We start from the raw sequence: 72089 nt of genomic DNA, 5'->3' as shown, positions 1-72089 counted from the left end.
ACTTTAAATCCCAAAGAGAAGAGTTTGTATTTGACCCTAGACGCAATGGGGAGCCCTGGATGCTTCTTGAGCGGAGTAAGAGAGTGATATGGTCAAAAATGTACTTTAGGAATGTTACTTTGGCATCTATTTGGAGTCTGGATTGGACAAGGGAGAGAATAAAGTTGAGAAGACAAATTAAGAGGTTACAGAAATAATTCAGATTAGAAAGGATGAGACACTAATGAATTATGGAGCTGTGCATTTTTGTTCTAGAAAACAATATGAAATTATTCTAAAACAGTTGCTAAACTGTAAATTCTCTGACCTAATTAAACATCTATTAGACAGATATCCAAAGGAGGGTAAAGAAAAAAACAGAGGGAAAAGGTCTTATGTACATAGAAATATAAGTTAGGTTTTTCATAACCTCCAGAAGACTTTGGTTGGCTGTATATGCATATGAAAGGTCAGGAATTAAGGTAGAAGAGACTGTTTGGACAAAAAACCCTAAACCATTTTACAATTTAGCCCTCCGAGACTGAAAATTATGGAATTCTAAATGCACTTCGTGTGACAATGGAAAGGGGAAGAATATGAAAGGTATAGGATAATAGGGATTCACATTCCCTTCCTGAAGCCTCCACACACAAAAGATATCTCTAAAGAAATATTAAGCCTGAGAGCACTTAATGGCTGGGAGCCTAGGACCAGGAGTCTTTTTCTGAAAATATGAGAGATTGGAGTACCAGGAGTACCAAAATTTTAAGGGAATTAATTGCATTAGATGCCTAGGGCCTAAAGCAAGGGTTTTCTGCCTTTTCAGAACGAATTGGGAAAACGCTGTGGGTTTTATTTAAATTGAAACATTATGAAAGCAACTACTGCCTCCCTTGAAGAAATAGCCAAGGATTTCAGCTGAGCCAGAAGCCCAAAACTACTTGTCCAGCTGAGCAGCATCTGGAAGAGTAGAGTGTGATGGAATAAGTCTGGAAGAAACTACCTGAAAGCAGTGTCCAGTGGAGACCACATGTCCAGGAGAAAGCAAACCTCCTGGGAGCAACAATGGCATAATCTGAAATCACCCTACATTATCAGAAGCAGGAGATGACCTCCTTGTCAATGCCCTTACCATGTGCAATCTGATCATGTACATTTAAGTATGTACCTTAGTTCCAAGTGTTCTTTAAGTGTGTTTTTCTATTTATATTTTCTTCATGTATCCATTTTTATCCCAATAATATAAGTAGTCCTGTAAATTTTTATTCTAAGTTTACAGAGAAAATATTTCTACTGCTTTTCTTACTATGCTATTTCATTAAATATTTTCTCTTTGAACTTTTTTTTTAACCTCTGGCTTACTACTAAAGGGACTTATAAGTGATGATTTTAAGGGATGTGAACCCACTGAGTACTTTGGATCTGAGATAGTCAATGCCTAGGAGACCTGCCCCACCCAATTGGGGGATGCCTCCAGGCATTATATGTTTAGAGCATGGATTTATGTGGTAGCAGAGACCTGGAAACAAAACAGGAACTCAATGTTTGGGATATGGCTAAATTGTGGTATATGTATATAATGGAATACGATACGATACAATATGACTGCTACTGTGTACATTGTTCTCCTGGTTCTGCTTGCTTTTCTTTGTATCAGTTCATACTAGTCTTCCCAGGTCCTTTTGAAATCATCCCATGTATAATTTTTTAAAGGAGAATAATTTTACAATGTATTCATATACCATAAGTTGTTCAGTTATTACCCACTTAATGGGCATCCCCTCACTTTCCATTCTCTGCCACCACAAAAAGGGCTGCTATGTATAGATATGTCTGTCTATTTATGTATAGATAGACAGACAAGTAAATTTCATACTTATGGGTGCTTTTCCTTTTTTCTTTGATCTCTTTGGGGTAAAGACCTGGTGATGATATTGCTGGGTCAAAGAGGAGGTATCATTTAATAACCCTTGGGGTACACTTCTAAACAGCTTCCAGAATAATTAGACTAATGTAGTTCACAACTCCACCAAAAGCACATTGGCTACCTATTTTCCCCCTACAGCATTAATCATTTTAATCAATCTGATAGGTATGAATTGTTTTAATATGCATTTCTCTAATTCTTAATGATTTAGAATATTTTAGTAGGATAAATGATAACTTTGATTTCTTTCTCTAAAAAGTGCCTATTTATATCTTTTGACCGTTAATCAATTTAACTGTTCTTCTTGGTTGCCAGGGTGTCCTCTTCTGTTAGGGCAGGGATGGGTAAGGAACAGAGTCAGTGAAAAGTAAAAATAATGGTTTTAAAAAGAGCATCAATAGAAGAATTTTTTTTAAAAGGAAGTATTTCCCGGGGCATGTGGAAAACTAAAATGCTGACGTCTCATCGAAGTTATTGGGGAGAAATACAACCATTCCTCCTCCCCCTCCATTCAGCAGCTTCGAAGCAAACACAAGTAGAGGAAGTCTGCCTTTTGTGATCCTGGCCCGTCCTCCCACCTCTCGTGGAGGATCTTTGGGTCAGAGGGTCCCTCCCATCAGGCATGCTGTGAATAGTTAATCAAGAGAGGAAAGCAGTCTTTTTTTTTTTTTTTCCCTCTTGGCACTGGAGCCTCTGACAGAACCCCAGAACAAATGCACTGCTCAGAGGCCATAAGGCAGACTGATTTCCAAAAGCATGGTACACTTGTGCACAAGATTTCCATTCCCCCTCTGCTCTAGTCATCAATATGGTCTGAAATGTGTCCACATACAACAGAAATGACACTGGATTCCTTCCGATTGGCATTCCCTGTGACATTATTGAGAAATCAGCACATGGGGCACTGAAAGGAAGTCTGGCCCTGAATACCCATCAATAACGTGGGCTCTCTGAAAAGCTGGCATTCTAAGGGAAAGGACAATGTACGAGTATGGCAGATTGGGGCTTAATAGGAAGAAAAAGTCCTAATGTCCAGGACGGTCCTCATGTGAAATGAATGTGTTTACTAGCAGCCTTTAAGCAAACTGTGTGTCTATTTGTTTGGGGCTGCTGGTAGAAGGGATTCTTCTACAACCCCATCCCCTTAGAAAGAATTAATTGTCTGTTTCTGTGAGAATAAGCCCACAGGAGTTAGGAGGTTTTGTTAACATCTGACTATGGAATGGTGTTTTGATAATAGAGAATAGTGGTGAGATTCACTCATCCACTCATTCATTTATTCATCCATTCACTCGCTATGTGCATAAGGATACAAGAAATTTAAGGCTTGGTTCTCACCCTTAGGGAGCTCACATTCTTGGGGAGGCAGGGAAGGGGAAAGGGTCAAAATAAGCATACTAAATAATTAAAGGAAAATAAGATATGCAAATGGTAATAAATGATAGACTGCATTTAGTCTAATTATAATAATAATAATAATACCTTACCATTTGTTGTAGAAGCAATACCTATCCAATAGAGGTTAAATAAATTTTTGGTAAAGTTATATTTTTTTATTATTTATGCTTAATATAATTATTTACATATAATTTACAGTATATTAAAATTTTCTCTATTTTTTTTTAATTTTAAGCCCAAACCTGATATATTAAAACTGTCTTTGAGACTTAATTAGTATAAGGGGGTTAAAGCTCAAACCACTGACATAGCTTCCTGGTGACTTAAGTTCAAAAGCTAGCCCACAAGGAATTGGAACTAGCTCTGTGTCTGCCGAGGCACAGAAGCTTTGTATTGTTCCATCACTTCAGGCATATCTGACTCTTCATGATCCCATTTAGAATTTTCTTGGCAAAGATCCTGGAGTGGTTTGCCATTTCCTTTTCCGGTTCATTTTATAGATGAGGAAACTGAGGCAAGCAAGATTAAATAAGCTAAATCACATAGCTAATAAAAATGTGTGTTTACTGAGCATCCTTTCCATTCTAGCTAATGGAAGTTTTTTGTTTTTTTGTTTTTGTTTGTTTGTTTTTTAATACTCAATGAGTATATCATTTCATTTTAATCTAGAGCAACCAGAATAATACTTGGCCTATGATACATTTGTATGGCATTTTTTATTTCTCAAAATATTTCCTTATCTGTATATCTCAGATCATTTTTCTCCCCATGTCTTTACTTTTTGTAGTCCCTTTTCATGCCCTCTTTTCTTTCCTCTTCCTTTTTATCTCTCTTACTCAAACAGACAAAAAAAGAAACAAAAATACATATTTTCATTATTTGCTGTTTTCAATAGGAAAGAGGAAAACTTTATGTTCGTTCTATTTTTAGAAGTGAAAGAGTAAAATTTTTTCAAAAAAAAAAAAAGCTAAAGTTAGATCTTTATGTTTTTTAAATGTAGATCGGACTCTTAATTTTAAACAAGTTCTCTATCCTTGCTATACACATATACCTTTATGCTTTTCATTTCCCCTTCAGAGATTAAATCAGAAGTTTGATCTTTTAGATCAAAATATTAGCTAATAAATAATTATCATCATTTTACAGCTGAGGAAACAGGTTACAAAACAGGACAATTTGTCCAAGTTTACATAGTAAGTGATAGAGCTACAAGTGAGCCTCCTAATCCATGGCTATTTCTACTATGCTCTTTGTAGGCAATTAAGTGGTGCTTTTGGATAGAGTAGCAAGCCTGGGTCAGGAAAATTCATCTTCCTGAATTCAAATCTGACTGACCTCAGACATTTATTAGCTTTGTGACCCTGAGTAAGTCATGTAACCTGCTTGCCTCAGTTGCCTCATCTGTAAAATGATCTGGAGAAGGAAGTGGTAAACTAATCCTGTATCTTTGGCCAAAAAAACCCCCCAAAACCAAATAGGTTCATAACTGAAATGACTCAATGACCAAAAAATGAAGGGGGAGGTGCCATCTTACCTATTATCATACTTTGTTCTGTAGGAAAAGAATGATTTTTCCAAGCTACCCAGTCTGGACAAGCTGGGAGCCTCCACACTTCTGCCTTCCAATTTAAGGCACCTTTACTCTCTTCTGGCGATCAAAAAAAGCAGGACTATCTTGGTTGTGTGTTCCAGAAAGAAGCATTCATTGCATAGTGCTGGAGCCTGTAGGATAGCTCAACAAACACACTATGAGATGCTCCTAGCCTAAAGGCATAAGTTGATTGATTCTAACTAATAGCACAGAAAGATCAAAGATCAGAGAACAGATGAATTTCTTGAAGATTTTTTTCTATCAATTTAAGCTGATTTACATACATTATCTCATTTGACCCTTAACATTGCTGAAGTAGGCAATATAGTTACTATATTGATGATGAAATTGCAAGGTTAGTGAATGGCTCTGGAAGGCAGGGTCTGAACCCAAATGTTCCAAACTCCCAAATCCAGAGCCTAAATACTATACTAGGCTATACCACCTAAGGAAGAAAGGAACAGAGAACTGAATTCAGATTGAACCAACTCTAGAGCCCAGCAATGGATTCATACCTGTGACTTAGGAGAAGATGCCCTTGCTCTCAAGCTGCAGGGCAGTGAATCAGAAAAAGGAAAGGTAATAAGCATTTATATAGTACCTACTATGTGCCAGGCACTGTGCCAAGCATTTTTCACAAAAATTATCTCATTTGATTCTCACAATAACTCTAAGAGGTAAATATTAATATTCTCACTTTACAGTTGAGGAAACTGAGGCAAATGGGTCAAGTGACTTGCTACACAGTCTTACAGCTAATAAGTGTCTGAAACTGGATTTGAATTCAGATATTTCTGACATCAAGCTCAACACTCACTCTACTGTGCCACCAGCTGTCATGGAAGTAAGGGGTAAATCCTGAGGTCTTTAGTTAACCTGAATCCACCTCAATTCTACACCTTCACCACCATCACCACCATTACTATCATTACCAAAGCAAAACTTGTCCTCCCAAATCTCCACATACCAGCTCTCCTTGGTGTATTTTCTTTTCCTCTTGAATTGCCCTTGTTGATTTTAACTTCTTTTTTTTTTTACTCTAAAAATAGTTGGAGTGGGGAGGTGGGTTCCAGTAGGGACTCATACAATAGGATGTGCCTAGGGCTGCACCAGCTTCACTGTATTCTGGGTCTGAAATAGTGAGAAGTGAGTAGGTAAAGGGAAAACAGGGCCAGTCAAAATTAAATAGAATTCTTAAGGCCTCCCCTCCAGATGGTTCCTAGCTCTATTACTTTTTTAAATGGCTTCATCTCCACTAGCACCCACTCTCCATCCCCCAGGAAGAGCTGGAAAGATTTCACATACATGTGGCTTTTCCCAAGATCTATGTTTGCTTTACTATTGCATGTCACAGCAAGAGAGATCTTTATAGTGATAACAAAGCCAGGATTTTCTGTGTTTCAGTCTAGAAAAGACAGATTGGCATCATGGATGGAAGGCTGATCTTGTCATCAGGAAGAATTGTTTGTGAAGTTGCCTCTGAAGTTTATTCATCTCCTGAATTTCTAGATATTGACAAAGTGGGAATTTGTTTTACTGGACTATGTATGTTTTTAATAAAGGTCTTTCTTTCCTTCTTTTCTTTTTTTTCCCTTCCTCCCCTCCCTCCTTTCTTTTTTCTTCCTTATTCTTTCCTTGCTTTCCTTCTTTCCTCCCTTTCTTTTTTCCTTACTTCCTTCCCTCCTTCTCCTTCTTCCATCCTTTTTTCCCACTGAGGAGGTAGTGTTAAAAATATTAAAAAGATAAATTTTATTCAAAAAACAAAATTATGGAGGAGGTATTTATTTGGACTTAGTTCTATATGAAGATCCCCCAGGATGGGAGATGGGAGGGGGTATAGCCTGCCATAGGAGAGGCAAATCATTCCAAGTTAGAAACAGAGCAGGTCAAAGATTCTGTGCTGATCAGTAAGGGGATGTGAACATGAGCAAACATGAGCAAAACAGGGAAACCCAATCTCAGGGAGGAAAAAAAAAAGACAGCAACCCCTCCTATATTTCATTATAATTTATATCCATGGTAGTTTCTTATTTTATTTTACACATTTAAAATATTCTGAGGAGAAATGTGTGGCCTTTACCAGTCTGACAAAAGGGTCCATGAATTACAAAAAAAAGATAAAGCCCCCGCTTTCATGGATCATTTGGGCTAAGGATGCAGTGCTACTCCCTTGTCCTCCATATACTTTTGTTTCTTCACCTGCCTCCCAATACAAATCCATGTTTGGATTCTTCTAATACAGGAAGCATATGCCAAAGGACAAAGGCAAAGAATACTCCAGGTATAAGGTCTTCGTACTTGATAGTCACCTAATGTACCAGAAATCCTAAGGCATTTTGCTTTCCACTCAATGAGCCAAAATATGGTTGAGCTGGCACATGTAAGGCGCTGTACCTTCCTATCCTTTGACTTAAGTGGGAGTTGTACCCCTATAATGGATAATAGTATGGAGCAGGATGGTTCACAGTGGTTAAGTGTTGCCATAATTCTCTCCTCTGGAGCAATGAAGACATCCTTCTCCAGCCTGTGTGGGAGGAATGTAATTCAGTTCTCCTTGGACTACAGAACACATATTGACTCCTTTTCTCCTTGTGTGGTTAGGAAATGAGTTCCACTGTGTTTTTTACTTGGGGGCTTATTATGCAACTGCTTAATATCTACAACAGGTGGCAGATATTAAACGAGAAAGTTGAAATGATAACTTTAAAAAGTAATCTTGTTATGGCAGATTTTGCTGGTTTTATTTTTAAATATTTTTACATTGTTTTAATGAAGACTTTTTTATGTGTGTGGTTTTATTTAATCTCTTAAACTCTTTAAAGGGATTAATATATATGCATATATAGATGTGGCTGTGATTTAACGACATAATTAGCAGCTGCACTTTATAACAAAATCTAAGGTAATTATCACCTCCATAACACCCTGAGGAATCTCAGCTGCCAAGGTGCTGGTGCTTTTGCCAGAGGCGCTGACATCACAAGTGCTTCAGATCAAGGAGAAGGAGTCTAGCTGCCCTGATGTCACCCACTGCAGGAGACAACCTTGGGCATCTGCAGTACAGGTAGCTTCCAAAGAACCAATGGAGGAAGTCGGATTCCTGGACATCAGCTAGTTATGTCATTGAAACACAGACTTCTTGCACTGACTTCCTCCAGACACATTTGCCTGATATCTTCCCCCAAATCTGCACTTATTGTCACAGCTAAAAGGGTCTTTGCTCAGTGGTCCCTGACTCCAGTTTCCTCACCTGAGAGACAAGAAGATACAGCCATGAGATGGCAAAAGGATTTTGTCTCTGTCAAATTGGAGCAAAGTCAGGAGAGATTCTAAATGTCTCATCTCAGCTAACTCTGAGGAAGATTTCCTTTTCCCAGCCCTCTGCTCCCAATGCAAGACCATTAATGTACCCCTTTGGCATTACTTCAGCAGAGAGGATTGTAAAGTTCTGTTGTCTCCAGAAACTGCAAATGAATAAATAAATTGCAAATGAATATGAGTAGTTTATAATTCTGCCATCCCAAACTCCCAGAAGAGGAAAAGCAATTTGTAGTAATAAGAAAAGCTTGGATTTAAGCAGTAAAGCTTCAGGTGATGGAGGCCATAAGGATATCAACTCCTGAAGTATATTGGTTCATAGGCACTCTCTTATTCATCTCACATCTCAGTCTAAATTACTTCTGTATGTCATTCCTATTATCCTCATTCAGGACAACCCCTCACTTTTACTCCCATTCCTCTTTGTTTGCTTATAATCTTAATGGGCCATCTATATCTAATGAACCTTTGAATCTCAATTCTCTACTCCTTCACTTGAAAATTTCAAATTTCCCCTCCTCCTTCTTCCTCTACCCCTGAAGGTTGAGTGGGGCTGGAGCTGAGGCTGCCGCTGGGGCTGGGACTGAGTCGGCTGAGGTAGAGGGAATGTCTTTAGCTAACATCTGCCCCATTTCAGCCATAAGAGATTGCTGGTTTAGCCCTTAATAAGCTAAGTTCCTTATTTGTCCAACACTCACTTAATCTTTAACAAAGTTTCCTTGTACTCACGGTTATTTCTGTGTCAGAAAGTCTTTTCCACTGGGATCTAAATCGGAGGTTTTTCCATTGGAATCAAGATCGTGTCTGTCCCTGTTTGGGCGCCAAAATGCAAAGGTCTGGGCTAGCTCCTCTGAAGGGCTCAGAATAAGTCCTTGTCAGGACAAGCAAAAGTCCTTGCCCCACGTTGGGCGCCAATTTGTAATGTTCTGTTTTCTCCAGAAACTGCCGATCACTCTCTGGGAGGAGATCTGCTGTTTCAAGTCAATCTTTTGGCCAGATTCTTCTTCCTGTAGAGAGCCACCAACTCTGACATAGAGTCGAGACTTCCCAATCTCTCGAGTGCCACCCTCTTTTATCCTCCCAGAGAATGGGCGTGGGATAATGCAAGGGTTTGTGGGAAAATTACTTCTACCAATGAACTTGCTCCTTTTAAACATTAAGCTCCTCCCCAGAAGTTCAAAGGGGTAAAACTCCCTTTAAAGGCTGGAACTAGAAAATTGTTAAGTACCGACTTAGCACTTAGTAAGAACCTAATATCTCATTATCTCATTAGCACTTAGTAAGAATCTAACAAAGGACAACAGTAGGCAGGCATATAATATAAATGATATGTATGTGTATCACACACACACACACACACACACACACACACACACACACACACACACACATACACTCAAACTCAATCAAACTCAGACCTGTTAAAGACCTGAGCTTAAAAAGGGTGAGGTCTCCCATTTCATCCAGGGCCATCTCCAGTCTCCTGATCTCTGCCCCTGGGCCCAGATGCCTCTAGAGGGAAACGGAGGCAGGAGACCTTGCCCAGCCTTCTCTCACTTAAATCTAATTCCCCTGAATGTCATAGTTTCATCTGCCTGATGTCATGGATCTCTTCCTGAATGGACAAATAACCACAAATATATGTGTTCATATATGTGTACACAATGCACACTTGCAGACAATCATGTTGTATACACACATATGTTTATATGCATATATATATATAATATATATATATACATATATATATATATATATATACATACACACAAATATATATATGATATTACTCTGAGCCTAGAATCAGGAAAACCTGAATTTAAATCTAGCCTCAGATACATATTAGCTATGTCATATTGGACAAATTACTAACCTGTCTCAGTTTCATCGTTTCATCATCCTTAAAATGGGAATGATAATAGAACCTACCTCCTAGGATTGTTGTAAGGATCAAATGAGATAACTATAAAACATAATGCTTGGCAAATAGAAAACACTATGTAGGTATTAGCTATTAGCTTTTATTCTTTGGTGGGAAGAAAAGAATCAACAAGGAGAAAGAGAAAGACAGAGCGTTCTTCCCAAGATGTTTGCTCCTAATCAGGACTTTTCTGAGATGACATTCATGTACATTTCCATATCACTTATAAGGTATCGTAAACCTCAATATCACTTGTAAGATGGTATGAATCTCATTTCCAAATCTTTTCCTAACTCATCAAGAATTTCACAATTAGTATAAGGTTAATATCATAATGATTAAATTCATTACCAAATTTGTTATTTAAATAAAAATGTGTAACTTCCAGAATGGCCTGCTAAACTGAACTCGATGCCATTAACATTGAATTAAATGAGATTTTCATTTTAACACACCATAGAAGCAGCATGGCCTATATAGTGGATCAGGAATATGGAATCTTTTTCCTGTCAAGGGCCATTGGATATTTATACATTATTCCTGGACCATACAAAATTATCAACTTATAGAACGCACACAGTGGGAGATTGTTGTACCTCACTTTCAGTTCTTCATTGCCCATGACTGCCTTGGCAGGGCCATTCCAAATGCCCACAGGCCATGTGTTCCCCACTTCTGTAATAGATAGATGGAAGAATGAAGAGTTAGAACAAGCTAGGCTTAAGTCCTATTTTCTGTCACATATTAACTGAGTGACCCTGGGCAAGTCAGCTAATTTCTCAATGTCCCAAGCATCTCTCTAAAACAATAATATACAAAACAAGTGCTTATCTGTGTCCATCTAGTTCCCTTATTAAGAAGTCCCTGGATAGTTGAAATCACATATCTTGTCTTACCCATCTCCCTCCAAAAATTTTTTTCAGCTCTCAAACTTTTAGAACTTTGGATTCCTCTCTAGAACTCAATTTCTTCATCTGTAAAATCAGGGGATTGTGCTAAATGGTGTCTAATGTCCCCTCCAACTATGTTTACAATCGCTTTAGTTTGTTCTTTTCACTCCTGGGAGCTTCCGTTTGGGAGTCAACAAGAGAACTGGGCATTAATTAATTCAAATCCCAATTCTGACATATTCCTCCTCCTCCTTTTCTCCTCCTCCGCCTCAAACTTTTTAATCTTCATTTTTATTATCCTCATCTTCATCAAATAGGGCTTACTATGTATCCAACACAATTATCTCATTTGGTCCATTATCGCATTTAAGTGATGCCATTGTACACAGAGTGCTGAGCCTGGAATCAAGAAGACTCAAGTTTTCCTGAGTTCAAATCCACCCTCAGATTATTTACCAGCTTTATGACCCTGTTTCCCTCAGTTTCCTCATCTGTAAAATGAGCCATAGAAGGAACTTGCAAACTAGTCCAGTATCTTTGCCAAGAAAACCCTAAATAGGGTCATCAAGAGTCAGGCAAGATTGAGCAGCAACAAATACTATAATGATTTATTTCATTACTTGGGAGGTAACTTTGAGACTTAAGGGGTTATTATCCCCATTTTACAGATCAGGAAACTGAGGCAAACAGGGTTAAGTGACTTGCCCAGGGTCACACAGCTAGTAGGCTTCTCTGAGGCTATATGTGAACTCAGGTCCTCCTGTCTTCAGGCCTAGCAATCCATCCATTCACTGAACTCACTGAATTGCTTTTAATATCATTTAAAAGAGCTGTCTTGGACAAGATAGACCTCAGTTTCTTCATCTTTTAAAATGCCAATAATATTTCTCTGCTTTTTCTCACATCTTGTGAAGTATAAAAAACATAGTGTGTATAAGTGAGCTTTGTAGATTGGACTGATCTATGCAAATATAAGGGATTGTCATTGCTATCGTTAACCATCCATGATAGATGAAAAGTTCTCTGTTTTGGAATTCCAAAGTACCAACTTGCAACTCTAGTCAACACTGATTTATTCCTCTGTCCCAGAAACTGAAATCACAGAAGCTAAAGGATATTTTGTCATGCAGCATGCATTTCAGAGCTAATTCACAATGGAATGAATATTCTACCTTTTGACATTTCCTAGTAATGGGGGAGAAGAGCTGGATTTCATTCTCCCTTTAAATTGCTGAAAACATAAAAGAGCAGGAGAATTCCCATTACAAGTAGCCAAATGTGGTTTTCTTTCATGAAACTATAAAACAGCAGAGGGTTCGTCGCAGCTCCAGATGACTTCTTGGGTGTCTGGGTGCAATTTGACCTCATATACATAAACAGAAAAAAGATGCAATCTCCCTCTGTCTCTGAGCTATCTCCAAGAAGGCAAGTGAGGAAAGGATATAGGGGAAAGTTGAAAAATAGCATTGACCTATAGTTAAAACTCTTGCTTTTGGTTTCAGCCAAGAAAATTCTGGGATTGTATTGGAACAGGAATGAAGTGGAAACCCGAATAGCCCAAAGAAAGTGTGCTACTGGTTTCCTTCTCTCCCATCCCTCACCCCATGACTGAGCTCTAACATCAGAAATATGGGAATCAAGCCAAATTTGAATTAAGCTTTCCTTCTGGAATAGAGAAGCCTCTATAAAGATTGTAGGCTAAACATGACAATCCACAAACAGATCTGACCTAAGCCACTTTTAGCAGATAAGCATGTATTGATCCTGTGGCCCAAATGTCATTTTCATCCTTGCTGGATTCTTTTAATTCTTATGTGCAAAGAATACAGGTGTCCCTTCTTTCAAATATTTGAAAAGAGCTCTGGGACTAGGGCAGAGGCTTTTTGTTGCTTTCATAACCTTAGGATCTCCCTTTCCAGTCTTTTTACACTTTACACCCCACTCCTTAGGTTCTCCTTGATTTAGTGATGTTGGGCTCTTCCTTAAAGAAGAAATTCCATCTCCAGATTCTAATATTTTCTCTGACTTTCTCATGCTTGGAATTCTCTCCCTCCTCATCTTTCCCTCCAGGTTTCCTTGGCTTCCTTCAAATTCCAGTTAAAATCTCATCTGCTACAGGAAGCCTTTCTCAATTCCTCAATATTAGTACCTTCCCTCTGTTGATTATTTTCTACATGTGTTATACATAGCTTGTTTGTACCTAGTTGTTTACACCTTGTCTTCTCCATTAGATGGTGAGCTCTTTGAGCTTTGAGGCTAGGAACTATCTTTTTCCTTTTTTTGCATCCTCAGAACTTAACACAGTACTTGGCACATATTAGGCACAGGTGCTTAGTAAGTACTATTTGACTGATTGACTGGTGTAGAGGAGAATACCAATCACTGAATAAAAATCTTCAATAATCATTGGGATTTGAGGCCCCATAATACTTGAGAATAGGGGGCAAAAAAGGTTTTCTGCCAGTTTTAATTTCATTCTTTCATTTGTGAGTAGATACAAATGCCTACTTTGAAGAATTTTCTGACCTTCTACCCTGCCTTTTTTATCTTTGTTCTGAAATCCAAAGCTCTACACACAGATATAGGCAGGGTCCAGGAGGTAAAAAGAAGATAGGATTCATGGTCAAGGGTGGGGTAAGGTTAACAGTGGGAAGGGAAATAACGAAGACAAGAAGGGAGAGAAGAAGGAGAATTAAAACTGATTTCACTTTTTTCTTCCTCTGAACCAAGACCATATTAAAATGCCCAGAAAGAAGCAGCTGTGATTTTCTCAATCTATGGAATTCCCAACTTGGCTACTCCCTCTACCAAGCAACTGCTAATCCATAAGGGCCTCCTAGTCTAACCATAATGATTCCACCGTCTCTGAACCCAGACTATGGTACCCCTTTGTTTTATCACAGTGAATTTCCTTCCAGAGTCAAGAAATGTTAAAATAGCTAGAGATACTATATCTGAAGGAATTCTAATGAGATTCAGAGATAGTCTGAAACTTCTGGGAATGCAAGGTTTCTGGTTTGTTTTCCAAGTGGTTGAGAACTTTATCTTCAGAAGGACATTGAGTATATTTGGTAACTTCTCAGGTCATTGAAGGAACACTTCGATTGATAATTTCCCTCATGGTGGCAAGAATTCTATTTAGTTTAAAGGATTTTTAAGAATTTCTCGGAATTAATAATCTACTACCACTACTCTTCATTCTGAACAAACAGAAACAGAACTGGACATGTATTAAGATCCTTAGGCTTCTTTAACCCTGGAGTTCAAACTTAGCAGAGGCTGAGGGTTATCCTCTCATTTAAATACAACTCCTTGAGCTTCTGGTAAAAGAATCCTCTAGGGAAAGAGATTGGAACTTTGATTCCATTAGTAGAGGTAAATCCAAGGAGGAAAAAATGTGCTCAATTCAAGTCAGCAACTTAATATAGACTGGATTAAAATATAATTGGGGGTGAGGGATACAAACAACTTTAAAATGTCCCAAATCAAATTTTGGAGTAAAAAAGGCAACAAAAAGGTCAGAGGCAGACAGTTTTCCAGACTAAGATAACTTAGGAGATCTAATGGAGAAGTATAATATTGGGGTGGGCACAAGCTTGAAGTTGGAGGCCACTGCAAAAGTAGCAGCTTGGGGAGCTCTCAGTCCAGACAACTTGTCTGAAAGATATTACAGAAGACTCTTTGCTGGCACTGGGTGCAGCTGGTGCTAATTGGCAATTTTATTGCTCATAATCAGTTCTGAGTCACAGTTCCAGGATGCTTCTGATCAGAAACAAGGACAGTTTCAGACTTGTACCTACAAGAAAGCACTAAGACCTAGTCACAGTTTCAGGGTCAAGAAGATCAAAAACAGTACTTACAAGAGAGCAGGGGGTTTTCCTGGATAAAGACTGGAACACAGACTAGAATAGCAAAGATCACACCTCTCCCAGGAGAACACCAACTTGGAAGCACCAAAAATGTTTATTCCCCCAGAACTAGCTTAGAAAATAGCATCACAAAAAAAGCCTGTAACTTGGCACAATGCCTCCCCATTTCCCTGGTGAACAGAGTCCAACTTTAACAAAAAATTCAAAGTGAAGGAATAAGCTGAGAAAGCTTATTGTTCATTGAGAAAATGAACAAATATTTAAAAAGGAACATAACCATAAATAAACCACTATGGTGACAGGGAAGACCAAGATATAAACTTAGAAGACAACTATAAACAAAGCCTCAAAGAAAAATGCTAATGGCATCCAAGGCCAGCAAGAATTTCTAGAAAAATTAAAGAGATAAGAGTGGTAAAGGAAAATATTGAAAAAGAAATGATAGTGATAAAAGAAAATTAGGAAAAGAGAATTAACAGCTAGGTAACACACATACACACACACACATAACTGAAGAAAATAATGCCATTAAAAGTAGAATTAATCTATTTATAAAAGAGGCACAAAAATTAACTGAAAAAAAAGAATTACTTGAAACAGAATTGGCCTAATTAGGGAGGGGGACTACAAAAGCTCACTGAAGAAAATAAGTTTTTTAAAATTAAAACTAGAAAAGTAGAATCTAACGACTTTACAAGACTTCAAGAAACAATGAAACAAAGTCAAAAGAATGAAAAAAAAATAAAAGAAAATATGAAATATCTTATTGGAAAATCACTGACCTGGAAAATAGATCCAAGAGAGATAATTTAAGAATTATTGAATTACTTGAAAGTCAAGATAAGAAAAAGGGCTTAATAACTCCCTGTAACTCCCTCATATATGCTTTTCACATTTAAATGTTTCCTTTGGTTTCTGTTTCCTGAAATTGTACAGGATAACTGCTCCAGTATCTCAGATCTAGAAGGTAAAATAGAAATTGAAAGAATCTACTAATCATTTCTTAAAAGAGACCCCCTAAAATGAAATCTCTCAGGAATATTATAGTTAAATTCCAAGGCTTCCAGGTCAAGGAAAAATAGATTGTAATAAGCCAGAAAGAAAAAAATTAAAATATCATGAAGCCCCAGTCAGAATCACACAAGATTTAACAGTTTTCACATTGAAGGAGCAAAGAGTTTAGATATAATATTTTAGAATGCAAAGAAATTAGGATTACAACCTAGAATAACCTATACAACAAAACTGAGTGTGACGACCAAGTTAGCACCCTGGATACCTTAGAATCAGCCAGAGTCAGGCTAAGCAAAAGTCCTTGGTCTTTATTCTTGGACTTTAGGAGTAGAAGTGAATTGGAATGAACACAGGATTTCTGCAACCTTCCTTTTCCTCCTCTACCAACAAAGTGACTCTGGGTTACTCCACTCCCTAATCCTTCTCACAATTATCTGTATACACCAAAAGATTGAACCAGCACACAATAGTGGGAAGGGACATTTTCGAAGCATATGCTAATAGAGTATTTTGTAATTAGCCTTAAATGCTCTGTTGTCCAACTTTACAACTGAGTATAGTTTTTTGTTTTTGTTTTTGTTTTTGTTTTTGTTTAATGGGAAGGAGGAAAGAGGGACAGACATTTAATCAAATAGAGGGTTTCCAAGCATTTCTGATAAAAAGATCAGAGCTAAATAGAAAATCTGACATTCAAATAGAAACATACAAAGTTAAACATGATAGGGTAACCATAAGGGATTTAATAAAGTTAAACTATCTTCTTACATGGGAAGAAGAAACACATAACTCTTAAGAACTTTATCATTATTAGGGCAGTTAGAATGAATCTATATAGATAGGAGTCATGTATGAATCAGTTATGTTGGATGATCTAAAAAAAAATAAAAAGGAAGAAAGGTATTGATAGAGGGGGGAGAGTCAAAATGGAGAAATTTTCTTACATAAAAGAAACATGCAAGGAAGAGCTTTCATAGTGGAAGAGAAAATGGAAGGGTGGTGGGCAATACTTCAACCTCATTCTTGTCAGAATTGGTTCAAAGAGAAAAGAATGAATATATATATATATATATATATATATATATATATATATATATATATATATATATATATATATATTCAGAGTCAATTGAGTACAGATCTATCTTACACAGCTGGAAAACAAGAGAGGAAGGTGATAAAAGATACCTGGGGTGATGGTGGTGATAAAATGGAGGGCTGACTAAGTCAGTCAATAGTCAAAAGCAAAACAGACTTTTGAGGAGGGATAGGATGAAAAGAGAGAAGACAAATCAAAGAAAATGTGATGGAAGGAAATAATAACCATGAATGTAAATGGGATAACCTCACCCATAAAATAGAAGCAGATTGCCAGTGGATTAGAAACCAAGATCCAACATTATGTTGTTTACAAGAGACACAGCTGAAAAACACAGAGTTAAAATGAAGAGCTTCAGCAGAATCTAAGGTGCTTTGTGGAAGTAACAAAAAGAAAAAGAAAAGCAGAGGTAGAAATCATATTCTCATACAAAACAAAAACTAAAATAGACCTATTAAAAGAGATAATCAAGGAAACTACATTTTACTAAAAGGTACCATAAGCAATTAATATCAAAAAAATCTGATAAAGACCTAGCTTTATATCAGGAACTGTTTCAATTTTAGAAAAATAAGAACCATTCTCCAATTGGCAAATAGTCAAAGGCAGTTTTTAAAAGAAATCAAAGCTATCTATGAACATATGAAGAAGTGCTCTAAATCACTTTTGAATAGAGAAATGCAAATTAAAAGAGCTCTGGGGTATTCTTAGAAATGACAAATGCTGGAGAAGAAGATAGGAAACCACGTACATTAATAAGCTGTTGGTGGAAGAGTAAACTGGTCCTCCTACTCTAGAGAACAATCTGGAACTATGCCCAAAGAACTGTGTATACTCTTTGAGCTGGAAATATCACTATTAGCACTGCATCTCAAAGAGATCAAAGAAAAGGTAAAAGGATCTACAAGGACAGAAATAATTATAACAGCCCTTTTTGTAGTAGCAAAGAATTGGAAATTGAGGGAAGGCAAATGAATTGAGGAGTGAGTGAACAAGTTATGACACTACTACTAATGCGCTATAAGAAATGCGAAGTGGGTTGGGGGGGGGGGAAATAACTATATATACTGATGCAAAGTAAAATGAGAAGAACTGGAAGATCATTGTGCACAATTGCAGCAATGTTATGATCAACTGAGAAAGACTTGAGGGGCAGCTAGGTGGCGCAGTGGATAGAGCACCAGCTTTGAATTCAGGAAGACCCGAGTTCAAATCTGGTCTCAGACACTTAACACTTCCTAGCTGTGTGACCCTGGGCAAGTCACTTAACCCCAGCCTCAAAAAAAAAAAAAAGAAAGAAAGAAAGAAAGAAAAGAAAAGGAAAGAAAGAAAGAAAGAAAGAAAGAAAGAAAGAAAGAAAGAAAGACTTGATTACTCTGATCAATAGAAAGATTCAAGAAAAATGTAAAGGACTCCTCATGAAAAAAATGCTATCTACCTCCAGAAAGAGAATTGATGAACTCAAAACAAATTGAATTATAGTTTTCTCCCAAGAAAAGAAAAGAAAAGAAAAGAAAGAAAGAAAGAAAGAAAGAAAGAAAGAAAGAAAGAAAGAAAGAAAGAAAGAAAGAAAGACTTGATTACTCTGATCAATAGAAAGATTCAAGAAAAATGTAAAGGACTCCTCATGAAAAAAATGCTATCTACCTCCAGAAAGAGAATTGATGAACTCAAAACAAATTGAATTATAGTTTTCTCCCCTTTTTTGTAATACAGCTAATATGGAAATGTGCTTTACATAATTTCACATGTATAATTGATATCCTACTATTTGTCTTCTCAGTGGATGGGGGGGGAATGAGAGGAAGAGAGAATCTGCAACTCAAAATTTAAAAAGAATGAAGATTATCTTGTATTCATGTGGGATAAATGAAGGCTAACTTGTAAATAATGTAACTGGGAAATATTTAATAAAATGAATATAAATAAGTGCAACATAGATAATGTTAATTGGTAGTTTTCTAAGGTAATATAAGGGATCTATTTTTGCTTAGATTTCATGCTACTGGCCTAAACTGATTTTTCCTGAATCAAAGGAATTGTCAAAGGTCAGACTTGAATCCAGGTGTTAATGATTTCAGGCCAGTGTTCCATCAACTACATCATATTGCAGGAGTGTGTGTGTGTGTGTGTGTGTGTGTGTGTGTGTGTGTGTGTGTGTGTGTGTGTGAGAAAGAGAGAGAGAGAGAGAGAGAGAGAGAGAGAGAGAGAGAGAGAGAGAGAGAGAGAGAGAGAGAGAGAGAAAGAAAAGAAAAAGAGAGAGAGAGAAAGGGAGACAAAAGAGAAGAGAGGGAGAGGGAGAGAGAGACAGAGACAGAGACAAAGAGAGAGAATATATAGGAGGTTAAGATGGGAAGTTTTTACCTTCAAAAAGGAAGACAAAACATTAGTGATTAGCATTTAGCATTGAGGAATCACAACGATGTCTATAGATTTGATTCAATTCAACAAATTTAATAATTTAATAAGTACATATTTATATTTGTACTATGATGACATATAGAGAATAGATAGAGAAGAATGAGATAATCCCTGCCTTCAAGTTGCTACCATCCTCCTAAAGCAACACAGCTTGTACACAGACAGGGAAACACAAAGCTTTTTAAGTCTCTGTCTAGCTAATTATAGAGAAGTTTCAAGGAAGACGTTTGTGTGTGTGTGTGTGTGTGTGTGTGTGTGTGTGTGTGTGTGTGTGTGTGTGTGTGTGTAAAGGAGGAGGAAGAGAAAGAGGAGGAGAAGGGAAAGAAGGAAGAAGAGAAAGAAGAGGAAGAGGAGGAAGAGAAGAAGGAAGAAGAGGAGGAGGAGGAAAAGGAAATCAGAGAGAGGAGAAACAGAAAATCATTAGTCTCAGCCCAAAACCCTCTTGCATCATTCCAAGCTCGATGTTGACAAAGCCTGGATTGATGAATTCTTTACAGAGACGAAATAGTTAAAACCCTTAGCCTCCACGTCTGGCTGCCAGTTTTGTGTGTGTCATGGAAGATAACAGATGTCTTTCAGGGAGATGTAATTGCTTGAAACTAAACTGGACAAAACCCCAGGAGGTTGCATTAGAGGGACTGAGCCCTTCGTTGGCAGGGGGATGCCCTATGTGACCCATCAGGCCTTCTACTCTCTCTCATTTCCATGATCCTTTGACATCATAATAAGCTGGGCTGGCTCTATTGCAATGAGAACCTCTTGCCCCCCACCCCCCACCCCTCACCCCCAGCCCTGTGGGAAGGTAATTATTATATCTGCAGTGCTCAAAGAGAGAACTCCTGCTTCTCTTGAAAGACTGGCAAAGGGATGACTGGTGGGGGGTGGGAGTGGGAGTGGGGTGGGGGTGGAAAAGCTTTCTGTGTGGAACAGTGAGCTGGGGCAATTTCCCAGAAGCCGAAGAAGGAAGGACCTTTTGAAAGGGGGTGGGGTGGTTTGGCTAGTGAGAAGGATGGCCTGGGGAAGGGACTGTCCCTTGGAAAGTTACCATATTCCAAAGGTTTGAGAAATGTGTCAGAACCGAAAGAACAGCCCTTGGCTCCAGTTCAAGTCTGTGTCTGGATTCAGTTGGCACCGGTAGGTGTCACTACAGGAGTGGAAGGGGCTGGAGGGGAAGCCAGAGATGATTGGGACTGATAAAAATAGAACTAAAGCCGGTCTTCCCACTGCAGAGTTTGGAAGTCTGATGATTTATAGGGCTAAGAGCAGCATTTTTGGTAAATGTGTTTGTCTTTGAGAGGTATAGCCAACCACCAGCTAGCTGGCTCTTTCCAACAAGCAAGGGATGTGTGTGTGTGTGTGTGTACACATGGGTGGACATACCTAGCTTGGGATCCAAGTCATGAGCCACCTTTATGTAACACTACTCTGATATGAGCTACAGTCAGGGATTTATGCCCTCTTTGAAGTAAATTGTGTCCTGGTGCACTATAGCATGAAAGTTAAGATTTACCATTGCCTGGACATTGGAGACTTGCTTGAAGCTAGAATAATTAGCATGGTATTTGGCTCCCTCCTCTCTGGCTGCTTGGGGAGAGAAAGGAATGGTTCTTACTAATAGATCTTTGAATTTCAACACCTGCATTTTGTTGTTTTTTTTTTTTTTTTATTTTATTTTATGGGGGCCCACAACAACCTCAGACAAATAGACTCAATATTCAATTAACAAATAAGCTTAGAAAGGGATCAGGGGTCAGCTCTTAGCTTCTCCCCATTCCACTTTCCCATGCTCCTTGTCTGGATATCTGATAAACTGATAAAGAGAAAAGACTACTGTTAGGTGCTGGGGATAATTTAATTCCAGCATCCTTTTCTTCTTTCAAGGAATTTATAAACTCATGAGACAATAGGCAGACACACAAATAAATATAATGCAATACTTCTACCAAAGTCCTATTTGGACCCCTCTCAGTCTGGATTGGAGTTGTCCTGAGATCTCAAAGATTCTGCCAGCTGACCAGATTGTGTGTGTCTGATCCCTAAGAATCATTATAGCAAAGTTTTCATTAATGGAAAGAAAAATAGGTGATATTTTTTCTACTATAGCAATTCTACAAGATCATTTAAAGTAGAGAGAATGGGCTTATGATGTCCATTGATGGAAGGAATAAGTACTGGAACATTGTTAAATGTGCTAAATGCAAAAGAAATATGACAAAATAAAAACAAAGACTGAGGGATAGCAAAGATAGAACAGGAAAAAAGGAAAATATTTCAGTTCATTTTTGATGACCACAGGTTATAATTAGATAGTCTCTAAAAATTAGAAGAGATCTTAAAATCATCTTGTCCAAACAAATTATTTTTTATAGATTTTACTGATTGTATTTTTGAACAACAGCTTAAAATATGGAAATGACAGGGTCCTGTTCAGGAATGGAATATATCAATCAAGGGATGTCAAAAATGTATTTTGCCAGGGGTCTTCAAAATCTAATCAAAAGGTTGTTAAAAGCAAAAGTAAGGGAGAGGGAGAAAAATGTCTATCAAACCAAGTAATGTAGAGAACAGCTACAATGTAGGAAGGAGAAAAACAAAAAAACAAAATACCCCCAAACTCTCAAAATGTGAAATAAAAATGTAAATGTAAAATGTAAAAATCTAGGAATAGATACCAGTTCTCAATGTGGATCCTCCAACAGACAGCTATTAATAGGCTCTGGGTCTGTACTCCTATAACTATAGTATATGAGTTTCTATAAGTGTGTTTTGCCTTTAACAATCAGTCTAGGACACAATTCAAAAAAAAAAAAAGTATTTCAGGATAGTAAGAAAAAATAGCAACAAAAATATTTTCCCTATAAAACTGATGCATATGTTCTCAAATAAAAGGCATAGGGCAAAGCTCCTTTCACACTCTGAGTGAGATCCTTTGCCTCTATAGTTTTCTCAGCCAGATAGGAGAGACAGCATTTTAAAACTAAGGAAACCTGAACCCCCAGAGTTGTTTTTGTAATTAATAGGAAGTATTAAATGGTATTATCCTCACCTTTGGAGAATGGAATTGTAAAGTTATTAAACTAAGCTAAGCTAAGATGAAGTTTCTTACCATGAGCCCTATACTAGGAAGAAAAGTCAAAAGAAAAAAATCAGTTTAACTCTTTATTCTAAGGAGCTTGGCAACTGGAGCTAAAATTCTTTTACTAGGCAAATAAAAACCATCCGTAATAGCCGAAACTCCAATGAAACAAAACAAAAAAGAGGTTTCTATGTCCCAAGAAAAAAGGTTTTTCTGGTTTGGTTTTGCTTTTTAAAAGGCTGGCTAAAACAGGCATCTTATTTGAGAATTTCAGCTCAGCCAGAATTTTGAGACAGGAAACACTAGAGTCAAGTATGTCCAAAGAGACTACTTCTCTAGCAGAGAGCAATGTCCAGCAACATCTATCAGAACAGCAGCTTTCTGAGATGCGTGAACTAGTGTACAGTGAAAACTATTAGAAAATGGAAGTGCATGCCCATCTAACAGGGGCTGCGATACCAGTATCATCAGATGCTGCATGATGATGTAGCCAAGCAGTGTCATAGGTATGGACTGACCTTCTTTAATCTATTCCTTACATCCATCTCAGTACTCTAGTCATATATGTCCCCTCTTGTCCTTTCTCTTCAGGGCCAGCTCCCTTAAAATATATATATATATGGACCCAACTGTCTTTTCCTCTCAAAACTTAAAGTCAAAAGACCAAGATCTCTCCTTTCTCAAACTGTTGCCAACTTTGCCCCTTACCTGTACAGGTAATCTTTACTAGTGACGAGAGTCTGAGTCTGCTCTTCTCACTGATGCTAGGTCAGGGAGAATGTTCCCTAAGTTTATCAAACAGATATTTTACTGCTATTTTTCTTACCGTATTATACTAAATACCTTTTGCTTTTAACTAATCATGACCTCTGACTGACTATTAAGGATAAAGACCTTGGTGGAGGCTCAAGAGCTCTAGTATTAGGGGAGCATGGCCATATAGTACTTTGTATATGGGGTCTCTGTCTTACTAGAGCATCTTCCCTGAGAGCTGAAAGGGACAAGCAACACAAGAATGAAACCAGTCCCCCGCCTCAAAAAAAAAGGCTAATTTCGATGCCTTTATAAAATTTTTAAAGTATGGGTAATAAGCAAAGAGAACAAAAGAAACTAAGGAAGCAAATGTAACCTCATAGGTGTCCTGGAGAATTAAGAGGATGGAACCCATGATTGCAATATTATTGCAATATTGCAGGATATATTTTATTCAAAAGGAACAGAATAAGTAAAAAAGGAAGGAGGAGTAGCGTTGTATATTAAGAAGAAATCCATTCATGTGAGGATGAATACAAAAGCATGGCAACATCCTGTCAGAATAGGGTCAGGAAAAAGTGAAAGCTATGAATGAGCTGAGGCTAACAGTGAGGGCTAAAGACAACAAAGGGAAGGAGAAGAGAGAAGGATCAAAGAAGGAATAATACTGTCACTAGGGTGCATAGGACAATGATAATGTATGATTGACAGGGGGAAAGCAGCTTAATTCTTCATTGAGGAGAATGATCTTTGGTCTAGAAAGGGAAAGATGCAAATGGCTAATGAGGAGTTAATACTTAAGAAGGCATTTACTTGGTCCTGAGTTCAAGGCACCTGATCCAGACCATTCGGAAGAATGAAAATAAGCATCTATTTGATGCTGAGCATTGTCAGTGTTTTCTGGAGGATCTTGAATAATTAAGACACTGAAAGATTGGAGAAGGGAAAGTGTGACCCAGTGACACTTGCTTTCTGGATGACTCTCAATAGCTACTCCTCCCCACTGCCGGGAGTTTCTCTAGCTGTCCCCCATTCCCCTCTCTCTCTCTTCATACCTGACTCCTGACTTCACTATTTTCCTTCAGATTCTTAGCTAAAATCTTGGCTTCTGCAAAAAACCTTCCCCAATCCCTGTTCCCTCTATTATTTCCACTTTATCCTGTCTATATATTTTGCCTTGATTCCTACATTATAATGTGAGCTCTTTGAGAGCAGACTGTCTTTTACCTTCTTTGTATCATCAGCGTTTAGCACAATGTCCAGCACATAGTAGTTGCTTAATAAATGCTTTTTTTTGACTGATTTTCAAAAGATGAATAAGTAGGGAGAGGGAGGGTCTACAAACTATTAACCAATGGGCTTGTCTTCAATTTCTGAAAAGATTCCAGGAAGTATTTTAGCCATTTAAAAATTTATCTTTTTTAATGATTTAAATATATATATGTATATATAAAATTTTTATTTTCAAATATATTTTTCCCTTTACTCCAAACCTACCCAGTGAGACAGTCTTTCTTTTATGGAAAAAATTTCACTTCACTGGCACTCCTAGGTCTATTCTATTCCACAACTAACTCCCTATTTTTTCTATTCTAAGAAGTAACTCTCCTGAGAGCCTAGTTTATCTCCTTAGGGGAGTAAGGGAACAAGCATTTATTAAATGTCAACTATGTACCAGACACTGTGTAAAGTGCTTTACAAATGGATCCTCACAACAACTTTGGGAGATAGATGCTATTGTTATCCCCATTTTCCAATTGAGGAAACTGAGGCAAACATAGGTGTAGGGATTGGCCCAGAGTTTCCAAATTTCAGGCTTAGTGTTCTCTCTAGTATGGCACCTATCTCCCCAGATCTAAAAAATGTCCTTTAGAGGTCATAATTGTTCCTTCACTAAAATGATGCCTAAGAACCTCTCTAATTACTTCTAGCTTAGCTAAGAGCTCATCTTTTAAAGATATAAGAATAAAGAGGGAATAGTGTAGATGATGTTCATACTTGTTTAAAATTATAACATTGCATTGCCTCTGTCTCCAGTCCCCTAACATTCTGTCACTTTGTCAGCTGGGGGGAGGGGGAATGTGTCCAATCAATTCTTCAAGGGTTTCCTGATCAATCATCCTTAGACTATAATTTTTAAAAGAAATAAATAAATCTGTTTTTCTTTCCTATCCTTCATAGAGAAAGTTCATCCCCCATAGCAATGGGAATGGGTTAGAGAGAAAGCTGATTAATGTTGGGCTTCAGTTTATGTCATTTCACTTCTCCATCCTGACAAAATATTTAAAAAGCCAGTCAGGTTTGCCAGAGAGCCGTCCCTGAAGCCAAGAGGATCTGAGTTCAAGTCTTGATTCTAATATAAACAGGCTGTGTGATACTGAGCATACAGTGCTCTAGGTACCAAAATTATAAATTGCAAATAAGGGGTTAGCCTGCATAGATAGAGGAGCTTCTTCCTTTGAAAGTTCCCTAAATCATAGGTTTAGGCCCTATTCCTAGCTCTAAAACCATTGAGCTCCACTCTTCCTTTCTCAAACAGTGTTTTATTCAGGTTGCCTTACCCACAGGGAGAAGGATAGTTCTTAAAGGCACAGTTACTGGGAGAAGGATAGTTCTTAAAGGCACAGTTACTTAATATCTGGACTAAGTCTCTGAAGTCTAATTCTGTTGTCTCAAGACTTTCAGAGCAAAGTGTAACAATAAATGGCATAAATCCCTCTTGTACTCTGAATCACCTGCCCAAAGTAGTCGAATAGGTAAACTCTTAAGATGCAATAGGGTTTCTAATCACTCAAGGATTTCCTCCTGCATAACATCACCTAGAAGAGCATCTCTTTTGCAGGAGGGATCAACATCCACACAGTTACCATTGTTAGCAGCCACAGGGAAGGCAAACCAGCCTGGATAAAGCAGCAAAAACACCCCAAAGACAGAGATCATGTATCATGGGCCAAGCAAGTCAAGCTAATAAAAATAATACAATAGTTAACATTTATATCTTGGTTAGTTTGTGCCAGGCTCTGTGGTTTATAATTATTATTTCATTTGATTCTTACAACAACCATGGTGCTTTTGTTATCTCCATTTTCCAATTGAGGAAATTAAGGCAAACAGGGTTAAGTGATTGGTGCAGGTCAGTAAATGTCTAAATTTGGATTTGAATTCAGCTCTTCCTGACTTCAAGCTCAGAGCTCAATCCACCGTGCCATCTAGCTGCCCTACTTCACCCATCATCCCTGTTTAGATTCTGATGGAGAATCCCAGGACATTGAGCCTCAAAGTTATAGGTGGAGAGCAGTGCTCCCCTCACCACTATAAGTCCTGCTTTCTCTTAGCCTGACCCCTGAATCCATAATATGGGGAATCAACCTCTGTGATAACTTCCTCTGTAGCTATTATAGATTCTGCCTCCTCTCCAGCTACAGAAACTGAAGACCTAGGAAGGAAAAATCTCATTGCCAAAATTCTTGGCACTGTCAAATGGTTCAAAAATGGCTGTGGTTTTACCAGTGGAAATTATTTTGAGATACTTTACCATCTGCTTTGCTGTTCTACCAAAAGGACCATGGGACCTTTTTATTTGATTTGCAACTAAAAACTTTTACATTGTGGAGCATGTGTCTGTGCATTGTTATTATAGGTTATATGTGTGCACGTGGGTCAATCTAAATGTAGCTCAAAGAGAGACATAAATAGATATAGCTCCAGAGTCTCTGCCATCCGCTCTTTTCCAAGGGAGGCTTTGATTCCTGCCAGGAGGGGAGCTATGAGATTGGCGCCAGAGTCTGGACACTCTGTTTTCCTCAGAGAAAGAGTGCTGTGCTAGAATTATGTCTAACTGCCTCACTAAATATTGTTTGTTTGTTCAGCCATTTCAGTTGTGTGCAACTTTTCATGACTCCATTTGGGGGGTACTGGAGTGGTTTGTCATTTCCTTCTCCAGCTCTTTTTTCAGAGGAAGAAACTGAGGCAAAGAGGATTAAGTGACTTGCCCAAGATCACACATCTGGCAAATGTCTGAGGCCAGATCTGAATTCAGGAAGATGGGGCTTCTTGACATCTGGCCTGGTATTTTATATACTAAACCACTTAGCTGCCCAAATACTGTTAACTGAGGAGAAATAATTTTTTAATTTAATATTTTACCCAATTTTATGTTAAAAACAATTTTTGACATTTGTCTTCAAATTTTGATTTTCAAATTCCTTCACTTCTTCCCTTTCTCAGCCTCCCCCTCCATAAGAAAGCAAGCAATTTAACCTAAGTGCAATCACACAAAATTCATTTTCATGTTAGTCATGTTGTAAAAGAAAACATAAATTCCCCCCTCCAAAAAGAAAAAAGAAAAAGAAAGAAAAGGAAAAATATTCTTCATTTTGCATTCATATTCCACCAGTTCTTTCTCTGAAGATGGAGAGCATTTTCTTCATAAGCCTTTTCAAATGTCTTGGATCATTGTATTGCTGAGAAAAGCTAAGTCATTCACAGTTGATCATGGCATCAGATTGCTGTTACTGTAAACAATAATGTTCTGGTTCTGGTCATTTCAATTTGCATCAGCTTATGTAAGTCTTTCCAGGATTCTCTGAGAGCAAACTGTTTGTCATTTTTATAGCACAATAATATTCCATCACAATCATATACAACTTGTTTAGCCATTATCCAACTAATAGATAATAGTGGAAATAATTTTTAAGATTCAAACTAAGTTCTTGATTATTATCTCTTAATGAGGAAGACATGCTCTAAGTCAAAGCTTCTTAAACTGTGGGTTGTGACCCTATATGGGGAAACATAACTGAATGTGAGAGTAAAAAAATTATGATTATCAGCAAATGTTTGATTTGCACACTTATTTTATATACCTATATACCTGGGGCCGCATAAAAATTTCTCAGGTGAAAAGGGATCTCAAGTGAAAAAAGTTTAAGAAGCCCTGTTCTGATCAAGTCCATATTGAATAGCATAATAAATCCATTATCCAAGCCAATAGCAAACAGAAATCAAAGAAAATATATGAGAAATGAGAAAATGTCAAACAATTTTACAGAGTAAGCTCAACCAGGAGAAAGTCCCAGATCTCAGTCATAGGGAAATTCTCAGAAGTTTCTAATGTAGTAAGCTGAGGAAAGGAACGATTGTGGCAATTCCAGTTCCTCTATATGTTGGTTCTTTCTAGACGACTTCTCTCCTTTCAAGGACCTATCCCTGAAGATTACATAAAACCAAATATCTTCTTTCTTGAAGCTAAAGCAAAAGGCCAATATTTTCTCTTTCTCAAAATCTCATCAATCTCCACACTACTGAGTAATCAATCTCCACCAATGAAAGAGTCTAATACAAATGTCTTTAGAGCCTTTGGTTGTTGCCTGTATGTGTCTACTGCCCCATTATAATGTGAGTTGCTTGAGAGCCTGAACTATGTCTTGCTTTTCTGTTTGAATCATTAGGGCTTAACACAGTGCTTTTGCCCTTAGTAAATGCTTAATACATGCTCTTCTCATTCATCCCTTCATATTTAGTCAATAGCACCTTTCTTTTAACATGCTTAAAAGACATATTCTCCACAGGTCTTCCTCTGATTTCGCTTGGGTCTCAGCACAGTGGCAAGAGGAGGATGCTATAATGACCTACAAGCAAGAGAGATCTAGCAAATCTGAGCAAAGGGAAGGAAGACTGTTCCATCAGGAACAAGGAATAAATCTCCTCCAAGCAGGAAGGGGCTGAAAGCTGTAAAGAATTCTGCATAGAAAAGCTAGTAAGGAATGATACCTGAGAATCTGTATTAAAAGAAAAGGTCAGTCATTCTTCCAGATATTCCCTTAGTCCAGCTCCTTGTAAACCCATCCAGGAATGTGCTGGTAAATATTTCACAGGTAGGACTCTGATAAAAAATAAATACAACCCTTTTAATTTTCTGTTTTATTAACATTTTCTCTATCACTTTCTTGCATCTAGACAAGCATTAAAATGACAACTCAAGCCCTAATTTGTAAGTTTGCCAATTTATGGTCATACAGAAGATTTAACAATCAGCTCTAGACAGATTGTAGCTGCTTGCAGCATATCCCTGACACAATCTGGCTGAGGGTACCTCAGTGCTGAAGATAGCAGCCTTGCTCAAAAAACAATTAACTTCTACTCCCTAAAATAAGCTCTTTTAGGGGTTTGGACAGAGAATTAAAGAATTGGGGGTGGATGCTGGGAACTACTAGGGGACATAATTGCTATCAAGTATTTGAAGGGCTACCATGGGGGTGGGCAGGGGAAAGTAGAGAGATGGGGAGGATCAGATTTGTTTTGCCTGGCTCTAGAGAGCAGAGCAAAAAGCAGTGAGTAGAAGTTGTGGGGAGGCAGAGTTAGATTTTATGTAAGGGGAAAATATCCAAATAATTAGAGCTATTCAGAAGAGGGAATTTCTCTATGAAGATAGGGAGATCTGTCACTGGAGAGACTTTTGAAGAATAAAAGCAAATCCCCAGTGACTACTTGACAATATTTGCAGATGGGATTTCTGCTCAGGAACAGGTTGAACTAACTAACCTATGAGATGGAATGGACTGACAAAAATACTATCCCAATATTTTATTTACCTTTATATAAGATATCCCAAAAGTCTTAGTGTAGTTTTAAGCTACTGGACCTTAAAACTGCACTCTGACTTTTGGAACAACCTGTAAAATTGTAACTTTTGTGCCAGGGATGCTTCAAGGACCCAAATACACTTTAGGAGATTTTTCTCATTCTCTTGGTTCATCTCAGCCTCACAACCTGGGGATAGCCACTGTTCACATTCTTACAGAAGAAAGTGTGAAAAAAAATTTAAGAGAAAAACAAAAGAAAGGATCTTGAATAAACAATTTAGTAAGCCAAAAAGCTCCCCTCACCTACCCGCCCCCAATTCACAACCATGAGTGAAATGGAAACAGAGTGTTATCCAAAATCCATTCAGAATGGTACTTGCTTTCTCAATCACTTCTCTGCAGAATCCCATGAGAGTGGCCCAGCTGGTGAGCTTGATAGTACAAAAAGGATGCCAAGTCCAGTGTTGGGTTTGGCTCTTAGAGTCAGAGCTCAGGCCAAATTATTGTACCTGACCCTGTTTTCAATGGAGAATAATAAAACTACATACAGGCAACTGTGACTGATCAGGAAGGAGGGCCAGGAGTCTCTCTGGGGCCTAGTATTCTCTCCTTCCTGACCCCAGAGCCAAGTGCCATACTCCAGCTCCATCTGTCTCTCCTTTTTGGTCCACCATTGGGAACACAGCATTATAGAGCTCTAAACAGGGATGAACAGAGGAATGTTGTACTTAATGATGCTCCATAAATGGCTGAGATACAGAAGCATGTAAGCAACTGGGCAAGAAGGAACAAACTTCCAACAGGGGTTTGGATATCTCCAAATAAAGTAGTGTTTCCCAAATGCCTCTCTGAGGTTACTGCCTTTTGACAAGATACTTAGAGGTCATTTAATATAATCTGCTCATTTAAAAAACTGGTATTTTTTATATCACCTTCATTTCCAATTTGTTCATGTCCCTCATTCCTCTCTTACTTCCCCTTATAATGAAAAAGGTAAAGGAGAGACCAAAGAAGAGATAAAAGGAAAAGAGAAGAGAGGAGAGGGAAAAAAGGAGGAGAGGAGGGGAGGGGAGAAGAGAAATGAGGAAAGGGAAGGAGTGGAGAGGAAAGAAGAGGAGAGGAAAAGAGAGAAGGGTAAAGAAGGGGAGGGGAGGGGAAGAGAGGGAAGGAGAGGAGAGGGGAAGGGAGAGAAGACATCTTCTTGAGTTCAAATCTGGCCTCAAACACTTGCTAACTATGTGGTCTTGAGAAAGTTACTTAATCCTGTTTGCCTCAGTTTCCTTGTCTGTAAAATGAAGTGGAAAAGGAAATGACAAACCATTTCAGTGCCTTTGCCAAGAAAACTCCAAAGGAGAGATGAAAAGTCATACATAGTTGAAAAATGACTGAACAACAAATAGTTATCTAAGATCTCAATTAATTTTAAGACATACATAGTCAACACTAGATCAGACTAAGACTTATTAGAAATGTACTCTTTCAACTGTGAGCTGGAGAGTTAATGTTTGCCTTCATATTTATTAAGTGTACCTACTGTATACCTGAAGGAGTAAGGAGAATCACAACTTGCTTCACCTTTCTATAATTCTTCTCTTGACAATCTCTCATTTGTCACCAAGGCTCCAACCAGTATGTCCCCAGATCTGTATTTCTATCTGTGACCTCTCTTCTAAGATCTATATCCTCATCTCCACGCACATATAAGACATATCCCAATGTTGAAAGCATGTTCTACTGGCATATCAAATGCTACCTGCCTTTCCTTCTAAATTATATCTATCAGGATCATGGTCATTTCCAAGTCTCAACTATATTGGAAACTTTTGACTCTCTCCCTCATTTCTCATATCTAATCACTAGAAGAATGGACTGGATTGACATTGGGAAATTATAGAGTTGTGTTAATGAACCCAAATTTCTCCCTGAAACAAAAGTGCATGTTAAAAATACCAATATCCTGCCAGAGCCCTGTGTCTCTGAGTCATTCAGAAGGAAATGGAAGGGCTCTCAGTAAGTGTGAACAGAGGTAACACAATATTAGCAAGAAATTGTGAAGGAAAATGACAGTCTAAAATGTCACCAAGGCAATATAAGATGAGTTAGTCACAGGGTAAGAGCAAAGACAGAATCATGTTTTTAGCCTCCATCGTTTTCAGTTGACCAGGTAGAGTCACATGAGTGAACAACTCAACAACAAAAATAACATCTGAGTATATAAAAGGACATGGACGATGATGGGATGGACAGTGAACTGGCAGACAATTCAGAGAGGTATAAGTATAAACTTGAGAGAAGGAAATATTTCCCAACAGTTGTTGATGATGATGATGAGTCACTTCAGTCATGTCTGACTCTCATGACCCTATTTGAGTTTTTCTTGGAAAAAGTACTGGAATAGTTTGCATTTCCTATTCTCCAGCTCATTTTACAGAAAAGGAAATTGAGGCAAACAGGGTTAAGTGACTTGCCCTAAATCACACAATAAGTCTCTTAAGGCCAGATTTAGCACTGTCCAAAAGAATAATGGACTAACTGTGGAGGTAACGCGTTCCCATTCATCCTAAGTACTCACCTCTTCAAACAGAAACTGAGTGAGTCCTTTTCAAGCATGATGTAGAAGATATTCTTGCTGAACCATAGGTTGGACTAGATCTCAGCTTCTTAAACCGTGTTTCATGATCTATATGGAATCTTGTAACTAAATGTGGGGGGAAGGGTCACAAAATTATGACTTATTATCATAAATGTTTGATTTGTTTATCTATTATATATATATATGTGTATACCCAGGGTCATGTAAAACTTTCTCAGGTGAAAAGGCGCAAGTGTAAAAAGTTTAAGAAGTTTAAGTTCTGTGTTCCTTTCCAATTCTGAAATGCTGTGCTTCTGTTTACACTAATCCCTAAGACTAGAACACCCTCAATCATTTTTTTTTCTTCTTGAATATGATCCATACTTCTTGGAGAGGGAGATAATTGGGATTAAGTGATTAGCCCAAAGTCGTACAGTTAGTAAGTGTCTGATGCTAAATTTGAACTCAATTCCTCCAGACTCCAGGTCTGGTAGTCCACTGTACCACCCTGCTGTCTCTATAATCCATACTATTAAAAACAAAAATAAGTCAAATGCTATCTCCTCCATGAAAGCTTCCTTGGTCACCTTTTTTCCTCTTAATGAACTTTTCTTCCTAAGGCCTCATGTAAGACCTATCTTTATGATTTTACTTCTTTTACTGAATGGGGAAGTCTAGACCTATAATCTCATCAATGTAAGTCCCAGTGTGAAAAATCCTTCCACCAATACCTATCTACAAATTATTTATAATTTATTATTTTAGAGAATTTCCTGAATTTAATGTTAAGTGACTTGCTCAAGATCATACAACTAGTATGAGCCCAAAGAAGGATTTGAACACAGATTTTCCTGACAGGCTAAACTTCTGTGTATTAGACCATACTATCTCTCATGTACAATTATGGTAGCTGTTGCATTCCTTATTCCCTGTCCTTGCTTTATGCTAACATGACTGTACACTCACAGGCTTAGTTATTAATTTATATTAATTATTCTTTCACCACCACCCCCCTTTTTATTCAGTTATGCCTGAAGATTGTAGACTTAACGTGGACAATGTTCTAATTCTAATTGTGGAATTTCAGTTATCAAGAATTTATAAGATTAGGAAACATCCTCAGATCCCAGTCATAAAGCTGAATGAGATTGAAAAGGTTTTTTAATGGAACTAATTTATTTTACATATAGCAGCCTATGTGTGACATAAATATGGAGCCACCATGTAAAATGCTTAAATGGAAAAACTTCCTATAGGAAATATCCCTTGTTTCTCCGTGTTGCGAATAGAACATATTTCCCTTGAAGCACTATCTTCCAATGAGAAAACGTGCAATATACCTCCTGACAAAGCAGTGATGGACTAATTATGAAATATAAGATATAGTTGAGGGCAGAGCCAGTAGGATAATTTGTTTCGCTTGTCTATGTATTTCTTTTTCAAGAGTTTTGTTGTTCTTTCTTCTCTTTCCCATCCTCTTCCTCTCCAGTAGCAGGGGAAATATGGGAAAGAAAGAAAAAAAATATACCCTGCACCACCTAGCTGTCCCTTTAATCACACCAGATAAGTATTTAGAGGCAACTGGATTTCTTTTATATAAAGGGAGTAGGGAATAAAAATGATAGTAATAAAAGGACAGAAAGCAATAGGGGAATCAATTTGTTAGTATAGGAAGACGCCTCACATTGTTGATTGCAAAGGCAGAATCAGCTTATTTTCCAGAACTCAGCCTTCTCCCAAAGAAAGAAGAAATTGCCCATTAATTCAAAAAAGATGAAAAACCTTGAGCTAGTCCAGTTTTAAAAGGAAAGGGAGGGAAATGTGGCTTTCCCATTGACTAATCTAGAGTCTCACTAATCTATGCCCCAAAGCACCCCAGCCTTAGGCACCTGGCCAGACTCCTATGGTGTAAGTAACAAAAATGGCAGCTCATTCCAAGTCTCAGCTTCTTTTTCTCAGAAACTTACAACAACAAAATCCCAGAAATCCAGTTAAGTCACAAAATGGCAAATTCTGGGATAGCAGCTACATGTGATCACACAAGTAGTAAGTGGCAAAAATAAGATTTTTAACCTTCTTTTTTGGGATACCTATGTGATACAGTGGATAGAGCACTGGGTCTGAAGTCATGAAAACTCATCTTCCTGAATTTAAGTCTGGCCTCAGACATTTACAAACACTGTGATTCTGAGTAAGCCATTTAATCCTGTTTGCCTCAGTTTCCTCAATCAGCAAGAGAAGAAAATGAAAAATCATTTCAATATTTGCTAAGAAACTCCAAATGGGATCCTAAAGAATGAAACATGAATAAACAACTTCTTTTGTTATTTTTAAATATTCATTATTTTTAAATTATAGTTATTATAGTGTCCCAGCCCCTAACTAGAACATAAGCTACATAAAAGCCGGGAGTCAGACTTATCTCGACCCCATCTCTTTGTGGAGATGTTAAGCAATGAACATTTTTGGAGGGACTTTTTCAAATTATTGGTCAGTTATAATGATTTTTTTCTCTTTAAAAGTCATCATTTGTTATATAGGTTGACTCTCTGAGAGGCAGAGGGATATTGGTAATAACTATGATGATATAAAAGACAAAAAAGATCAATAAAAATTTGTTAAAAATAAAAATAATGAATAATGTTCCTTTTTTTGCTAAACTACTTTTCCCTCTCCTTTTCTAACTGTTAAGAGGAATATATCAATTGGGAGTGGAGAAAGTATATATTTTGAAATAAAGATGATGTAAAAATAAGGTGTCAATAAAAATTTTTAAATTAAAAATAATGAGTAGTGTCATTATAAGGTTTTACTGTAGATGCTATCCTTCATTTAACCTTGACAACTCTGTGAAGGAAGATGGGCTTATTATTTTTATATGTATATATGATGTCTATTGCATAATATATATATATATATTGCATTTATATAACCCTTTAAAGTTTGTGAAGCACTTTACAAATATTATCTCTTCTAATTTTCACGAAAACCTTGTAGAGTATTATATCCACATTTTTCAGTTGAGGAAATTAAGCATCAGAGAGACTCGGAGACTTGTCTAAGAAATTATAACAAGTGGGTTGGGGATCTGAGATTATATCTCAGTTTATTTCTAGAAGTATTCATCTATTGAGTACATGTGGGAGCTCACTTAAAAATATATGCAGAAGCACAAAACAAAATTTCCAACTTTCAAAACCCAGAATCTCAGAGAAGAAAAAATTTCATAGGTCACCTTATGTAAGCCTTTATAGGAATCTACTATATTCCCAATTAATAGCTATCCATCTTTTGTTCTAAAACCTCTAATTATGAAGTTTTTGGGAATCCTCTAACTCCAGGGATATCCCATCTTCCTTTCTCACAGCAAACTTCCTTTCCCAATTGTATATTTTACATCAGTAAATATTTCTACCCATAACTTACTGGAACATCAAGATACTACACAAATAAAAAAATGTATTCTTGCTTTGGAGCATGCAAACCTTAGGACTGAAAGACTAATGGGCCCCCAAAGCCTAAATGGTATGAATATTCAGTAAAGGGCAGGCTAAGAATGTTGATTCACAGGAGAGGTCCTGCAGTTTGCCACTGGCAAAAGAGTTTAAGAGCAGACAGAGTAACAAAACACCTCGGGGCCAGAACTGACTGGAAATATTAAATATTTGACCATTCTCCTCTCCTCCTCCCCTCCTTTAAAATTAAAAACCTGCTAGCAAAAACAGAGTGAGAAAATGAAGGAAAGATATGATTCACTTTACATCATTAATTAAGCTAATTCAAGTGAAAGGCAAGTTCATCTAAAACTCTCCATTGGGCATTGGGTCAATGAAAGTTCATCCAAGAAATGACCTTAAATGTAGTCCAATCCAAAAATTTCATTTTACAGATGAAAAAATTGAGGCCCCAAGAGGAAAAATGGCTAGCTCAAGATTACATGTCTACCACGATGCATAAGGATGAGGAGAAAGAAACTTTTGATAAATATATAGACATAATCACATCCTCCATTCCATCTAACACATGGTAAATTGCTTTTCTTTGTGAACATAAGTTGTGATACTGAGATATAAGGGTGTACAAATTGTGAAACAGCAATAATCATGGTTCAGTTCTGCTAATGGACTGAGCCAAGAAACTGCTTACCATCTTCCCTCTTTTATTTATCAAACAAGAGAAAACATCCAAATGCCTAATATGTTAGAAACAGTACCAAGAATATCTATAGCAGAGGATGATGGCAGGAATGTCCTGGATTCTTACTACTCACTATGTAAGGAATATAAATCCCTTCAGACACTATTCATTCTGGTCCAATTTGAATTGAGAAGGATACAAAAGATACAGAATTGAGATCCCATGTGGCGATTACCCTAATTCACACACTTATTACCTTCAGCGTGGATTATTGCAATCATACTCCCTTTGCTTCCATTCTCTCCCCCTTACCAATCTATCTTCCCCAAAGCTGCTAAAATAGTCTTCCTAATACCTTGGTCTAATCATATTATTCCCCTGTTCAGGAATTTTCAATGGTTCCCTATTGCCTCTGGATTTGTACATTCTTTGGAAATTTTAAGACCTTAGCAATCTAGATCTAACCGACCTTATTACCAATTACTCTCCCTAATGCTCTTTATATTCCAGTCTTACTGATTTGCTCTTCCTCAAACTTTTTTTCCTTATACAGTTTGTTCCCTATGCCTAGAATGCACTTCTTTCTTTCCTCTACTCTTCAGAATCCCTAGCTTCCTAGAGACATCAATTTTTTATGTTCCTAGGGAGATCAGGTAAGGATGGTTTCTTCATTAAATACCATTTTCTTCCACCTGACATTATGGGGCGGAAGGATTTTGTTTTTACTTTTTTTAAATAACATTTCATTTTCCCCCAATTACATGTCAATTTTAGCATTCACTTTTACAAGATTTTGAATTCTAGTTTTTTTCCCTCTCTTTCTCCCCTTCCCTCTTCTTAAAATGGTAGGCAATTTGATATACATTATACATGTGTTATCGTGTAGAATATATTTCCATATTAGTCACAGTTGCAAAAGAAAAAAAAACAGATCAAATGGGATAAAACACAAAAAAGAATAAAGCAAAAAAAGCAAGCTTCAATCTGCATTCAGAATCCATCAGTTATTTATCTGTATATGGATAGTATTTTCCTTCATGAGTTCTTTGTACTTGTCTTAAATCATTATGTTGCTGAGAAGAATTGAGTCATTCTCATCTGATTGTCACACATTGTGGCAGATACTATATACAATGGTTTCTTGGTTCTGCTCATTTCACTTGCATGAGTTTGTATAAGTCTTTCAAGGTTTTTTCTGAAATCTGCCTGTTCATCATTTCTTATTACACAATTTTTTTTACATTCATATACCATAGGGTGCTCAGTCATTCCCCAATTGATAGGCATCTCCTCTGTTTCCAATATTTTGCTACCACATAAAGGACTCCTATAAATATTTTTGCACATATATGTCCTTTTTCCCTCTTTTGGGGGACTATTTTGGAATACAGAACTAATACTGATATTGCTGGATCAGAGGGTATGAACAATTTGGTTGTCTTTTGGGCATAGTTCTAGATTGCACTTCAGAATGGGTTGGATCAATTCACAATACATTAGTGACCCAATTTTCCAACATCCTCTCCAACATTTATCACTTTCCTTTTTTGTCATATTAGCCAATCTGACAGATGTGAGTTGTTTTAATTTGCATTTCTCTAATCAAGTGATTTAGAGCATTTCTTCATATGTCTAGAGATAGCTTTGATTTCATCTGAAAACTGCTGTTCATATTCTTTGACATTTACTTATCAATTAGGGAATGGTTTGTATTCTTATAAATTTAATTTTCTCTATAACTGCAAAATGAGGTCTTTATCAGAGGCACTTGAAATAAAGATTGTTTCCCAGCTTTCTGTTTTTCTTCTAATCTTGGCTGCATTGGTTTTGTTTATGCAAGAGATTTTTAATTTAATATAATCAAAATTATTTATTTTATGTTTTGTAATTCTATTTCTTGTTTACCCATGAACCATCTCATTTAACTCATTTAACATCTCCTTTAAGAATATGGATGTTACACCACCTGGTGCACCTATGTTTGGTACTGATATTACTTCATTGTCTATGGTGTCTTTCAGTAAGATGCACTTTCCTTCCTTATCTCTTTTATTTAGTTTTATTTTTTGCTTTTGCTTTGTCTGAGACAAAACTGCTGCCCCTACTTATCAACTGAAGAATGATAGATTCTGCTCCAGCCTCTTAATTTTACTCTATGTGTGTCTTTATGCTTCAAGCAAGTTTCTAGTAAACAATAGATTGTATTCTTGTTTTTGATCCATTCTGCTATCTGCTTCCATTTTTTGGTGCATTCATATTCATAGTTATTATTACTAACTTTGTATTTCTTTCCTTCCTGTTTTTCCTCTTATTTGTCTTCTTTCTCCTTTCACCCTTTTCTTCCTTGGAGTGTTTTGCTTCTGTCTACTGCTTTCCCCAATCTGCCCTCTCTTTTGTAAGTCTTTTCTCCTTTAATTAATCTCTCCTCCTGCTTCCCTGTTAAGTATGATAGACTTATATTCAACTAATTGTGACAAGTGGAAATCCAGGACTGGCATTTGGGAAAGACGTCAGACTGGAAACAGATTTGGAAGGGAGGGATGGGGAGATGAGTAGACTATAGAAGGAAATTGCAAATCACTCCAGTATTTTTGCCAAGAAAATCCCATGAATGTCATTGGTCTGCTATGGTCCATGGGGTCACAAAGAGTCAGACATGACTGAACAACAACAAAAATGGAATTGAAACAGGAGTTTGGGGGTCAAAGGACCTGGATCCAAATCCCACCTCTCAAGTTATTACTTGTGTGATCTTAAACAAGCCACTGAATTTCACTGGGCTTCAATCTCCTTATGTATAAAATGAGAGGCTTGGGATACATGACTTCCAAGGTTTCTTGCAGCTCTAAATCTATAATTTAGGTGAAAGCCAAAGCAGGAGCAATTCCTCAGGTCTGTGAGAGGTAGAACACCTAAAGAAAAGAAAAAGAGACCATATTAAGCTGAAGCTTAATATAATTTCTCCTTCTATTTTTGGTGTCCACTTATTGGGTCTATAAAAATCTGAAATTTGGACTCACAATAAGTCTTATGTTTCCAGGATAATTCCTAAATTCAGGTCATACTCTTAGTTACCACTATGTTGGGTACTATTGATGAGAGATTATTGGTTAATAAGGTTCTACTAAAAAATCACATCAAAGAATTAAGACAACCCAAAGGACTTTTCAGAGCCTATCAGTGCCAAACAAAGAATTTTAAATTCAATCCTGAAAATAATAGGGAGCCATTGGAGTTTATTGAAGCCAAGAGAGTAGGGAGAGGAGGCTAGCTGACAAGTTCAGATGCATAAATAAATTTCTGAAATATTGATGAATACAATATCACTGATTAGTTTAAATCAATCTTGGCACATAAGATCTGTCTTTTCTCTTGTTCCTTGGATCACTGCTCTTTTCCTTCATCTTATTTCCTACTCATTTCTCCATGAGAAACTTTTTTAATAAGCCAAATTACAAGCTTTGGGGAAAGTTATGAATTGTTGGGATTGTTAGGTTAAAGAAACATCCAGGAGAACAAATAGCAGGTGGAGGAAAAAAAACAGACACTTAGCAAAAGTTGCAAAAGAGATCAAAAATCCAATAGGACTGTTATTTGCCAGGTTGGTTTAGGGCAGAGTTGGTTGGTGATAGAATCACAAGTTCAAAGCAGCAGACTTCTATGAGGAGACACAGTCATTATTGTCAGTCTTTGGGCCACACATATGTGAAAAAACGAAGCAAAATATTGCTAATAAAAAAAGTTTTATTGAGCACTTTTGATAGGGAAGACATTGATTGGTAAGGCTCCACTAACAAAGCAAATCAAAGAATTAAGACAACCCAAAGGACTTTTCAGATTTTCTGTCTGCCAATTATCTATATAATTGACTCCTTTCTCCAATTCACTTTGCCTGTGGAGACAGCTGCAGCTACAACAACGGCCCCTTATGATCCCTGGTAATAAAACACGACTGTGACGGCAGCAACTGTTGCCAACCCTCAGAGACTTACAGCCGCAAGGATCCTTGTCCATTAGGAGAAATGAAGAAAAATGGAAAACCAATGGTATAGTCATAGAGATAATGGCCATTTTTAACTATCCAAATAATAACTTATCATGAAGCAGAAAGTTAGGAAGGACCATGAAAAACTTCATTGCAGTTAAGTAGTCAGTGGGACTGAATGATATCAGTTCTTAGATTGTGAAGGAAATGAAGCATTTAAATAGTCAGATATTGACAGAGATGGGTAATACATTCAACAATGACTGATTCTGAAGATTGGAAAGTCACCCAAGTGTTTCCAATTATTTGGGTTCTCTTAAGGGCTATCCTGTTAAGCATAAACCCGAAAATTTTGCTTCTGTTCTATGGAGAGAGAGAGAAAAAAAATGAACATGGGCCAATAAAAGCCATGCTTTCTCAGCTAAATCAAGGACAAAAATAAAGGAAATTAATTCACTGATGTTAGGGAACTCTTTTGTATGGGAATAGTATCATGAAGATACTAAAATTATATTGGGGTTTTGTTTTTGTTTTTTGAAGCACTCTGCTACTGAATGGCTGGGAAAATATGGATTGAGGAAAAATCAGAGCAGATTTAGTACTAAAAAGAAAGAAAGAAAGAATCATTATCAAAAACTGGAAAATAGGACCCAGGAGGCAAGATAAAAGAAATTGAGATTATTTAAACGGGGGGGGGGGGGGGGGGGGGGAAGGAAGTAAAAATAAACAGTTTTCAAGAATATGAAAAGTTATTACTTTTGTAGTAAATTTAAAAATCCATGCTATTGAGAGGAGAGTAAGAGGAAAGGTCTGGAAATACCACAGGAGATGATTAAGTTGAACATAAAGATTGTTCGGTGGTGTGCCACACTGTCATCCATTGCCTTCCTTTAGCAAACTGACTTTGCCTTCTGTAACCACACACTTTTTGGTTTTCTTTCTACCCCTTCTATGGGTTCTTTTCTGTTTCCTTTCTGGCAATTTTTCCTCTTCCCATATTTAAATTGTGTCTTTTCCCCAGATTTCAGTTCTTGTCAGCTCTGTTCTTCTCTTTCCACTAAAGAATTTCCTCTCTCTCTCTCTCTCTCTCTCTCTTTTTTTTTGCTGATACTTGGAACACCCCAGCTTTAAAAATCTCACCTTTAACTATCCTCCTGTATCTCTATCTGTCATAAGACATCACTGGAATATCATACTCATCAGTGAAAGCCCAATAGACTTCAACCAAACTCAACTAATCCTCTCCCCTCCTCCATTACAAAAAACAAAACAAAACAACAACAAAAAAAAAACTTTCAAATTTACCTGCTTCCATTGAGAGAATCACTGTTTTCTCACATACTCAGGTTAAAGCCAGAGGTTTTATTTAATTTTTCTTTCTCTATTCCCTTTCTCAATCACCAACTCACCTGGATTCTTCCTTTGAAATGTCTCTACATCTACCCTTTCTTATTTATTCCTGCACTCCTAACTCCAATCCAAGCTTCCATCATCTCATGCTTGAATTTCTTAGAGTTTTTAATTAGTCTCTGACCTCCCTATCTTCCATTTCATTCCCCTCCAATTCACTTCCATAGCACTAAAAATAAATCTTCCTAAAACACTAATTTCATCATGCTACTCTTCTAGTCAAGAATAATAATCCACATTTATAGAACACTTTACAGCTTACACAGTACTTTTCTCACAATAATCCTGTGAAGTTAGCAGCATAAATAGTACTATTTTCAATTTGCAGATAAGAGAGCTGAGGCTCAAAAGTGTTGACTAATTTGCCCAAAGTTAGTTGACTGACTAGTGCATCTCTGAGCCGAAATTTGAATCCATAACTTCCCATTACATTAGACCATCTTTCAAGAACCTCCAATGGTTCCCCTTGTCTGCAAGAAAAGTATAAACTCCTTAGGTAGCATTTTAGGGTCCTTAATTATAAGAATCCATCTCAATATTACCTTCTATCATTATCTAAGAAGAATTTTCTGCTCCAGCCAGGTTAGTCTTTTCACTTTCTCTCAAACATGTGATATTCAAGCCAACAAGCATTTATTAAGACATCTATGATTTGCAAAACACTGTTCTAGACTCTGTGAAAAGAAGACAGAAATGAAAAAAGAATCAGTCTTCTCAAGTAGCCTATGTTCTACTGAGGGATAAAAATAAGTCAGCTAATAACTAATATTAAGATAATAAGGGGGGAGTGAAGGACAGAGATAGAGACAAAGAGACAAAAAGAGACAGAGGAGACAGAGAGATAGACAGAGAAGCAGGGACAGAAAAAGGAAAAATAGGAGGGGGAAGAATGAGGAGAAACAGAAACAGAAGCAAAGAAGAGAGAGGAAGAAAGGGAGAGGGAAAGAGACAGAGACAGAGACAGAAAGAGAGACAGTGAGAGAGAAAGAAGAACTTGTGAACTGGATACATACAGTACCTTTGACTCTCGGGTAATTTTTTGGGAAGTACCATATGTTTTAGCCAGACATGATTCAGGTAAGTCTGATAATTCTAATTACAAAAATTACAAAAATTTAATGAAATAAAATGTCCTGGACTGTAGTTGATAAGAGGATGTTTACTTAACCAAATCATGGAAGTATTACTCAGTAAGGATATAGTCCTGATTCAGATAGATATGCCTCCTTCTTCTTCATGCTCACATCCCCACATGCATGATGTGACAACTTATACAAGAGTGAAACAGCCTTACTAAGTGGGACTCTTTTATTCCCTTAGATAACCAGCAAACCACATCATCAGCTGAAACCTCTTGACCAACTGAGTCTCAGAACAATTCCTATGCCTTTTAGAAATATTTTTTTTAAAAACCCATCCTTGCATATGTTCCTACTATACCATATGTGAGAGTGCCATGGTCTAAGTACTTCATGGGGAAATTTGCAAAAAGAATTATTTGGGGGGAAGAACATGAGTTCCATTTAATATTTTTTCCCTTTTTCCTTATTATGAATTTGACCAAGTATGATAAGCATGAATAGTTCCAGTTACAAAGGACAAAAAAAGAAGATGAAATATGAAAATTAATCTTTATGACAAACAGCTTGAGTTTTTTAAAGTATATGTTAAACTTAACAATAAAGCATGGCATATTATCTAGAGAAATTGTTTCAAGGCCTACTTCTGACACAAATGGGTTATGTGATCTTGGGCAAATCATTTGATCTCTCAGTGTTCCAGGCAATTCTTTAAGAATCTAAGTGACAGAAAAGGTGCTGACCTGCATGGAGAGAAGGAGGTTCCACTCATGGGAATTCCATTACAGGTCTGTTCAATCTCTCTCATTTAAAATTAACATAATAATTCTAACAATGCCAATCTAGTCTATGTTTCCTATTGAATTTCCTTCTGCTCTCTTCTATGTATCTTAAGTATTTCATGAATGTTCTTTCACTGACTTTCTTTTTCAAAAGTTTAATAACTACCATTATAACTCATCACCTCCCAATAGGTTCCATTTAGAATGGCCTGAGTCCGTCCAAGTGTTGAAGCCCATCATTTTTGTATTTGTATCTCCAGTACAGTGCCTAGAATTTAACAGCCAAGCAATAAATGTTTGCTTGATAGAACTGAAGGTGGAGAAAGAAAAAAGGTCATAAGATCCATCAGTCAGGAAAACCTTAGAGAAAGCAGTTTAGGTCAGAAGACAAGTCACAAGGAATTGAAGTACAAGTGTGAGGAGAGGATGCAGAAACAGGGAGTGTAAATCAGTTTTTCAAGGATTTTTGTTGGAAATAAGTGAGATAGTAAGGCCTAGTGGAGAGTGCTCAAGTGATAATCAGAAAGACATGGTTTCCATCCTTCTTCTGACATTTATTCATTTGTATAACCATGTATAATCTCTAAGCCTCAGGCAGCTCTCTAAGACCATAGTCTTCAAAAGAACTAGAGGAATAATTAGTAACTTAAACATTCCTTTCCCTGCTATAACAATCCAAGTCCAAGGAGTCCATCACCTCCTGTCATAATCTTCTGGCAGGACCAGGGTACCTGTTCTGCTGCAAAGCCTGCAATGCCCCTTCTCTCCCTCCAACACCCCCCCCCCAATTACTGTTGCAACTTTGAAGGATGTGATGAACTAATGAACTACAGTAGTTCCACTAAGAGCCCCCGTGATTGTGTACTGTAATTTGTCCACCTGGCCACTGGTTTCTCATGCCTATCCATATCAGCCTTTATTCCTGGTCATTGGCAGTTACCTGGGGTACACACTACTTTTCCCTGGAAACAAAAGAATAATTTCTGGGATGGTAAAACTAGAGCTCTTCTAGGAATGAGCATTAAGTTAGATACTCTGCCCAGATAAAAACTGTTTATAAAGATACTAACTGAAATGATTATATGATATACATCCTCTCTCTCTCTCTCTCTCTCTCTCTCTCTCTCTCTCTCTCTCTCTCTCTCTGTCTCTGTCTCTCTCTCTCTCTGTCTGTCTCTGTCTCTCTCTCTCTCTGTCTCTCTCTCTCTGTCTCTCTGTCTCTCTCTCTCTCTGTCTCTCTCTCTCTCTCTGTCTCTCTCTCTCTCTCTCTCTGTCTCTCTCTGTCTCTCTCTGTCTCTCTGTCTCTCTGTCTCTGTCTCTCTGTCTCTCTGTCTCTGTCTCTCTGTCTCTCTGTCTCTCTGTCTCTCTGTCTCTCTCTCTCTCTCTCTCTCTCTCTCTCTCTCTCTCTCTCTCTCTGTGTGTCTCTCTCTCTCTGTCTCTCTGTCTCTCTCTCTCTCTTTCTCTCTCTCTCTTTTCTTCTTTTCCCCCTTCTCTCTCTTTTTCTCCCTCTTTCTTTGTCTCTGTCTGTCAGTCTATCTGTCTGTCTGTCTGTCTGTCTCTCTCTCTCACACACACACACACACACAGACATACATACATACGCACACATGCACACACAGGAACAGGGCAGCTGAGTTGTAGGAGTTGGAAGACATCACCATAGTAAATAGTACCCAAATCTCTCTCACACTGGGGCTGCCTACAGTCAACACATAAAAAGAAAAAGCAGGAATTTTATTGATGATGCTAGAGACCAGCCCCCGAAGGCTATTCATCTAGAACCTCATAGTGTTAGATGAGAGAAAGGAGGGGCTGCCTCAGGGCAGCACAGTTGCCAAGTCTGGGTTTTCCTGGATGTCCTTCCCCATGTGGCTGTGGTTGTGTTCTGCAAACTCCCCTTACATCCACTTTCTGTGAATATTCTCCTGGGGGAATCCTGGGTGCCAGCTCATGCTGTTGAGCTGATGGACATTTAAGGCACTGAAAACACCAAAGGGCTTGTTTGGTGGTGACAAACCAGCAACAGCTGTGTCCTTGACTATGCTTTCCAAGCCATTCTCTCTTTCCTAGGATATAATGGCAGAGATCATGAGACACATAACACTTAAAGAAAAAGAGGATGAAGTATGTTATCTTATTACCTTCCAAGAGGGCTGTAACCTTTTAACAAACCCAAAACCATCCCAAAATATCCTCTGGAATTGTTACCAAGTCATCTTATTTCAGGTTCTATGTATAGCCCTCAATTCTCCTCTGAGACTGAATGGGTGACTGAATTGATGGCTTGCTTTCAACACCTTTTCTACTCCAACTTCACCAGCAGCCTGACTAGGCATCCTCCCAACTTTTACAGAGCCCAGAAACTAACAGGTACAACTCATGTGAATCTTGTGATGCAATGCACAAAATTTCTAAGGGAGTGACCTATGAGGGAGAAGGATAACTAATCTGAGATGGGGAGAAAGGAAGGGAAACCTGGCACAAAATAGAGGGATAGGTAAGAATGAGGGTCTGTGTTAAATGAAAAAGAGTAATGAAATTTAAAGTCATGACATTTGAGAGCTAGAAAGAACTTAAAAGAATACTTAAAAATTATTTTAAAGCATTTGAAGAATACTTTGAATAAGGTATTTTAACTGACACCATTTTAAGGGTTCATTAGAGTCGGCATGTCTTTGCATAAGTCATGATCAGAATTGGCTTGAATTAATAGGATCAAAGATTTCTAAATGGAAAGGATTTCCTATTTCATCTAACCTCATCCCCTTATTTTACAAATGGGGATCCTGGAGACCAAGAAAATGAAGCCATTTGCCCATGGTCAAATAGACAAATAGGTCAATAGATGTTAAGTCCAGTCTCAGACTCCAAATCTAATGTTCTCTCCATGTGTCGTGATGCTTCCTTAGGTGAAGCAGTCAATTGTCTTTGTGGTATGATTTGAGGGGTCCTGGAAAGGAATCATTTCTTCATATGTTTCCCATGTTTGATGTCTGAAATGTTACTATTAGAGGTTTCCCTCTTTGAAGTGAAACATTGCCTTCTCTCAAAGGTTCTATTTGCAAATACAAATGCTCTTGAAAAATCTTTAAGATTTCATAGACTTGGGTCAGAGACCACTTGGAAATGTGAACTTCCCAGAATACTTTTTTAATACCAAATTATAGTTAGAAGTAAGGAGAAAATAAAGATGTCATTTTTCCCATTCAAGTTCCTGAGACTTTACACAAAACCCTTTTCAGGTCTGTGGACCTAAAGTTGAGAACCCCTTCACAGACCATTAGAGACCTCAAAAATAATCTATAGTCACAAAATCTCAGACTGGGAAGACTTTGGCAGTTACCTAATTCAACCCATACCTAAAATTCTTATCTGCTTTGCATCTCTGACAGGTGATTATGCTGCCTTTACTCAAAGACCTTTATTCAGAAACTACTACCTCTTAAAGCAGCTTTTAAGCAGCTCACAGTTTCTCTTTATATCTCATTTTATGACTTGTGTAATAGTCTGCTCAGATTTAGACTAAAAAAGATTCAGGCTAGAAGGGCAACAATAGACATTCAAATGTAAAAGGGAAATCCAGTCAATAATAAAAGAAATATTCAACACCTTCAAAAGGGTCTAAAAGACACAGAATCTTGATCTTCAGAGTTGCAATGATCAATTTCAGAGGAAGGTCAGATAACCAAGAATGTTTCCCAACTCCCAACAGAGAGGTAATATACAGAATAAGACATATTTTTGGTCAAACCCACCATAAGGATTTGTTTTTCTTTATCGTGTCTATTTGTTGGAGTGACTAGTTTTTCCCACAATGGAAAAGGGAAGTGAGAAGGGAAAAAAAAGTGCTTGATCATTTAAAAATATTTAATTTAACTTTTTAAAATACAAAAGTCTGAGACTTGAATATTTCATTTCATTTAAAGAAGTCAATCAGACAAAGAATATGTTTCTAGGTCCCAAACCATATGCACAACTTTACCCCATCTACTCATCTTCAAAAGAAGCCAATGGGAATTTGGGAAATATGACTTTCAGAATAGGAATTGATAAACATAAGCAAGGGTTATGTGCTATAAATCTGAAGCAAGAAGGAGACTAGACTTCTCCTTTCTCCTGTCAAGACTCTTGAGAGAGTCAAAGAGAAGCTTTTGCCAAAACTAAATTTATTGTTCTAACTAAAATAAAACAGGAGTACTCTGGCTGAAAAGAGCACTATAGCACTGGCTGAAGGGAGCCCAGTACCACAAAGCTGAGTGACTGAAGGAGATAGAGAACAACTCTCCATCAGAGATCAGGTCCAGAAAGTCCAGTAGATTAACCTGCCCAGTAGGGACATTATGCCTAAAATGCCTAATGGTTGAATAATCTGCCCAGCAAGTTGACGGCAGCTGTCCAACAGCAAAGAAATCTTAGTGGCTCAGGCAGCAGCAGCAGTTGTGCCCAGCTGAGGAGCATAACAATTCATTTATCACCAGTGCCTTTCCCTTAATCATGACCCTCTAGAGAAAGAAAGGAAAATAACAACAATAGCATTTATAATGCTTTAAAGTTGGAGAAGCACTTGAAACAAATATCTCATTTGAATTTCACAACAACCTTGTAAGGTAGTTACTACTAGGATCTCTATGTGACAGATGAATAAACTGAGGATGAGAGATCTTAAGTGATTTATCCAGTCACAGAGCTAGTAAATGTTTGAGGCAAGCTTTGAACTCAAGCCTTCCTAACTCCAGTTTCAACATTCTATTCATTGTGATACCTATATGCCTAAAGGAAGCCTGAAATTGTGTAGTTTTAAGATACTTTGGCCACATGTTCTCTCGTTATATACATCACTACTCTTGCCTATCCTTATCCTTCACAGACTTTATGTATTTTGGAGATACACTTTTTTTTGCTCCAATTTTTTTTCAAATACTTTGTAACTATTGTTCTCACTATACCATTTACCAAATGCCTTTGCTAAAGAACTGGAGCTAATGGCTGATTGTTAAAGGGAAGCATTCAAGTGGGGGCTCCTGTGTGCATAGCTATCCACAGGGTTACTCCTGGAATCTTAAACACAGCCCTTTCTTGGTATTCAATCTGCCAGTTAGAGTCCAGATTAAGGAAGCCAGCCCAGAAAAAGATGTTAAAACAGGGAAAACTGAGACCCAGAGTCTTGCTCATTGCGCATGAGTTTACTTGATGCTTTTCTCTATCACAGGAGAGGATGATAAGCCATCATGAAACAAACCTACAAAAATAGAACTGACACTGAAAAAAAAAAAAAAAAAACAAACACCTTTGCCTCCCCAAGGCTTATACCTAGTATCAAGAAATCTAGTTATCTTTATTTCTTAAAACTACTTGTTGCTATTTGTATCTTCAGCTTTAGGACTGAGGGCTACCTTTGTTCAAAACCAATTGCTCCATTACAATAGTTAGATTGATTTTCTATAACCATTACTTCCATAACGCAAGATTAAAGTTCTCCACCAGGTCACAATCGTGTTTCATCTGCTTGCCTCTATGCACTTTGGCTCGCCAGAGAGGAACTACCCTGCTGTCACCCATCTCATACAGAGCGCAAGCCTGCTGAGCTGGGATGCAGCCAACAACTAGGGTTTGGCTGCACTCCGAGACTTCTGGGCTGGGGATCCTGTTTTTGTTGTTATTGTGGCATACAGAGCCCTTTAGGGAATAAGGAGAAAAAGGAAGTGACCGATGTTTTCAAATAGAAAAGAAATCTCAACATAACAGACGTCTTGCTCCGGGCAAGACATTTTCAGGCAGTGATGTGGAGAAACCAAAAGAACAGTGGACTAGAGTCAAAGGAGCATAATTTGAATCCTATTACTTATTATGTGACCCTGGTCATATCCTTTTGATTCTCAGATCTTCTTATCTATAAAAATGGAGATAATAACATCTGCCATGCTTGTCTTATATGGCTGTCACGAGAAAGGAGAAAATGTAAAGATGTTCTAACAGTGGAGCACTATAGAAACAAGATGCTGTTTTATTCAACAAGGATTTTTAAATACCTGCTATGTGCCAGGCAGGAGCAGCTCTGTGGTACACTGGATAGAGCATTGGGCTTGGAAATAAGAAGATCTGAATTCAAATCCAGTTTTAGACACTTATTAATTGTGTGAATCTGGGCAAGCCACTTAAGCCTTATCTCCCTCAGTTCTTCATCTGTACACTGGAGAAGGAAATATCAGTATCTTTACCTAGAGAATCCCATAGAAAAAGTCCTTGGGGTGATATATAGAGCCAGATCCTACCAAATATACCAATAATGTGCCAGGCTCTGAACAGTTAGTTCTTAGTCATAAATAGCTTGCATTCTACTCTAATTTACAATCTCGATTGCATGGCCAATAAGGGCTACATACTCAGCAATTTTACCCTGAGTAATTCAGGAGCATAAGAAACATAGATGGCTATAGTGAAAAGGGTGCTGAAATTTGAAGGCAGAGGATCTGAATCTATATTACTTAATACCTATGTGACCTAGGCAGGGGTGTAAATGTTTTAAGAAAATATAGGTACACCTTTAAGCTTAATCTGCATTATTAACATTTTCTCCATCACTTTCTTAAGACTAGGCAATCTATGAAACAATAAATCAAGCTTGATTTGTAGCATGTGCTCATTTCTAAGGTCTGAAAGCTCACACTAAAAAATGAATAATTCATCTGGTAAAAGCTGGCTCCAGCTCACCACTGGACTTAGGACAAGCACTTGTGTGTGCTTCAGATTCCTCAAATGAAAAATGAACAGGCTGGACCACATGACCACTGCAATCCCTTCAAGTTTTAAATCCAGGAGGAGACACCAAATAGATTAGATTAAATTAGATTAGATTAGATTAGGTTAGAAGTCAGATGACCTATGGAAGAGAACTATTCCCTCTGCTCTTCCATCCCCTGAACTTTGTTCATCTGAGTCTCAATTGCCTTATCCCTAAAATGATTCAAAAGTCCCTTAGAGCTTTTGGGTATTCTACTGGTATATGAACCCAGTGACCAGGGTTAGAGGTATTGGGTATGCAGCTGCCTGCCCCTTGACCTTCCGTGGGGGAGCAGGAGGCATAGTGGGAGGAAAGGACAGCCCCTTCCCTACTTCACTAATAAGCAGAGGCCCCATCAGCTATATCAGCCCTGCTGCAAAAAGTCACCCTTATTTTCCAAGCCTTTGAAATTTGCCTGGGAGAAGTCCTCAATAAAGATTCTATAAGCAATTGGAATCCCAAACTGTTCAGAATTCTGCAAGAATCCCCCAGCCTCTCTCTACAGTAGTGTGTGAAGAAGGGCAGCAGACATTGGGAAGGGAAATTGCATAAGCAAACATGGATTTTTAGATCAGCATGGACACCAGGCTCATTAAAACTGAGAAGGGCTGATGGGATAACTGACTGGGCAGCTTCCAATACACCACATTCCTTGAGGTGTACATCTTCGCATAGGTCCTGAACACATTTGATTTTCTCCCCCCCAAATGCCAAATTTACTTATGATTCAGAATAAATGTGTAGCATACTTGAGGAATAGAAAAAAGTTCCCAGTCTTTTATTGTTCACATAAACAACCAGCATTGTTAAGAAAGACAGGAAGAGGAATACAAAGAAGACTTGGAGTGAGCTCTTGAAGGGAACTGTCATTATCATTCCTTTTTCCTGCATAATACAGTATCTGTGGTAGCCTGGATTTCCAAGGCTCAAAAAAGCATAAAGTGATAGTTGAAGGAGAGGAGGACAAAAAAGCATAGATTATTATATTATTTATTAAAAAAAAAAAATATATATATATATATATATATATATATATATATATATATATATGTGGGGTGGGGGAGGGTTAGAATATAGGAATTGACATGCTTTGGGAGAAAAAACAAAACCACAATTTCTAGAATCAAAGGGCCTGAGTTCAAATTCTATATCTGTTATGTGGTACCTAGAACAAACTATTTAAACTTGTTCAAAATTCCTGAGGTTTTGCACCCCCAGAAATGGGGGTACAGCCTGTCCCCTATACCTGAAATGCATCTCCTCCTCATTTCTATCTCTTTGAGTCTCTAACCACCTTCAAAAGTCCTCCAGATATCAGTACTTCCCTCACCCAAATTATTTTACATCTCTATCTACATCTATATCATTACAATATTTTATGTACAAATTGTCTCTTTGTTCAGAGAGCAAGAATGTTTTTCTTTTTTGTCATTGGATCCCCACCATCTAGCACAGTGCCTGGTACATAGTAGGAGATTAATAAATACTTGTTATTTAATTGATTAATGAAGAACTGCTGCTGACACTCCCTTTTATTCTGTAATGGAGCAAGAAAAATAGTAATGTCAGGCACCAGTTTTAAAGCCTGGTCTCTGGCTTCTGTCCAGGTCTGCAGCCAGAGATCTGGGTTTGTAGGGTTATAAAAAGAAATCACTTCTTTGGCTGCCAGGCTAAAGAGAAGGCTAGTGTCTGCATGGAAAAAAAATAAAGGTGCTGCCACACACAGGTGCCAGAAACTTCCCGGCCTGAGACAGCATCAGCTTTTATCACTCAAGTTTACAGCAGCCCAGCACTCAACCTGGGGTTGGCTTCATTGCAGGGCCCTGTTGGAGCTGACCCAGTTTAAGGCCAGGAAACTGGGACACGCGGAGATTAAGTGAATTGTCTGAGGCCCTGTGCAGCCAGGTAGGGGTCAGGTCACCAGGAAAACTGGGTTTCCTTGCCTCCCACCTCCTACACAGTCCACCAGGCAGCCTTGCCCCACGAGCAATTGGCGCATTTGGAAAAATCCAATGATCCTATATGCAATAATTCATGGGATTTTAAAATAAGAAGTACCTCTAATATTATGTGATACAGAAAGTTAGAGGATAAAGTACTAGTCCTGCACTCAGGAGGATCTGAATTCAAATTTAGCATGAGGCACTAAGTATGTGATCCTGGATAAGTCACTTAAGCCCAATTCCCTCCTAGGGGAAAAAAAAAAAAAAAAAAAAAAAAAAAGGAAAGATCATTTGATCCAACTCTCTTGTTTGGCAGAGGAGGAAAGTAATCCTCAGAGAGGTGGAGTCATTCTCCTAAGATCACACAGGGAAGAAGTAGCAGAGACAGAATTTGACCAAAAATCTTATGACCCTAACTAAATGAAATGCTTTTTCCACTCCACCACATAGGCTCTCTCGAATTCTGGGATCTGTATGCTTTAGATGGCACATTTTCTGACTTATATGCTGGGAATCCCTAAAGCTCATCGTGCCAAAAAGTAGGCACAATGGCACCAAGAGACCGCACTCTACAAAACTAGGGATGCTGCTCATGAGGGAGCAAAGAAGGTCAGGGTCACGAGGCTGATGTGGCCAAATCATATCTTCTAAGGACAGGAAGACATGGTATTTTATCCTAGCCTCCACTATATTGGAATGAAACAGTAGTGGTAATAGTAATACTAATAGTAGTTGTGATAGTAAAGTTATGCTAATAGCACTAATAGTATGAGTAATAGTAATAGTCACAGAAGAGGTAATAGTAACATTAATAGTAATTGTGGTGGTAAAGTTATGGTGATAGCACTAATAGTAATAATGATACCAGCAGTGATAATAATAGTCACAGAAGAAGTAATAGTAATATTAATAGTAGTTGTGGTGGTAAAGTTATGGTGATAGCACTAATAGTAATAATGATATCAGCAGTGATAATAATAGTCACAGAAGAAGTAATAGTAATATTAATAGTGGTCGTGGTAGTAAAGTTATGGTGATAGCATTAATAATAATAATAGTGATAATAATAGAAGTGCTAATAGTAATTATAGTAGTAATAGTTATGGTAATAGTACTAATAGTAATAGTAGTAGTAACAGCAGCTGTAGTTGTAATGATAATAGAAGTGGTAATAGTAATGCTAATGGTAGTTGTAATAGTAATAGTTATGGTAATAGTACTACTAATAATAGTAGTAATAGTAATGGTTATGTTAAAAGTACTATTAATAATAGTAGTAATAGTAACAGCAGCTGTAGAATTAATAGTGATAGAAGTGGTAATAGTAATGTTAATAGTAGTTGTAACAGGAATGATAATAGTACTAATAGCAATATTAATAGTAGTAGTAATAGCAATAGAAGTAGTAATAGTAATACTACTAGAACTTATAATAATAATGGTAATAATACTGATAGTAATATTAATAGTACCATTAATAGCAGCAGCAGTAGTAATAGTAGGAGAAATGGTAATAGTATTACTAGTAGTAGTTATAGTAGTAATAGTGATGGTAATAGTGCTAATAGTAATATTAATAGAAATAGCAATAATAGTAACAGAAGTGATAATAGTAATACGAATAGTATTTGTGATGGTAGTAGTAATGCTAATAGTAATAGAAATATTAATAGCAGTAGTAGTAATAGCAGCAGTCGTAGTAATAGTAATAATAGTAGTAATAGCAGTAGTTAGTAGTAATTATAGTAGTAATGTCAATTAATATTTACATAGAGCTTATGTGCTCAGCACTGTGCTAAATATTTTACAGTTATTATTTCATTTGGTCCTCACAACATCACTAAGAAGTAGGTGCTATTATTATCCCCACTTTACAGATGGGAAAACTGAGGAAGAACACAACTTGCCCAGAATCACATAGCTAATAATAATAACTGACATTTATACAGCATTTAACATAGTAATTACTACTATTATTAATAGTACTTTTAACATAACCATTACTATTACTACTATTATTAGTAGTACTATTACCATAACTATTACTATTACAACTACCATTAGCATTACTATTACCACTTCTATTATCATTACAACTACAGCTGCTGTTACTACTACTATTACTATTAGTACTATTACCATAACTATTACTACTATAATTACTATTAGCACTTCTATTATTATCACTATTATTATTATTAATGCTCTCACCATTTAACTTTTATCATCTCATTTGATTCTCAAAACTACACTAGGAAGTAAGTGCTATTATCTCCATTTTACAAATAAGGAAACTGAGGCAGAATGACTTGCAGAGGTTCACACAGTAAATATCTGAGACTGAATATGAATTCATGTTTTTGACTCCAGGTCTATGACTCTACCAACTGCACCACTTATACCTGACAGTTATTTAGATTTTGTAAAACTTAAAGTGCTTTGTGTGCTGCAGGTCCCACTTTTACTGTGTATAATAAATTTGGGAAGTGATATGTATGAATATATTTGAATCCATATGTATTTGGTATTTGAGTTTATGCTACTCAAAATCATCAGGGGAGACCCTCTGGGGAAGAAGAGGAAAAAAAAATTGGAAACAACAGATATTCATGGGAAGTCAGATCCATCCTATGTGGTCCCACTTGATATTATAAAGACTCCTAGAATAAACTTCCCATGGATGAGAATTATTTTTCTTCTGGTTTGAATAGGGAACTTATCCCACTCCCCTTTAAAAAAGCTCATTTTCTCTTGTGTATTCTTTGGTATACTCTCATCTTCTCATCTCAACTTCTCTGATTTCTGTTTGCCATTGGATATGGATACTTGCTTTTTTCGTATTTGTGATGGTCTTTTGGTAACCACAGTTTGATGGGAAGAATGTCACCTGCCAAATGTAAGCTAAGCCTACCCTTTCTCTTAAGAATAACCAGCATTAGGGGCAGCTAGGTGGGTAGAGCACCAGCCCTGAAGTCATGAGGACCTGAGTTCAATTTTGATCTCAGACACTTAACACTTCCTAGCTGTGTGACCCTGGGCAAGTCACTTAACCCCAATTGCCTCAGCAAAAAAATAAAAAAATAACCAGCATCCTTGCCTCTTTTATCTTGACCTTCATATTCAGAACTAGATAGATATTTAAGATAGAGTCAATAGATATAATTCTAATGTGTTAATGAGTGCCTAGCCTTGATGGCATTCCTACTTCTACCTCAGCTAGTGTGATAGTGTATAAGCATCCTCCTCTTCATAGAGGTAATCTAGCCTTAAATCATATTTAACCATGACAAAATCCTTCTCTTCACCGAGGCAAATCAGATCTTAGATAATATCTACTTATCTCTCACTAGTATCCCCCACGTCAGGTCATGGTGACCAAGGTCTAATATTCCCCCATTGCCACTTCCAGACTTTCTCTAACATTCAGCAAGCTCACTTTCTTTTAAATCATTCAATCCAAATTTATCACCCAATCTAGATTCTAATAGATGTTATCTTATCTAATATTTTCCTTCCTTTCTCAGTGAATTTAAATCCTGGTTCATAGTCTTCCACAGTCACAGGATATATGTATTGCACCTTTCCCAAATACTGCCTGAACCAGATTAAAATGTAATTGGGAAATGTTTAACAAAATAAATAAAAATACAATAAAATATAGATAGCATTACATTTTAAAACTGAATCAATATGCTGCTGGCAGGGATCTTATGTACCAATTAGTGGCTCCTTTTCCTATTTGAATTTAATACCACCAATGTTGTTGTTATTTAGTCTTTTTCAGTCATGTTTAACTCTTCCTAATGCCATTTGGGTTATTTTGGCAAAGATATTGGTGTAGTTTTCTATTTCCTTCTCCGGCTCATTTTACAGATGAGGAAACTGAGACAAACAGGGTTAAGTGACTTGTCCAGAGTCACACAGATAGCTAGTAAGTGTCTAAGGCTAGATTTAAAGTCAAGAAGATCAATCTTCTTGTTTCCAGGGTCTGGCATTCCATCCACTCTACCACCTAGCAGATGTTGATACTCCTTCAAATATCTTAACTTCCCTGTTCTATTTACCCAACTCCCATGACCTACTCTTCCACTCTACCCCAGCTACAACGGGGTAACCATATTTCCCATCTTGACTTTACCACTTATTTGTTCAAAACCTCTGTATTCCTTTATCTAAACTTAGAATTTTCCTTCTTTTCTAATGCTTCACTTCCTCTAAGCATCCTAATAAATGCTATTTACTACTACACTACTAGTACTACTTCCACCACTACCATCACCACTATTATTACTACTAGTACTGTTAATAGCTTCATTCACATTGTGACCTTCCAGTTCTTCCATCCTTCCCTGTTCTCTCTGATTCTATCTACACTCTTTTCCTTTTCTGCTTTTGATTCCTTGATAAACTAATCAATTTGACCCTATCCCCTACTGCTGGATCCCTTGTCCTAGTTTGGTTCATGCTAGCCAAAGGTCCCCTTTGTATTACTCCTCCAATCTGCCTCTTTTTGCTCTACTGAACAGAATTGGAAGAAATAATAAACCATGCTTTTGACTGATGTAGCTAATCTCACCTGTGCCTTCACTTCTCCTTCCTAATTGATTCCCTATCACTCTCACCACAGAAAATACTCCAAACCTTTTCTCAATTTATTTTTCCCATGACTTTCCATGCTGAGGACCTCAATTCACACTTCACTGAAAAAAACTGAAGCCATTCACTGAAAAATCCCCCTTTTCATCTCTTTCTCATCTTATAGCCCTCTGCCATTGTCTTCTACCATCTCCCACCTTACTCTAGTCTCTGATGATGAGATGGCCCTTCTGCTTGTCCAGGCCAAACCCTCCTCATCTATTTTTCTGTGATATTATCTGCTCCTGTCTTCTTCAACTAATTATCCCCACCCCTACTCTCTCTCTAATCTTCAATCTTTCCCTAATCATTGATTCCTTCCCTGCTTCCCAAGTCCTTTCAAACTTGAAAAATCATCACTGGATCATACCATGCTCATTAGACAACATTCTCCTTTTCTCAGATAAACTCTTTGTAAAAGCCGTCTATACTCCCTCTGGAGCAACTAGGTGGCACAGTGCATATACTACCAAGCCCAGAGTCAGGAAATTTCTGGCCTCAGAAACTAACTAGTTGTGTGACCCTGGGCATGTCACTTAACTCTATTTTCCTCAGTTTCCTCATGTGTAAAATGAGCCAGAGAAGGAAATGGCAAACCACTCCAGCATAGTTGACAAGAAATCTTCAAATGGTGTCACAAAAAGACTAAAAAGATAAAACAAAATATTTCCTTTTCTTTCACTTTCTCCTAAGCTCTTTACAATTTAACTTGTAACCTGATCATTCAACTAAAATTGCTCCCTCCAAAGTTACCAGCTGTATGGCATGTAAGTTCCAGGCTTATTTTCCCAACCCCTACTCATATTGAAAGGTCAGAACCCTGAGCTAATCTAGCTACTTCTCACACATTGAATTCCAAGGGAATTGGAATGATTCTAATGCTATCACTCCTGAAATTCAGATTTTCCCCAGTACCATATTTCTCTAAAAATCAATTGACCATTTACAATATACCCAATAGTAATTGTCATTTAGTTTCTCTTTCATATCAGTTCCTTTCTTCCTATTTATTGTTATTATTCAGTTGTGTCTAACTCTATATAACACTGTGGTCCAATCCTATCCATGGGGTTTTCTTGGCAAAGATACTGGAGTGGTTTGCCATTTCCTTCTCTCATGGATTACAGCAAACAGCAGGTACTTAATAAATTTTTTTAAATTTGATTTTCATGGTACAATATAGGCTTTGTAGACTACTGCCCACTACCTCCTATACAGCAGATGCTTGATATATGTTTTATTTCATAGCCTAGAAAGAGTTCTCACTCAAATGCTTGCCTTCTTCACTCCCTTCATTTCCTTTTCAACCCCCTCCAATTCGGTTTTTGATCCACCACTCAACTGAAACTACCCCCTCTAAAATTACCAGTAGTCTTTTAACTGCTAAAATTCAAGGGCCTTTTTTCAGGGCTTATTCTTCTTAAGTTCTTCACATCTTTTGATACTCTCTTCCCCCTTTGCTTTGGTGACTGTGCTCTCTCTCGTGATTTTTCTGATTTTTGGACTCAGTCATAGTAGGAATTCATGTTCCCTAGGGTAAATTCAGAGAGGGTGGGAGGAGTAGAGAAACAGATGGGGTAGAGGACAGTCCACTGTGGTGTAATCATGCTTGGATAGGAGACAATCCCCATCCTCCAAAGTAGTCCAGCCCACATCTCTCACAGCATAGCCAATGTTTCCCAGCCCCATAGCCCTCAGAAAAGGAAGGGGGAATGAGGAAGGGATAGACAAAAGGAAAGGCAGATCTCAATAAAGGAGAATATTACAACTGGACTCTAGAAGTGACAACCCAAGACTCAGATTCAATCCCCATCTCTGACATATACTGGCAGTGTAACCCTAGACAAATCACTTAACACCTTAACAATCCTAAAGACTACCTTCTAAACATGGATAATTTGCAGAAAAGGTACATTGTTAGAGGGAAGTCTCTTTCTCACCTGGGACTTCCCTATGCCAGTGAAATCAATGATTCACTCCCTATCTCTCTATAGTGGGTGCTTTTTTTCATATATACTCCTATATCCTGCCCCTCTCCGCACATTACATTAGAATACAAACCTATAGTGAGTAAGGATTATTTCATTCTTTAAACTTGTATTCCCAGCACCTACTATAGTCCCTATTAAGAAATATTTGCTGATTGATTTGAACATATAGTGGTTAGTAGTAGGCTATGCAACTAATATATACTTAATAAATGCTTATTCATTTAAAATGTGATACAGTGAAAACCCAGAGAACTTAGATTCATTTCATTCTCTTTTTAATATAAAATTCCGAGTTCCAAATTTTTCCTTCCCTCCTTTCTCTCCCTCCACACAAGACAATAAACAATATATGTGTAATCATGTAAAACATAAAGATTCCTTTCTCAGATCTGATATTTACTACCTGGATCAGAGGTGTCAAACATATAGCCCACAAACCAGATTAAAATGTGATTTGGAAATGTTTGATAAAATAAATAAAAATACAACAATCTACCATTTGATCAATAAATATTTATTAAGAGCCTACTATGTGCCAGGTACAGTGCTAAACACCAAGGATGCAAAAAGGGGCAAAAAATAAGTTCCTATATATATTGGATTGCTTGTCTTCTAGGGGAAGGGATGGGGAAAAGGGGGAGAAAATTTGGAACACAAGGTTTTGCAAGAGTCAGTGTTAGAAAATTATCCATGCATATATTTTGAAAATAAAAAGTTTTAATAAAATAAATTTTTAAAAAAGAAATTAAGAGGTTGGATTTTTTTGGTTCATAAGGTCCATTATAACTCTAATTAAATCTTTGATCCTAAAAAAAAAAAAAAAAAAGTTCCCACCCTTGCTTACAATCTAATGAGGGAGAGAACATGCAAATAAATATATACAAAATGAGCTATGTCTGGGATAATTAATTAACATAGGAAAGGTACAAGAATTAACAGGAGCTGGAGAAGATTTCCAATAAAAAATGGGATTTTAGTTGAGGGATAAAGGAAGCTATGGATCAGTAGGTAGAGCAGAGAAGTCAGAGCCTGGATGATGTTACCTTGTGACTTCTAAGTCAATATATGTCTTGCAGGGATCGGTTTGACACTGCTGACCCAGATGGCTTTGGCCAAGACATTCTTTCTAAGCTTCAGTTTCCCCGACTATAAAATAAAAGGGTTGAACTAGATGACCTTCCAAGTCTAAATTTGTGAATTGTTGGTGAAGGCCCTGAAGCTTTCCACTGAGAGCAGAGATGCCTGAGTGGAGGTCTGGGAAGGAATCAATCCAGCTTGTTCTGGCCTTGAAGCTAACAGCTTCAAGGAAAACTCAGGCAGTGAGTTCTGTGCACTATTGACCTGAAACAATCCTGCTCTATTCTCGGCCCCGGGTGATTTAGTCCCACAAGAGGGAGAGAATTCTGAAAAATATTTCACCCAGCCCCAGCCACTTCCATGCTTGGGCCCTGCCAGGTTGTCCACTTGCCAGGATTTTTAAATCCCTTCAAGGCTCAGGTCCTCACAGAGACCCACCAGAACATGCTACAGCTCAAAAGTGGGCTATTCTGAGACTCTCGGGACTTCAGCAACCACTTGTTTTTACAGCTGCTCCTCCTGTTCTTCTGTTCCCAGGGCTGAAGTTGGATGGGTGAGCAGAGGAATTTGTTTGCCTGAGAAAAAGAATGTGGCAAACAGACCAAAGGCAGCTGTGAGGAAGCAGCAGGCTGCAGAACAAGCCACAGGCAAAGCTAAATGCAGACAGACACCCAAAGGAAATCCCCCACTACCACCCCCAAGGAACAGCGTGGTTCAAGGCAACACCATCGAGACAGTCATGTTTGAATAGAGAGGCTCATCAGGCAGAGTGAACACATGTGGGCAAGTCTCTTTTTTTATTTGCTTACTTTGTCATTTACAGAAATGTACCTGTCTCTGTCTTAAGAGTAACTCAGTTGTGTGTACATAGAGAATACCCATACAGACAAAGGGATACAATGCTGAGCCGTTGTCCAAGAGATGGAAAAGAATTTGAGAAGCTGAGTGGCTAGCCATTCATTCTAGGCACTCCCTCACCACACTTCTCAGTCCCAGCCCAGTTTTGAGGGATCAAAACCAGACCATGGCAGTCTTCTGATCCAGTTTGCAGGTCCATCCCATCCTCTGGTCATCATTCTCTGGAGGACTCTAGAGAGGGATCCCATTCGAGACCAATGCAAAAATCCTTCTTCATTCCATGCCCTAATCCATCCCAGGATAAATCACAACCTCAACTACTGCAATTTTTTGTCCCCAATTCTTTTGCCCCACTGGAGCTCTTCTGAACTAGAAATAACCAAATTCAGGCTAACTTTTCCATGCTGGACAAAACTTTTTAACCCTTTCCAATAGGTCTAGATTCAGAGCCCAGGAGAAATCACATTAGTAGCTTTAGGTGGGAGATCGGGATGCAAATCCACACTTTTCACAGACATTTATTAAGTACCTAATGTGTGTAGAATATCATGTACATTTGCTTGGCTCGAGGGATAGCTTTTGATGGCTAGATTCCTGCTGGAGGAATCTTACTTCAAAGAGAATCTTACTACTCTTTCTGTTTCTTTACCCCCATCCTTAGAATAACTGGAAAAATCACTGTAACAAAACTTAGATATGGTTCATATTTAGGGTCTCTCCTAAAAGTGAACCACAAGGTCCCTTCTAGAAAAGACCTCAATATAAAATCAGCAGCAGCTGATTATTTCCCCCACCACAAATTAATAATAACTATCAATTTATGATTCAAAAAACTCATATACAAACTACTAAATAGTGCAATGGACCTGGAATCAGGAAGTCTTAGTTCAAAATCAATCTCAAAAAGTTACTGTGTGACTCAGGGCAAATCACTCAACCTTTGTCTGCCTCAGTTTCTTATCTGTAAAATAGGGATAATAGCATCTAACTCCTATGGTTTGAGGATCAAAGGTGATAATATTTATAGCGTGCTTTGCAAACCTTAAAGCTCTAAATAAATGCTGGCTATTATTATCATATTGTGCATATATAAATAATATAAAACAATAACACTCATAATACTCTTTTGGCAGAATAATGGGCTTTTGAACATGGCCAGATCCAGCAATGGTGGAGGTACTTCTGTAGAGACCCACTTCTGTCCCTTCCACAAGGATGGATGTAGAATCTTTCCATTTATCATAATGTAACCAAAATGCTCTTTATTCCATCCCATCCCCCTCTCCTCATCCCTCTTCTCTTCTCTTTCTCTCTCAATTCTTTTCCCTTTTCTTCTATCCCATACCCCTGTTCATCCCTCTTCTCCTCCCTCTCTCTTGATTCTTCTCACTTTTTCTCTAATCCTCCCTCACCTCACTCATAGGACACAATGTGCCAAGCTGGATGAAAGAAAGGACTACCTTCTCCCTCATGGATACACCTTGTGACCTTAGGTGTGCAAACCCTTTGATCCAACAATACCACTGCTAGGTCTAAATCCCCCAAACAACCAAAAAACAAAAACAAAACAAAACAAAACAAAAAAAAAAAAACAAACAAATAAACAAACAGAAAAGCACCTATTTGTACAAAAGCTCTTCTTTTTGTGATGGCAAAGAATTGGAAATTGAGGGGATGCCCATCAATTACAGAATGGCTGAACAAGTTATAGGATATGAATATAATATAATACTATTGTTCTATAAGAAATAATGAGCAAAAGGATATCAGAAAAAACTTGGAAAGACTTATGTGAACTGATGCTAAGTGAAGTAAGCAGAACCAGGACATTCTGCACAGTGAAAGCAACATTGTGTAATCATTGTACAATAATAGACTTAGTTCTTTTCAGCAATACAATGATCCAAGAAAATTTCAAAAGAATTGTGATGGAATATGCTACCCACATCCAGAGAAAGAACAAGGGAGTCTTAATGCAGATTGAAGCAAACCATGTTCACCTTTTTTATTGTGTTTTTTTTCTTTCTCATCCTTTTTGTTCTGATTCTTCTTTCACAATATGACTAATGTGGAAATATGTTTAACATGATTATATATGTATAACCAACACACATTGCTTGCTGCTTTGGGGAAAGAGGAAGGAGAGGAAAAAAATTTGGAACTCAAAATTTTACAAAAATGAATGTTGAAAACTATCTTTACTGTTTAGTGTAAAAAAAAATTGACAAGCAGGATGATTTCTGAAAAACCTAGAAAGACTTGCATGAAACTGTTGCATAGTAAAGTTAACAGAATCAAGAGAATGTTATGCACAGTAGCAGCAATATCGTTTGATGAAGAAATGTGAATGACAGCTACTTTCAGGAATACAGTAATCCAAGACAATCCCAAAGAACTAATGATTAAGGATACTCTCTACCTTCAAAAAAAAAAAAAAACCATATTGAATACAGACTTTGGCATTCTATTTTTCACTCCTTTTTTTCATTTTTATTCGACTCTTCTTGTAAAAAAAAAATTGGGTAATATGGAAATTTTTTACAAAAGAAAAGAAAATAATTTAGGGGTTTGGTTGATTTTATTTGTCCTTTTCAGTTCTATCATAGGAGATGGACTCCTGGGAGTTCAAGCTATAATATGGAGGCTAGATTCCGGGACTGAATTTGCCAGCCTAAGGAGGAAGTCCTGAGAAATCAGGGTACCAAGATGCACCAAGGGTGGCTTTGGGCTTGGAAATTGGTGGATCTAGACTGTATAGGAACTGAGTTAGTTCCTAATCCACCTCCTCTCCCCAGATGCTAACATGGTATAAGGAAAAAAAGGGATTATGTCCCCAAGCATTGGATGACATGTTTGCACTTTTTTTTCTTGCTATACCTTTAAGATAGATATTTCTTTGTAAAAGATAATCTGATTGTTAATACAAAGAACCAAGATATGAAGAATCCCTAAACTGGAAACACACAACCACTTGGGGCCTGAGTCAATGGCAGAGAGATCAGACTCCCTTAGAGCTCCTTAACAGGACTAGAGAAACCTGAGGGAGAGATAAACTTTAACTTATTTAGCCTTATGGGCAAGACAAAGACTGTTACAGAAGGTAAAGACAATTTAATGGGTCTGCTGTTTCACATTTATTGCAAATATATTTCCTAAAGAACTTGGAAGGTCCAGGGGATCACAGCTTAGGTTTTCTCTGGTCCTACAACTGACAACTTCTCCTGGGTTTGATGATTTTCTCTTCTAAGAATGCATACTGTTTTAGGATTTGCTCCTGGTGGGCCGCCAGCACACAGAACTCCCAAACCCGTAAGCTCAAGGGTTGAAAATATCCATTTCTGTCTCACTGGCCAAAGCAGAAGGGCCTGGGGGAAGGAGAAAACAGCCAAGAGCTCAGACTTGTTTGGGCAAATTCATGTTCCTTATTGCTAGAAGTCCAAGAGTGAGAAAGTGCTGGATATCTTCCAAAAAAAGGCAGGGCCCAACAAGGGCAAGTGGAATCATTTCCACTTTTCTTACAGACCACCAAGGGAAGAGTTTTCTCCTGACTCAGCCACCAATTATCTTCCATACAACCTCCTAGTCACAGGGACGCAAGGGAACCAATCCAGAATTGCTTCATTTTGCCAAAATACAAGTTATTCAGCCCTGTGCTGAAGCACAACTATAGCTCCCAGGGATTTATTCAAGGTAATTAGGAAATTCAATTGATCAGAGGGTCCCTTAATTTATCCCCTCCTATACCTTATTAGGTATTTACCTCACAATTCTTTCCCAATCAGAATATTCCCAGGTTAGGAAACTTCACATTGTTCTAGAATGGGCTATCAGAAGATAAAACAGTTTAGGGAGATAAGAGAAAATATTTGAATGTAGCCCAGAATTGCCACCTTAGAAGCTACTAGCACCATGTTATAGAATTAGGAGTTTATGAGATTGATTTTGCAGTTTGCACAACCTCCTTGAAAAGTTAATCCAAGCACCTCTCAAAGACAGTACTAAGACACTACCCAGATAAAGAAGAAATTCTTCTAGGGTTATCCCTGCCTCCATTCCACAGGGGTGAAGGAATCTAATCAGAAAGGGTGATTTCTCCTTCAGTCAGAAGGGCCCAGTAAAGCCACTATTATATCCAGCAAACTGTATCCTTTTGCCCTTTTGTTCTTCCACCTATTATTGCATTGTCTATTCTTCTTTATATAAAACAGATTAGGAGTCACTACCCATTGTTGCAAGATCAATGAGAGCATTACAGATAGAGGTTTGGGAAATTGGTTAGTGGGAGAAAAGTGAAGGCAGGCTTTGGCAAAGTAATGATTTCTCCTCCTGGGAAAATCAACCCTTTTCTGGTCATATTCATGATCATATTCATTAACCAGCTCAAAGTTGGTTTGCAGCAAAGGGTATAAACCAAGAGAGATTAATAAACTGAAATAAATTAAAATATCCCCTCTATTGGAGAAGATAAGCCCCCTAGGATAAATGTGAGCCAGTATCACCATCCTACTTACCCCTATACACTAGTAATTCCACCATCTCCTTCCATGAAGTCTATCTCCCAGGGAATTTTATCAATCTTACAAACATAGAGTAATAAAATTCGTAGGATCATTATTTTAAAGTTAGAAGGGACCTCAGAGGGAACGGAGGCCCATAGGGCTTACCCAAGGTCATATAAGTCATATCAGAGATAGAATAAGTACACATAAAGGAGAAAATTATCCACTTCATAAAGAGTCACATAATGCAGAAAACTCCAATTCTGTATAATTCAGAGGAAACTACAAATTCTCCATAGATTAAAATCAAGACCAGAATCATTACCAAAAGAATATATCTGATATGTAATACTAGGACATCTGCTACAGTATCACACATAGGAATAGGTCATAGTATAGTGTGTCCGACTGTGTTCCCATTTATCTTCAAGTTTAATAGAGGGTAGCTGGCCCGTTAAGCCAGACAGGCAATGTCACCTTTTTGCCCTGTAACTCACCAATAGATTGTCCAGATTTTCTTTGTTTTCACCCAGAGAAGGAAAGATCCAACCAATAAAATGTCGTAGGTGAGGAAGAAATATCTCTAGTTCTTTAGACTCTTGGTTTCTCTTGACAGGATAAGGGTTCTATAAGTCTGCCCTAGATTGTGAACACAGGGAGATTTTGCCCATAGTCCATCACCTGAACTAGAAAAGTTGTCAATAAAAAAGGCCCTGGTGAGGAACTGAGGGAAATTCCAACTGAGGCAAAGGCAGACAGTCTGGCTAGATCCAGCTTGGCAAAAGCAAGTCCCAGAGCCAAGTAAGGATTCAGGATGAGATGTCATCACCTCTTACGTCTTCCTAAAGGCCCAAAGGCATCCAGACACAGACACAGGGGTTAGGTCTATGTTCACTAAGACTCAAGAGTGAATTATCACTTTTATTTCTATCACCCCAAAACTGGTTGCATATGAAGTAAACTTCTAGAATGCCTGCAAGAAGAATTCAAATTGTTTCCAAGAAAAATTAATAAACGCACACATAAGGCAAGATCAGAAATACCAGCTCTGGTATAGCAGAAAGAATCCTGGATCTCAAGTCAGATGATCTACAAGTTATCCAAGTACCTGCTCCTACACCAACTAAGTAAGCTACTCTGAGCAAGACATTCAGTCTCTCTGAGTCTCAGTTTTACCATCACTAAAATGGGGGTAATGGTTCTTCCTTTACAGGGTTGTTGTGAAGCTCAAATGTGATAACATGGAAAAAATGGCTTTTTAAAGTATATTACTGTAATGAAGCATGGATGGGGAGATAAAAGCCAGCCTTAGAGATAGGAAGCCTAAGTTCAAATTCAATATCCAACATATACTGAACAAGTGACTTAATGTCTCAGTACCCCAGAAAGCTCTCTGAAACTAAATGTTGGGAAAGAATTGTCAGTTTTTATGAATAGAGGGAGTTTCTTTGAGAGCGACTGCTTGCATGAAATCACAAATCTGGCCATACCCACTTAGGTCTATATTCAAGAAATTATTATTCCATGTTGTTGTTTAGTTCCATACACTTCTTTGTGATCCCATTTGGAGTTTTCTTGGAAAAGATACTGGAGTGATTTGTCATTTTCTTCTCTAGCTCATTTTACAGATGAGGAAACTGAGGTAAACAGGGTTGAGTGACCTGCCCAGAGTCATACAGCTCCTGTGTGAGGCCAGATTTGAACTCATCTTATGTATGGGATTACACAGACATGGGTAGATTGTGTAATTGATAGAAAACTAAATTTGAAATCAGAAGTCCTGAGGTTAAAATCTCGCTTCAGACATTCATTAGCTGTAGGATCTGGCTTCAGCCTCAGTTTCCTCACTTATAAAATGGGGAATTTAATAATAGCATCTATCTCCCTGGGTTATTGCCAGGATCAATATTTTAGAAGCTTTGCAAATGTTAAAGGGATATACATCTACAAGTACAAACATATATATATCAATGTGTATGTGTGTGTGTGTGTATAAAGGGCTATTATTGTTTTTATTACTATATAGATAAGCATGCATGGATTGCAATTTGTACCACAGCAGGAATACCCACATTAATGAGCTTAAACAGCTACTGGAAAATAGAAGTACTGAAATTCTAAGAGAGGCAGGTAAAGTAAAAGAGATATCTCTATTCTTAACTTGAGTAACTACAGTTATCTCTTGGGTCTGCTAGCAAGTATCATACCTGACAATCAAGGGAGGGTGGGCTTAATTGTCTAGAAACTTGGCTTTGTTAAAATCCATCATTACTTCCAGGTAGTCATGTATATTAGACACTTTCTTATGCTTACACTTAGCAATGCATGAGCATCAGAGCTGTAGATAGAGAAATAGTGATTCATAGTATATTGAACAAGTGATAATGGAATCCAAGAGGTGGAAATTGCTAGTTGAAAAATAAAATGAATGTCCTGACTATGAAATGACTGCATGCCTAGCAAGAAAGCACATCAAACTGTTCCTGGCTCATTCAACTACAGATTGGGTATGTGGGGAGAGGGAAAGGGAAGAGGCATCAGGGATGACTCTGAGAGTTATGAGCCTAGGAAGGTTGCAGGGGAAAGATAATGAGGTCTGTTTTGTACATGTTGAGTTTGAGATATCTGCAGGATATCCATTTCAAGATGTTAAAAAGGCAGTTACTGATAAGTTCAGATGATGTAGCTCAGGAGAAAGACCAGGGTTAGGTAAATCGATATAGTCATTTTTTGCATAGAGATGACAAATAAATTCAAAGGAGTTGATGAGATCATCAAGTGAGAAAAGAACCCAGGAAAGCCACCCACAATTTCCAGATATAATACAGTTTGAGGAACAAGCAAAAAAAAAAAAACCTGAAAAGGAGCATTTAGACAAAGCAGTGTCATGAAGAAAGACATACAGACATACACACAGAGAGACAGACGACAGAGGCAGAAATAGACAGAGACAGAGAGAGAAACAGACAGAGAGAAAGAGAAAGAGAGAATCTCAAGTACTACAGAGGAATAAAAAAAAAAAAGAAGATTGAGAGCAGACTCAAGTGACAAATAAGAGATAACTGCTAACTTAAAAGCAAACGGTGTCAACTGAATAATGAGGTTAGAAGACAGACTGCAGAGTATTTAAAGCAAATAAGAAAAGAGGAAGTAGAAGCACCTAACACATTTTTTCCCAAGAAGATTATCTGAGAAGGGAAAGAAGGATACAAGATAATAGTAAGTGCAGTGGAATCAAGTTAGGGATTTTTAACGAAGAGGAAAAAAACATGAGAATGTCTATGGGCAGCAAGAATAGCCAATAGATAGGGAGAGGTCAACGATTAGAGAGAGGCAATGATAATTGTGGTATTCTTTTGTAAAAAAGAGAGATGGTATCAATGATGCATCTCTTCAAAGAAACCAAGTTAATGGAAGATGAGTGATATGAAATGACAGAGGGGGAGAAGAGGGAGTTGACTCAATTCTTTTGTTAAAAATAAGAGGCAAGACTTTCAGCAGGGAAAGCAGGGAAAGTGGTGCCATAGGAGGCTTGAGCAGACAACCAAATATGAAGAGTAAGATGATGATTCAATTATAGAGGAGTAGAATGATTTCCTTGAGGTAGTGAGTGTCCAGGTGAGATTTATAGTAGACCCAACTAGCATGTTTTTGTGATTTCCTCTAGCACAACTTCAGCAGTATTTGACTAGAAAGAAAAAAAGGTAGATAGTTGTACTAATTCAGGAAAGGGGTGCACTGTAATCAGTGATAAGACAAGGGGACAAAGGATTTTAACACAGAACATAATTTCTAGTTGAACTGGTTTGCCAAGAGATTGAAATGAAGAACAGAAGGTAGCCAGAGCAGGGATGGTGGCCTGGGTAAGAACAGAAGACCAGGAAATGGAGATTATGGTGAATATAAGAAGGGCATTAGGAGTTCATAAGACATAGGAAAAGATATAATTATCAAATACTGTTTAAAGATAAAGGAATTTTTTAGTTCATGAGGATGGAAGTTCAACACTTGTAGAGATGCTGACAAAATCAAAGACATGACCATCTCTCTGTATAGATAGCTGAGGTGTAATGGAAGAGTAGGTCATAAGAACTGAGTAAGTTAAAGAACTGGGAATCTTTTTCAAACATTTATTAGGCACCTGCCTGATGCCAGACACTCTGCTAAATGTTTTACAATATTACTGCTTTTGGTCCTCACAACAATCCTGGGAGGCAGATGCTATTATTATTATCCCTTTTTGTGAACTGAGAAAACTGAGGCAAATAAGTTAAATGCACACAGGATCACACAGCTGGTGTCTGATAACAAATTTGAATTCAGATCTTCCTGACTCTAGGTGAAGTGTTCTCCCCACTGTGATACTCTAAATGAGGGTAGTTGTTGTTCATCCTTCATTCTCAAAGAGCCAATGATATCACAAGCATAATGTCTTTCTTGACATGTGTGAGTTGGATTTGAAGAAGAGCAGTGCAAAGTACTGCCTCATTCTCTCAGATGGGGAAAGCAGTTTTGGTAGAAAGAAAAAATGTGAACCAGACACTAAACTTGTTGAAAAAACGAGAGACTGTTAGAGTTTGATAGATAATGACCACCAGGATCTGGATTGATTGCCTCTTCTGCCTACTGGAGTTCCTGCCCCGAATGACTGACAGATGGTGGGAAATTCTGTGTGTTCTGGATAATCTCCTTTCTAGGAAATGGGCTGACATCTCCAGCTTTTTTGGCACAGCTGACCATAGTTCCATCATCAGCTTTCTATCTTATTTCCTTAAATCTTATTTTACTTCTGTGTTCTTTACCAATAAGAATAACCTTCACACTAGAAAGAATAAAATAAAAATGGTTTATAAGGAACTGAAACCCAAGGTCAACAAAGATATTGTGAGAGTCCTTAATGAGCACAATTCACTATGAGAAAATAATTCTATCTCAGGACTGGGATAGAGGGGGATGGAGCAGATAGAGGGGTTGGTTCAGGGAGGGGACCTGACAGTGATTCTCAAAAAGTCATGGGGAATGGAAAAGTGCTACAGGACTAGAAATAAAAAGGTATGTTGTTCTGACTTTTATAAAGGGGGGAAATGTGGATGCTTCAACTCTCCGTCAATTAGCTTGACTTCAACTGCCTAATAAAAATTTTTAACACATGTGACCCTGATTGCTGCACCAATTGTTTTGTGACGGTCTACTTGGATGATTCTTGTCACATTTCTGTTCTCTGTGATGTGCCAAACATCTTGTTAGTTATTTGACTGTATAACTGGGAGTTTAATTGTAACAAGAATTGGGATGGAAGTTCTCATTTTGCTGAATGGGGTTTTTTTAATTAGAAAAATCTTGGTTTGTTTCATTTTGTTTTGTAAATAGTATTTAATTTTTTCCAGTTACGTGTAAAGATGGTTTTTAACTTTCATTTCTCATAAGATTTTGAATTTCTAATTTTTTTTCCTCTGCTCAATCCCTTTCCCCAAGATAGCATGCAATCTGATAAGGTTATACGTGTGCAATCATGTAAACATGTTTCCACATTAGTCATGTTGTGAAAGAAGAAACAGAACAAAAGGGAAAAGCCAAAACCAAAATAAAATGAAATGAAAATCGTATGTTTCAATCTGCATTCAGGCTCCATAGTTCTTTCTCTGGATGAGTATAGCATTTTCCATCATGTGTCTTTTGGAATTGTCTTGGATCATTATATTGCTGAGAAGAGCTAAGTCAATCATAGTTGATCATCACAAAATGTTGCTGTTACTGTGTACAATGTTCTCCTGTTTTGTTCACTTCACTTGCTGAATGGTTTTTGCCAAATCCAATTAATGTCATTGTAGCCACTTGGCCAAGGCAATAGAATAAGCTGTGGAAATTATAAATCACAAGATTTATAATTGGACTCTAGGCACCTCACCTTCCACCTTCAAAAAGTTGGCCAAAGGGGGAAACTACACGAGATTAATTTCTCTTCCATATGATTTCCATATGACTATCTATCACTCTTCCATATGACATATCCATCATTCTGTATCTGTCACAACAATTAGTTTACTCTTGCTCTTCTTTATCAGTCTAGTAATGTTGTCAAGGCTTGTCCTTGATAAATCTATGCTGGATCCTTCTTTAATAATGTGTGTTATAAGACTGGGTCTCCTGGTCTTAAAGACTACCATGACAGCATCCCTTAAGGAAGGCTATAAGCTTTCAGAACATATTCATGGAAAAAACGACCAAAAAGTTGGTATGGCTATGTCCTTCAAATACTATCTCATCTGCTACTAACTTGTTTTTCTGTTAATAAAAACTCAAAATAATACTTTGCTGTGACCACTGACAGGCAAGTTGATTAACTCCAGGAAGGTCATACAAAATCAGGCTGTAAGAACCCCCACTCTCACTTTGGAGCATCTTCTTCCAGTAGAAGTATCCCCTCCTTCCAATAAGAGCACATCTTCTTGTAGAAGGACCCCCTGTGTTTCTGTGTTCCCTAATACATTATTGTCCTTATA

General features: G+C 37.6%; 1 long non-coding RNA gene across 2 annotated transcripts; it reads left to right on the top strand.

The window, feature by feature from the left end:
• Positions 1 to 20195: 20195 nt before the first annotated feature.
• On the top strand, positions 20196 to 61005 carry LOC141559492 (uncharacterized). Of its 2 annotated transcripts, none has more exons than XR_012487440.1 (3): positions 20196 to 20226; positions 28824 to 29050; positions 60767 to 61005. It is a non-coding gene; the product is annotated as an uncharacterized LOC141559492 (long non-coding RNA). The 2 variants fall into 2 exon arrangements; XR_012487439.1 differs by lacking the exon at positions 20196 to 20226 and adding an exon at positions 20488 to 20558.
• The last annotated feature ends 11084 nt before the right edge of the window (positions 61006 to 72089 follow it).

Source organism: Sminthopsis crassicaudata, chromosome 3, assembly GCF_048593235.1.
Source record: "Sminthopsis crassicaudata isolate SCR6 chromosome 3, ASM4859323v1, whole genome shotgun sequence".
Lineage (NCBI taxonomy): Eukaryota > Metazoa > Chordata > Mammalia > Dasyuromorphia > Dasyuridae > Sminthopsis > Sminthopsis crassicaudata.
The sequence above is the reverse complement of the archived record's forward strand: the minus strand, read 5'-3'. Positions and strand labels throughout refer to the sequence as shown.